The sequence below is a fragment of the Lygodium microphyllum genome, chromosome 14 (assembly GCF_053477565.2).
Source record: "Lygodium microphyllum isolate KBCC chromosome 14, Lygodium_microphyllum_v1.1.10, whole genome shotgun sequence".
In the NCBI taxonomy this organism is placed as follows: domain Eukaryota; kingdom Viridiplantae; phylum Streptophyta; class Polypodiopsida; order Schizaeales; family Lygodiaceae; genus Lygodium; species Lygodium microphyllum.
Window position 1 is genome coordinate 88,522,844 of NC_141148.1, and position 72,089 is coordinate 88,594,932.

Here is a 72,089-nt window from a genome sequence, read left to right on the forward strand (position 1 = left end):
TGAGCCCGATACATATTAAGAAGGGACTTTTCCACATGCATAGCTTTGGTACACTTCACAAGTGTCGTGTTATTTATTTCTTTAATACCATTTTGCTTGGGTGTGGTTAGATATGTGAATTGCATGTTAATACCATTTCATTAGAAATTCCAAAATGCATTTGAAATATACTCACCTCCATTATCTAAACTAAGAGTTTTGATCCTCTTGCCTAACTAGTTCTCACCATAAACATGAACTCCTTGAACTTGTCCAATTGTTCACCTTTGCTTTTGATGAGGTATATCCAACAATATATAATATATTTATCAATAAAAGTCACAAAGTGGATAACTCCATTGGTGCTTTTAGAATGTTGTATGATTATCTAAATGAATGAGTTAGAGAGGGCTAGTTGTGCTTATAATAGATCTTTGAAAGGGCTATGTAAATATGAGGCATTGCCATAACACATGATCCACATACTTTTCTAACGTTTTGAAGTATTTAAGGAAATTGTTGAATGATATCTTTCCTTGGCATCTCGAGCATTGAGTTGAATCCAAAATGAACTAATCTTTTGTGCCATAAATCAACTAAAGGCATGCTTTCACCACTTGCAATCATAACTTGTTCAAGAGAAGTTACATAAGCATCAAGCTTGTATAGATTCCATGTTCTACCTCTTTTGGTTGCAACATTATTAATCTTTCTAGTCTTTTATGAGAATTGTCTTTTGTTGTAATTAAGCTTGCAAGCCTCCCCATTTTCATTTTCTCAATAGGTTTCTTTCTGGTGCTCTTCCAACTATTTAAACTAATGATGCTTCTTCTCAATAGTTGAAGTCGGCCAAGCTTCCTTCTTCTTTGACAAGGCCTCTTCTCTTTGCACTATGAAGATGAAATCTCATTTAATAGCTTTCAAAACCTCCAATTTTAAGTTGTTGGCATTCCAAATATTTTGCCAACCCCATAAGTCCTTTTAATAGATTTTAAGAGATAACACAGGCTTTAACAATTGCATGAGTAGACCCTTCTTTACATGTTAGCCCCAATGTTAACCCTAGTGCAAGACGAATTAAAAAAAAAGTAAAAGAAAATTCAAGAAAAGGCCTAACAGAAGGATAAGAGAGAAAAAGGCCAAAAGTGCAAGGGCAACCTTAAAAGTCGTGAGGCAAAGGCAAATCTGCATTTTAAAATGCAAAGGCACCCCCAATTTTTTGTAAAAGAGCGCCAAGCTCCCTCTTGCGCAAGTTGTAAAGAGTAGACAAGCATAGGTGAAGACATAACGTAAATAGAAGGGAATGGGCAAAGAGGACCTTAGCAAGATTGACGACGGTCATGTTAAAAAAGGAATGGGTGCCCAAGGGGATGAGGGCATGTATAAAAGCCAAAAAGTAAATAAAAAAGCTCATTCTTGGTGTGTGGCTAAAGTAGCTTTGTGCTTCTCTTATTCTCTTCTCCTTGCTTGTGCTTGAGAGAGGGAGTGTGAGTGCGAGGGAGTGAGTGTGTGAGGGTGAGTGATCGTGGTGGAGAAGCTCTCCATCTTCTCCTCTCTTCTTCTCTTCTCTTGTCTCGCACGTGTGGCTATAGAGGATGGAGCTTGAAGGTAGAGGCTTGAGCTTGCATCTTGGATCATGGAGCTACCTCAGTACTCTAGAGAGGAGGCTACTCATTTGGGTATCAAGGTAAGCTCACTACATTCATAGGCTTGAGAGTGTGTATGGCTATCGAAGAGGTAGCCATTAGCATTTGACTTGAAACGCTTGAGCAATAAGCGATCCTTGGGTCTTGGCAATCGAGCAAAGGCTCCCACACATGCACAGCTTAGACTATATAATATAGTTTAGCCAGGAGTCACCTCTATCAAGGTTACTAAACTCCTTGTTACCTTCTTCCAATAAACAATTAGATGTTAAGCCATAAAAGATTGTTCGATTTTAAACTCAACATGTTTACAAAACAAAGCATATTTCCAAGTCAAACTCAACCAACCAACACTAATACGCACTAAGAGGATGAACGCAAACTCTCCCTCCGTAGAAGCAATTAAAAGACCCCATGAAATAGCATCCCATTGAGTCTTATAGCCATAAGACCAAAAAAATTTCTTTAATTATCCCAATTCTTTAGCTTTGATGAAATGGAAAAACCATACCAACAAAAGCCATAAATTGTGTTAGAGCATGTTTGATAACACTCTTAACTCCCTAGCTAAGCTAGATTTACAAGCCCCATTTCTTAAGCTTTGTTTTGAGATTCTCTAGCATCTAGTCAAATACCAATCTCATGATGATACCAATCTTAGGAGGGCATTTCAAATATCTAAAAACAATGCCTTTCTTAATTTCCTCATATCCAAGTTTACTCATCTAAAAACAATGCTCTTCTTAATTTCCTAAAAACAACACTTTTCTTAATTTTCTCGTATCCAAGTTTCCTAATCTAAAAACAATGTGTTTCTTACTTTTTCCATATCCAAGTTTACTAGTCTAGAGTATCACCCTTCTAAGCAAAAACACCTCAATGTTTTCTCTACTCACCAAAAACCTAAACACTTCAACAAAGCATTCATCAATCACAAGCTCTTAGATTGAATCACAATCATTCTCCACAACACTAAGTATTATCTAGAGAAAGCTAGAGCAGAAGGAACTACCATCAAGCAAAGGCAACAATTTGATACTATGCTTTAAATTATGTAGTCAATGTTGCATAAAAGAGGTTGAGTCTCTCAAGAGCAAAAAAAAGAGGTGAGCTAAAGGACATCCCTTTCTAATTGACCTATTTAGCCTAAATTCACTAGTGTGATAGCCATGATAGCAAAAGTATTCATAGACACGGCTTTAACCACATTACAAAACATTGATTTGAACCCCTAACATTTTGACACATTTAGTATAAAAATGGCTTGGATAATAATTTTGTGAGTTTATTATGCATTGTTTCCATGTTCTTTGAAAGTGATTAATAAGCCTACATAAATATACAATAGAAAGATCCCATAATTCTAAGAAAATCTCAACTAGCAACCCATCAAGTCCTTAAGTTTTGCCACGCTTCATTTTCCTCACTAGAAACTCAATCTCATCATTGAAAAAGGCAACAAAGCAACCTCAAAATCAAGTTTTTTTTAAATGTAGCCCCAAAATAGTTGTTGCTTTTCGTGCATGTCAAGAGAAACAAGAATCTCACTACCTATAATGACTAATGACTACATCTTAAACACTTCAATGATTTCTTCTTTAAAGTCAATGTTAATTAGCTTGAGTAATTGCGAAAAATAAAAGTATCTAAAAATAAAAACTATTGAAGTAGCAACTACTATAGTTAAAAGTGTTAAAGACGATATGAAAGGCACCATAAGTTACCAAAAGCACCATATTCAAAAGTTACCAAAAATAACTAGCCAAGGCCAGTTGCTAGAAATAGCCAAAAGAGACCAAGGAGAAAGCCAAAAAAATAGCAAGAAAATTGTCAAATTTAAGGATCCAATATAACTCAAATTGTATATGTATCTATATTTTTTGAGTCCAAGAATTGTCCCACCCATAGGAATTGGTGGCTTTGTTGCTTCAAAGGAGTGCATGGCAGAATTGTGGAACTTTTGGAGCAACATTTGTTGGCTAGACACAATAAGAGTAGTTTGTAGGCAAGTCCACCACAATGGCTTCTTGAGCCTCTCTTGCTTTTTTTCATTCTTAGCCAAGAGTAACAAGATCACTAGATGGTTTGGATCTTGTAGTATGAGTCATCTAGGTGAAAGCTGCATTGAGCCATTAGTGAGGGATAGATAATCAAAATAGTACCCCTCCTCACTTGCATATTCATAGATTCTTATAGGGCTCACTCATGTTTGTATTCACTTTTTCATTGCACACTCTTACTCTTACTATATTATATATTTAGCGTGTCTACCTTTTAGTAGGAACAATTTATCGAACACTAAAGCACTACATCATATTGATCAATGTAGAGAATATATGCCTACAGTCTCATGTAGTACTTATTCATACGCCTTATGTTTCAATTAGAGACTAACAACTACACGGATCTATCATCTTTTATTCGAGAGGAAACTTGGATAGTTCAGCACTCCTATATTGATTGCTCTTTGGTTGAGCTTCACACCTTCGGACTAGCATGGAGGCTTCCCCTCCCAAGGCCCAATTGTAGTCTTCCTTAGGACTACCATGGAGGCCAATACATTTCATACATTTATAGAGAGACACATACTTCACTCTTCATCATTGAATGTTGCTTCTCTTTCCTTCGAGAGACACGGTGATTACTTCATAGGGACACATACTTCACTCTTCATCATCAAATGCTTCTCCTCTCCTCTTCAAGAGACTGGGTGGTTCTCCTTCCACTATCCATGATGAGAGGGAAGCAATATCCTTTCCTTAATGCTTAGAAGATCCTAGTCATTATATAGATGTCTTCATGAATCTATATCGTTTTTCATATAGGCCTTGATGATCATGCTTGTAACAATACACTTGGGCAAATGAAAATTTCTCCAATGAGGGCCCTACTCAAGTGGTACCACTACATTGTACATAGCATTGTATTTGAGCATAATGATTTGCATTACCCCTTGCATCAACATGCAAACCATTTGCATTGTGTAAGCCTATCTCCCCTTTACCTTGTCAAAGGAGGAATCAACTTAAATCCACCATATCCGTTGCATAATCATTATTAAGGAGATCTACCATGGCAATTGCCACTACAACTTTCTTTTGGCCTTGTGACAATTGTTTTAATGGTGGATGTAAAATCCCATCCTTGCCATGCAACAATTGTTTCTATGGTAGATGTTAAAATCCCAAGTCTTTGTTCATTCATAAGCATCTAACGAAAAGAAAAAGTAAGATGTAAGACCCATTAAAGTGGGCTATTTAAAAGAAGATATCAATTGGCTCTAGGATTATGGTCGGCCCTTGTGTAGCCCATCAAGGTACCCTTGGTCCAATGCCTTGGTTTCTCTAGGATGGGACCTTTGAGGCATAAGAGAGCTTGAAGTTCCAACTTACTTACCACCTCAGGTATAGTCCTTTGGGGCAAGAGGGGGTATTGTGCCACTAATATTAGGGTTATCACAAATATTTAATTATGGTATATTAATCCCTAATTAGTCTTCCTTAAAACCAATTCCAAAAGCATATAATGCTAGTAACAAAAAATAAATGTCCATCAATAAACATTAGGAGAAATGTAACAAAATCCATCATAAATAGAGTCAAGTTTGTGTGCATTCTCATCCTTGTTTATTACACAACCCTCATCCATCAACTTTATACCCTCACACTCACTTACACCCCATCCAAAGTTGTTGAAAATCCATCTCGACCTACTACCTATCTAGAGGAAATCACCCTAAGTGGAGGATCTACACACAAATGTTGCCACATCAATCTTTTGATATCCAAAACCTATAACACGAGCTTATCCAAAGATTACAACTGAACGATACCCTAGTGGCATCAATTTTGTTGCAATTGATCGATTGTGAGGCACTCCCATAGCTATGTTTTGTTGATCTAGATGACATCTACTATTGTTGACTCATTCAATCAATCATCTACACTTTTCCACCTACATTTTATAGAGCTAATAAAAGCCACCTAGTTCTTCATACAATCTCCCACCATCAAACGAAGTGCTGACATCATCACCTACCTTATCAAATCTATTGTAACCGTGACAACTATATTTTTTACCACCCTTATCTACAATATTAGAGTCACTAGTGGACTCTTGGTGCTTACAAGGTTTGGCTTGAGTATGACACGCTCCAACATCAATCTCCAACAACGCTTTCCCAAGACCTAGAGACAAAGGTTTGAGGCTCCATATTTGTATTACCCTTAACTCTATAGTCTCTCTCTCATAGTCTTATTTGTTTCTTTTGAGTGTTGGTTTCTATTTGTTCATGGAATACACACCATTATTTTGGTGGTCTTCTTGTAGATCAATCTTGTGATATTTACAAAAAGTCTTGGCATACAATTGTTAATTTCATTGAGGTAGCCAAGCAATATAAGCATCAAAGCATATAATCAATGCAACATTAAAATCCATGCACCTAGTGTTCTTGTGGTTGTGGTGATTGTTGCCTAATTTGAGAGACAATGAACTAATGCTAAATGTTGCTTTTAGTGCTCATGTAATATACAAATTGTACGCAATGATCAAGAGGTCATAGGGATGCACTAATAACTACATTCTCCAACAAGATGTTGCCCTGAACTTCCCATTTGTGTGCATGCATGTGTTTGCAAATGTGTGTGCATGGTGGTTATACTTCAAATGTCACAACCATTCTAGATCATCCTTCACTTCCTACGGTGCTAAAGCTCATTCCCACAATCTGTTGATGTTGAATATCAAAGCTTTGCAAGAAGTACCTAAACCACATAATACTATCTATATATATGAAAATGACCTTACTGTTGACAAAGTTGATCTAGTAAACAAACAAGAACCTCCTACACAATGACCATATATGGAGAAATATCCAATACACAAATAATAACAACAATAATACCACTACAAGGCAAAACACAATGCAAATTGACTAACGAATATCAAGAATCAAGAGCAATGAACTAAACAAGCAAAAGCAAGCAAACAAGTTTAATAAAAGGGCAATGCCCATGCACACTTGTTTAAATTCATAACCTCCTTGATGAAAATATCACAATCCCTTGTTTAACCTCTCATTATCCCCTTGCTACCCCTCTATTGGTACTCTATCTTTGTGATAGCCCTTTTAAGGCTCACCCTCGAGAGGCCTCTTTGTTTAGTCCTAGTTATTCTTTGTTTGAATGCAAACGCTTCAAAGTACTTGATGTCAGATATTTTACATGGGAGCCTTTAGAGTCTTTCGGTTTACATTCAAATACTCCAATAATGTCAACGGCCTCAGCTCTAACTGGCAACACGGTTACATCCCCCAAGTTGGTTACACCCTTACTTCTGACGTTAGGGTTGTTTCATTCAGGACATTTATGGCATCCCCTACACTGATTGAGGCAACTTCTGGATGATCAAGATTGAGGCATTGCTCACAAACCAGATTTTGACCAAAAAACACCTGAAAGAGGTTATGAAAAGGGAGAGATCAATACAAAATCCAGTTGCTAGATGGGCAAGCAACAATTTTGAATCTACACAGGTCAAGATACTGCCTCTTCGAAAGATAGGTCTGTAATGTCTCCACCATACCTGAGTTCTCTTTGGAAGTGCCAAAACTCTCCCACTGCGGAAGGATTGCATCGTCTTGAGAGGCTCTGGTCCCTCTTCTGCAGTTTCCTGGTCTATTGTGGTAACCTAAGAAGCAAAAAGAAATTGCACCATTGCAATAGTTATCAAACATTGCAACAGCACTGTTTACCTCAAGGACCCCGCAAGCAAAAGAGATAACACTAGTCACACACCTTGCAACGAGAGCATAGCTTCACTCCGTGAAATGTGAGATTAGATATTGTGAGTGTCTGCCAATAGTCTTCAGCAAATGGTTTGCACCCCTGCACAAGTATACTGTAAACATTGGCAGTTCTGCATTAATGTCAACCAAATGACAATATGCAATAAACATGCATGACAAGTCAAGCTGTGAGCAAATAGACTGCTGAATGAAGGCATACTTTGGCCTAAACCGATTGATTGGCAGTGGGTTTGGCAGATGTTCATTCAAAGAATCAAGAGAGGCCTGCACAAGTATCATAGTTGTACTCAATATACAAGTGAAAGCTGTCATAATTGAAGGCTTGCAGTGCAATAAGCAGTTTCCATCCTTCTATGATGAATATACCTGTGATATGAGAAGAAAAGGGTAACCATCTGGGAAAGCAGTCTTAAACCCAGTGGCATAGGCAGGATCAGTTGACCTTGCCATGCTATCTGCCAGAAATGAAACCAAAAAACACTTGAGCAACAATATTCTGAACTTCACTGGGAACTCAATGGACTGCATAATTGTAAAGACATTGAGTAAATTCCAAGAAAGTTGCAAGCAGGTCAGGCGAGTACTCTGTAGATGCATACTTCCATGCCATTTCTTCATCCCCTTGTAATTGATGAGATGGTGTCGCAATCCTAGCTCTAGTAAGTACTAGTCATAGCGAGTACTATCCCCTCCAGTATCAGTGGATATCCTACATGTGCCTGCCTCCTCTATATCCATCACCTGTAGCCTCCTTGGATCCTCAAAATCATATATGTCACATTGTCTACTCTGTGTCTCAGTATTAAAATCTCCTACTAGGAGAATCTCTCCTTGTCTGGAATAGTGTACAATCTCATCTGATAAGTCTGTGAAAGGGGAATCTCCTTCTCCATCCCTCCTACTACTACTAGGCCTCCCTGATGGCATATCTCAACCCCCGTGGGGGAAAGTAACAGAGGATAATATATAGCATCTCGTTGTGGGAAATCTCTTTCATGATCCACATGTATCGCGCGTCCGGATCTCATGCCACAATGTGGGCTCTATCCTGTAGATCTTGCCAGATCAGTACCGCCACTCCTCCTAATCCTTGAGTGGTGATTTAATGTCTCGTGCAACTCCTGTATGTGGACTCCCATAAATATCCCTATACTCTGGGCAATCCCCTCTCGGGACATGTGTCTCTATGACCAAAATCAGCTCATGGTCCTCCATCCTCCCTGGGAGTATCCATAATGAGCTATTACAGTTCCATATAGTCATCCATATCTCAAAAGTGTCTCATAGGCCACGCATCCCTATTTGACTACCTCACCATCAATGATAACTCAGCCATCTCTATACACTCCGTTCTTGCCCTCCTTCCTAGCTTGGATTATTTTGGACATGTTTGCGCGCCTACGTTCCACCTACATCTTGATAAGGTCATCGTCAAGGTAGATAGGATCCCCTAGAAGTCCACGTAGTACAGCTTTCTTCCTCATAAAGGCCATCCTCTCCATTTGATCTTGAAACTTCAAGATGAGTGTGCGCTTTTGTGGGTCCTTCCCAACTCTCCAAGCTTTTGTCAAGGGGAGTGCTTCTTCCTCTTTGTAACCGAGGCATATGCACAGAGTCTTACCATCCTCCTTCGGCAACGAGCCCTCTCTGTCGGATATGTCATTTACCCGCACATTTAGTCACGTTGCTTGTCTCATCCTCTCTTCTTCTAATGTGGCATTCACAATGTGTACCTCCTCCTTTTGATTGACTTTTCCCACCTCTTTTTTTATGTTCTTCACTACCTCTACCCACCCTTGTTGCATTGCCTCAAGCTTAACAGCCACCGCTTTGGAGATTTCCTCCTTTATGGCAGTGATCGTGTCCTCTTGGATCTCTCCTTCCTCTCGTCCGCTGCTCTTCAGTGTTGCGATCTCCTCTTTCAGAAGCTGGATTTCCGTTAGCATGGCTGCCTTCTCATTCCTCCATTCTTCGGCTTCACTCTCAAGTTTTGTGATTTTGTCTAGTAGCCCTCGCTGCACTTGATTAATGCTGTGTGTGCACTCAGTTGGAGCCTCGCTCTCTAACATATCAGAATACAAGGATGATAACCGCATTGCCTGGGGTACACCTAAATAGGCAGAAAATGGGGGAGAGAAATAACCAGGTTGGCCAAACTTGCAGGCTGACTGGCTGCAGACTGACTGCCATGAGGCAGTCCAACTACTTGCTGCCCAACAGTATGTCTGCTGCCCATCCATGCACTGCCCACCACCCAGGTTGTCCATTGCTATATTTCTGTTCGTACAGCCCACCTTTGTGACAGCCATCTGCCCTGCCTATGACCCACCACATTTCCAACAAAATGCCCCTTGCTGAAAGGACTAAAGCTTTCAATGTTATCTCATATGGCAAATTCTCTAGCAATCAGTCTCTGCCTATATAACCTTGGTTAAAATCTCACGCTATGACAAACGAGATTCACAGAGGGAGTACTACTATCATGCTTCTGACCACAAAGGGTTTATGAAAACTGAGAATCGTGCTAAATACATTTCACACAGTGCATCACTGAAAGAGCTAGTCACCTCCCATATCCTCTAGAGTTGTTTAACACACCTAAAATGTCCATACAGAATAACAAAAACACACTTGCAAATTAAGATTACTTACATGACCTTCAACCTTCACACACAAGCTGCAGATGCAAGAATGCATATCTATGTACAGCACACGCACCCAACTACCCGCATGCCAAATTCCAATGCATACTTGCCTGTGTCAAAGCGTACAAGTTTGCATGGCTTCCCCAAATATTTGGTGAACCACTCTGCTGCATCAGGACCTTCATCTATGGCTGAGCCTGCCCAATTCCAAACTGAAGCATTTTCTACCATATTATAATGTGTTGGTGTAACTAATGGGACTTGAAGGAGTTCCATTCCTGGTGCCTTCACACCTACCATAACAGAGCAAGTTACCAAAAAACATAAAAAACAACACACCCATCAGTTTCTGTTTTTGAAATACAATACCAAGCAGACCTTATGCAGCAATGCAGCTTCACCTACATAGAGCTGATTGTGGAGGCAAGGATCCCCATTCCCCCTCCAGAACCTCTTCTGGTAAAGACACTTCTACAAGTGCAAGCCTTGGTTCTACCCTCTGTGTCAACATGCGCCCCTTCAAATTGACAACCATCCACAGCCTATCCCACTTGAACCCTGCATGTTTAAAAAGGAAGAGCAGTAAACATATTTATGAGTTTTTGCCTCCTAGCTCAATCCCCCAGATTTATATTGCATGCTTGCATGTAGTCCTATGTATTAACTAATAAACTCAATCCAGAAAGAAAATATGAATGGCAATGAAGAAAATAACTTCTGATGGAAAAAATGACAAGCATGTCTGTTTAAGCATCAAAAATGCAAGAATGCTCATCTCCAAGCAGAAATAAAAGTAAGTTGTTACAATTCTGGTGATCAACCCACCTTCCAAACATTGAGAATGTTAAAACATCATGCATGATGCAGAACCAACAAAAGTGACCTAGAATGATCTGTGGTGAAATATTGATCTGTTTCCCTGACATGATCGGCAATCGACTAAACTCAAGTTTTCCGCTGCATAATTCATGTTTCATTCTGCTGCATAAGTGCAGAAAGGTAGAACTTGAGGGGTGATGCCTTACATCTCATTGCCTAGTGTCTATTGTATGTTGGACCAACACTTGAGATTTTCTTGATCAGAAAACTGAAAGAGTATATATCATACCTCCTAGGGGATTGCCAGTGTCATTGCCTCTCTGGTCTGCATCACTACAATCTGAGGAGCTACCGCTATCTGGGGTTATGGAATCTCTGGCTCCTAGGTGGCGGGAGTAGTATCTATAGATGTTATAGGAGGCTGAGATGGCACCACACAGGCTGCTAGTGTGAGGTCTCTGGCCACTCTCCATCGTCCCTTTGCCTGTCTCTGTGGCTCTAGGCCTCATTGCTCCTATCCATGTCACATATCTGTGTGCTCTTGTTGTTGCTGGCATTGTCTCCTCCTTTGTCTAGCATTACACTGTCTCTAGCATTCCAATGCTAGATGTCCAATCATCCTGCAAATGAAACACTGGTCAGGGAGTCCTGTATATGGCATTGGCTAGATAAGGAAGTCCCCCATGGATGGAGATATGTTGACAGCCATGGGGAGAGTATATAGGGACTCTATGGGCACAATTACTTTAATCGATGGATATCGGTGTGGACCCTCTAAGACTACGTTAGCAAAGGTCCTGCCATCCCTGAGTTAAGAGTAGTCTCGGACCTTGATCCATCTATCAAAATATGCCATGGATTACCTAACGTCAAGTGGACTAGTTGCTAATGCAGCCTCCATCTACTCAAATGAGTTGAACTTAAGCCTGAAGCATCCCTTTTCCGAGGGTAGCACTCATGTGACGCTTAGATGGAAATGGAAGGGCAAACTCCAATCAATCTGCAGGCCAGAGAAGATGCCTCAAGTACGTCACTCTACCCCTAAGTGCAAGCTCTATGTCTGGACTGGAGCAAATCGACAAGAAAGCATTGGCCATAGAAGTGCAAGGGGCCGTACTAGAGCCCCTTGGTGGTGGTGGACTGGCTGCAAACTCATGTGATTCCCTTAATCCGTGTGTGTACTACCACTATGTGGACAACTAGTGTCAAGCTCAACACTAGCTCTATTGTGGTGATTCTGGTGGTTGGGGAGGTTATGCTGAACTGGGGGATTGGATGCAACTTGGGCAAGGAACCAAACAAAAGCAATGAGGGTGAACGAAGAAGCTGAAGACCCAACCAAGAGTGGAATGTGAATTTGTGGGTTTTGGGGGGTTGGGGGGGATGATGGATGATGGTTTTGGGAGGTTTAGCAATGGTGATGGACAAGGCAAGGTGATGGTAGAACAGGCAAGTGGTGATGGGCGATGGCAATGGCTGGGAAAAGAAAGCAAGCACAATGGTGGGCAGGAAACGGTCGCAGGCACAAAGAAAGCAGACAGGTAGTGGTGGCAAGTAGGGAGGTGGCAGGCAATGATTGATGGTTTTGGGAGGTTTAGCAATGGTGATGAGCAAGGCAAGGTAATGGTAGAACAGGCAAGTGGTGATGGGCGATGGCAATGGCTGGGCACAGAAAGCGAGCACAATGGTGGGCGGGAAATGGTGGCAGGCACAAAGAAAGCAGACAGGTAGTGGTGGCAAGTAGGGAGGTGGCAGGCACGAAGAAAGCAGACAAGTAGTGGTGGCATGTAGGGAGGTGGCAGGCACGAAGAAAGCAGACAAGTAGTGGTGGCATGTAGGGAGGTGGCGGGCAGGCAAGAAGATGACATGCAAGCAGCCATGTGCAAGGAGGAGGATGGCAACCGGGCTGGGAGATGTCAAAATGTAAGGCAGCAAAACCAGACAGGAATCATCATTCATCAGGCCAAACAGGCAGTGTCTGCTTTAGAAGGATGCATGGATCAACATCAATTTGTCAAGAGATTGTCGCATCAAATGTAGCTCACGCTAGCACTTCAACAGTCTGTGTCAACATCACTGTCACATCAGGTTCAAATAGAAGGGGGCTGCTTCAAGCTACTCAACCTCCAAGAGCCAAAATACTAAATTGGTGGACCTGTCATGTGTGTTGTTTTACCAGCCTAAGCAGCAGGAAACCAGATACCTCTTCCATCTTCCTTGACCATCGACTCTTCAGGTTAGTGTCTTTCTAATACTGACCTCTAAACCTCGTGAATTTATGGCTCATAACTCAGCTCTAATACTCTCTAGCCATGGCTCAAAGGTGGGGAGGGTGGTGTTGGTGCAGTTTGCCCCTATAGAATAGCCAATCGAATTAGGAGAGGGATGCTTGAATGCTAGGAGGTTGTGCCTTGTCAAGAGCACCACTCAACGAAGTGCTACCATAGTCCACCATTGGATGAAGAAATTGTGACTGCACATATGAAAGCCAAATGCAACAAAGAGAAAGAAGGCAGAAGAAAAAGAAAGAAAGAAAGATATATTAACGTCTACATAAGGCCAATGTGGCCTATGAGACAAAATCCAGAGTACATCCATGTCTAATGTCATCTCATCAGTAAGGTAAAGATAACATTACAAATAAGTGGATGGCCTATGAAACAATACTGAAAATAACTATACGATGGGACTATACTAGGGTTGAACCATGTGTAGTGTTGTTCCATCGATAGAAAAGAAAAGGAAGGGAGAACCAGATCTGATAGAACCATGTACGAAAGTGTGGTGGAGACTATGGGTTGTCGCTGATCTCAAGATTTGCACATGATCTCAGCTATGATGCGGTCCCTAGCTGCTTCACTGATATACCTAGTGGTGAGTCTTCAATGTCTTGTGATAATGACTCTAATCCGACTATGGTGTGGCCTCCTCAGATGTGATCCTGGTGGACGGGGCCATCGTGCTTGATGAAGGGAAATGGCTCTATCCAATGTGACTCCACGGTGTGGCCTGTAAGGTGTCTAGTGGGGTGGCTCTTGTCTCTGCTAGGCTGGTAGTGTCAGTAGGGTCAGCTCTATAGAAGAAATCTGTCACTGCTCTTTGTATGTGTCCCTTTGGGTGTGCTGGCCTCCTATCTCGCAGTAGTGCAGTTCGACACCTCTTGAGCTCCAAAAGGAAAAGACCTAGGCATCTCTAGTCCTCGTACTCCATGACACGACGAAGGGGTCCAAATCCATCATGGAAGACTCAAGAGGCAATGGTATCGTCCTCGTATGTCATAGTATACTGTGCATCTGAATATGTAATGCTCCTCTGTCTCAGGCTCTCGACCACAAAGCTGGCGAGTCCTATCCTCTGCTAGGGTATTTGTCCATTTGTCTATCTCCATCTGAAGCCTATGTGAGGAGGTGCGAATCTGTCCGATAGCAACCCATACGCTATGGGAGAGATGGGTGTCCATATATGCTGGCCGAACAGTGAAACCATCATCAAAGAGACACAAGAAATGACTCTTGTAGAGCTCCATCCTCGATCCTAGAGGGAGCGGTGGATGGATCCATATCCTTGCTATCTCAATCCTCAAGATATCAGCTTTGATCACCTGGTCCAACTCTCATCGGCTGAGAGACCGTGTAGGGCAGTCAAGGCTATAATCCAAAGGTGGAAGACAGCAGTCAATATCCAAACCATGTAGCCTCATCCAAATAGCCATCTGTGAAAACCAACAGTTCTTCTCGCCTCCTGCTGCTAGTTGTCTTGATGAGGTTAGTGCCAATCTAGAGTATCTATGGCATGGAAGTTCCCATAGTCTGTGCCAAAAGGTCACTGCCCTGAAGAGTGCCTCCATAACTATAAGTGTTGCCCCTGGCTCTGCTCTCACAATGGGATGTGGGGTGAAGGGCTTACTTGTAATCATGCATGCTATCATCATGATCAATGGCCTTTCCATGCTATCTCAACCATCATAATAATCCCTCTCTACTCCAATCTGATCAATGAGTGGGCTAAGATGCCTATGGTACAAGCTGCAACCCCATACCTCTGCTCCATATAGTAATGTAGGTGTGACTAGGGTGTCAAAACAACCAGAGTTTGGTGCGGGGCCCCTGGAACTGTATGTGAGCACATTGACTCTCGAGTGCCCCTAGTGATGCATATCCACATGCCAGACATGCCTCTGATGCCCCTCTCAACGAAAATCGTGGGCCAGAGAAGGTGACTCCCAAATAGACATATTTACTCACGTGCTCCACACTGTCTCCCCCAAATGTGAACTGGTACAAAGAGATAGTCACCCATGCTGCTGACGTATTGAAAACCATGGTTTTGGTCTTCCCAAGGTTCACTGTGAGGTCTTTACCTCTACAAAAGATATGCAAAGCATCAAGATGGCACTGCAATCCCTCCGGTGAATCTAAAATGAGAACAATATCATTTGCATACAGTATTATTGGTATCGACGCCCCTACCAGACTGGCTCCAGCTCCTTCTCCTCGGTCTATGTAATCAGACACTTCATCTATGCATAGACCAAATAATGTGGGTGAAAGTGGACATCCTTGTTTCACTCCTATGGTATTGTCAATCCTCTCTGATAGCCCCCCAAGTGCTGGTATATGACCTGTCACTGCCTCATATAATGCATAGCACCCTATCGTATACCCTCTGGTACTCCAATGTCTTGCAATCTCTACATGATGCGTGTATGAGGCACGGTATCAAAAGCTTTGCAAAAGTCTACAAAGCAACAATAGATCCTCTTGTCTCGGGCTCGACCCTCCTCAATAATGGCTCTTAAGTGTGAGAATATGGTCAAGCGTGGTATATCCTTGTTTGAAACCTGTCTGTCCTTGTGCTCTCTTGCCTTTCATTTCAGCCCATTCACTGAGTTTATGCTCCAATATAGATCCATATATCTTGGCCAAAGTATGACCGATCAACGATAGTCCTGTAGTTGCTAGGAATCAGGGGATCACCACTTTTAAATAGCGGAATTATAATATTGTCTGACCAACTCATAGGGAAACCTTCACATACTACTCTATTGAACATATGTGCTAGTATGGGTACTAATATGTCACAAGCATGTGAGAAATGTTCTACTACTAGTCCATCCTCATCCTGTTCCCTCCCATTTGGTAATCTATAAATTGCATCCCTAACCATTTTCCATGTGAAGAAAGACCACTATGTTGGTCTACAAGCTTGTGGGGGATACATAGATGGCTGTCTTGGTAGGTCATACAGCTGTCTCCCATAGTCAAGCCAAGCATCTGGTGATGTAATTGGTATGGGGGGCTATCTTTCATGAAACATCTTCCATGCGCTCTTGCTATTCCGCCCCAAAAATAGCTGATACATCTCTGCTTCTGCTTTCGCTAAGTAGTCTCGTTTCTTCTTCCGCACAAGGCGTTTGAAGAATGTCTTTGCTTGGCGATGTGTCTGAGTGCCTAGCTCCACTTCTCTCTGTAAGCGAGCTCAGGTGACTCTATACTCATCATCATACCAGCTATTTTGGGGAGCAGTAGATTGTGTGGATTTACATCGGGGCAAGGTATGTGGGAATGCATACATGGCTAATCCATGTATGGTCTCTGCTAAATCCCTTGTACATTCTTCCAACAATCTACTCAAGTCCAATGTATGTAAACTGGTCTGCAGAGAACCACTGTAGATGTGTGAGGTGTCTTTTGTAAAGTAGTATTTGGGATGTTTAGGGAGGCATGGTGTTTCATGTTTCATATATACACAAGAGAGCATGAATGTCAAAATAGCATGATCTGTTGCTATGCCAATTGGTCTCTTAAATATCATAAAGTTTTGGATGTCTGGTATCAATGCTGGTGAGCCTATCAAGTAGTCCACAGTACTTACCCCTCCTTTGTGATTCCAACATGTCAAATTGTCAGATCCTGGCCATTGTGGCGGACCATTAAAGATGGCTAGTCTATGTGCACTTCCAAAGTCAATAGATGTGTCCCATAGATACTCACTTCTTTATCCTAGGCTCTCCTGTGTAGGCCTATTTCATCTATGTCAATCTCTTTGAACATGGCATTATCATGCATATAAAAGTCACTCTATCTATCTCTAGTGCGTGCATTGAAATCTCCTACTAATAATATGTCCCCAATGCTAGCATATCTCATGATATCCTCATAAAGTACATCAAAGGGAGATCCATCTCATGTGGCATAGGTAGAATTTGCAGGAGGAAAGTAGCATATTGCGATGAATATATCCCGTGGTCTTCTTGCATGTATCCTAATCCATAAATATCGTGCATCATCATCTCTTTTCATTACTTGCACTGTCCCTTTAAGGTCTTCTCGATATAGTATGGCCACACCTCCAGAACCCCTAGTGCTTCCTGGTTTTCTAGCTCCTGGACGAAATGCACTTTCCCACCTGTATCCCTGCACGTCTGGTAGTCGGCTACCTTTATAAGTGTGTTTCTGTGTACATTGCTATATCTATGTTTCAGAAGCTATCTTCGAAGCAACCAACATCCAAGCGTAGGGATCCATTACAATTCCATATTGACATCCAAAGTATCTTGTAGGCCTCGTATCATCATGAAGTCCTTTTGTCAGTGATGATGACTCGTCCCTCCCTATAAACAGCCTACTTTTCCTCTTTGCGAGCCTCCAATACCTTGGGCATGTGTTCTCTGCGATACGTTATTTGTGTTGGAATAAGGTCCTCATCCAAATAAATCTTCTCACCCTTCAGGGGTCTCCTCTTGGAAAGGAAGGCCTTTTTTTTTCTCTATATCCCCAAAGTGAAGAATTAGGGCCTTGGACTTAGAGTCCCCTTTCCCCACTCTCCAAGCACTGACGATAGGTACGTCTCAAGCCCCAATTTTGTCAGCAAGTGTCTTAGAATCTTCTTGTGGACTGCTCTTCTCCTCCCATCTTACTACACATACATCTAAAACCCTAGCCCGTCTCCTAGTCTCTTCTTCCAAGGTAGCATTCATTACTTCAATCTTGTTCACTGATGTTCCCTTATTCTTTTTTACTACCTCAATCCATGGGCTGCCTTCTTCTATCAGATTTTGTGTTGTCTTTGCCACTTCTGCCCATGAGTGAACCTCCCTTGCACATGCCTTCAAAGCCTCTTTCTCTTTTTTTAGTTCTTCTCGAATGTTCATTTCTTTTTTCTTAAATGTATTCAGTTCTTTCCCTAGTTCTAAGATTTCAGATTTGTAGACATCTACCACTTTCAACATTTCAGTTTTCAGCGTGTGCATTTCGGACAGCATTTGTGCCTGTAAGTCATTCTTAATATTTATCTGCATGTCTTGCATTTCTGCCCTCTGATTTACTATCAGTTCGGCTTTGACTTGCTCTCGTATTTCTTTCTCCAATTCTTGTCTCATAATTCATAGTTCAGAGCGAATCATGAGATGAATTTCTTCGTATTTATTTTCATTCATGGTCCATGCCTGTCAAATGTTGGGGAGACGGTCCAATCACGGACCCTACGGCCATACGTCTTGTACCGTGTGTTCTTAGAAGGGGTGTTGAACATTGCTTCCATGGACGGTTGTGTTAGTTCTTGATCAGATTCATCTCCCAGATATTTCATTTTCCACGGTTTGATGCTTGCATTTGTCTACATCATCCATCTCTCACACACTGTGTGCAAAGCCACTCAACTTGTACTTTGTATTGTCAAATCAGAGCAATTTCTGTGATTCCTGCAAAATTCTAGGGTTTCCCTAACCCCTCACTAAATTTTTGCAAGCGCAGTAATCTTTTACGAGCCCAAATGCCTTCACACTGTTTACAGTCACTGCAAAAATACAAATTGCAGCCCCAGTCAGTGTATTACTACATACTCTAGGACATGATCTAGAAAGAATGCTGAAAATGGTGGCTACATATGGTGAATAGAGCCCCTACACAAGTTGTTGAGCTCAAAAATGCATTATTAACTAATGAGCTCTCTAATACACCCCCAAAACCTATTTATTTCCAAACTTTCATTAAATTACCAAACCACACACTTTGTGCTACAACTCAAGAGACAGTTTGACTCTATCACTTGTTGCCAGAGATTGGCTTTCCACAGACCACATGCACATAGCTGCATAGTTTTTTCATACATGAATCAAACGCCAAACACAAATGCGTATGAAAGTATGAAATGAGTATGATTCAGACCCTATACCTGAATCGTATGTGACCCTAATTTTTAAACATAATTTTAACAAATTATGAGAAAAGTACTGAACTTACAAGCATCTTCAAAACAAACTTTGAGATAACTCATAATAGATAATATGTGCTAATTTCAAAATAAAAGATATGTCCAGACTCCAGAGAACGATGCACAACTCAAATTAGAATATTGAAGCCTGTCTGAGTCAATATAGAAGGAACTAACATCAAGCCAACAACCTACAAAACTACATAGACACTAGAGGCATGCTAACTACATACTAGACTGAAAACTCAAAAAAAATAACCAAAAGTAAAGTTTAAACTACATTGAGTTGTGATTAGTCTATAACAAGGCTATAGGCTACAGTCTATGGATACTAGATATCAATGACCAGCTAGCAACAACTAGTCACTACCAATTGATCTACTCATCATCTTCATCATTCACAAGTGCAATCCTCCTCCTCCTCCTCCTCCTCCTCCTCCTCCTCCTCCTCCTCCTCCTCCTCCTCCTCCTCCTCCTCCTCCTCCTCCTCCTCCTCCTCCTCCTCCTCCTCCTCCTCCTCCTCCTCCTCCTCCTCCTCCTCCTCCTCCTCCTCCTCCTCCTCCTCCTCCTCCTCCTCCTCCTCCTCCTCCGGACCAAGAGAACTCAAGCTAGGAATATCACTAGCGCTTGCCACTCTCAGTAACAATGAGGCTACAATGTCCTAAACCTCTTATATTTGCTGCAATGCAAGCAATCTATCATCATCCTTCTCCTTATTGAGCATGTCCAATGTAACCTCTTATCTTTTTATAGTCTTTTCCCTTAATTTTGTTGATGAGACAAAGATTTGTATGAATGTATACAAGCTACTCTATACATTTTGGAAGCAACTTATTCCTTCTCCTTGTTTGACTAAAGGAAAATGTGCTCCAATTTCTTTGACAAGGGGAGGCACAAGACCCTTGTGAAAGTATCCTTACAGCCAATTGCTGCAATTTGGGTACACATGGGCCAAATGTCTCCCACCATTTAACACCCTGATGCATTCTTTTCTCATCTCTTGCAAGTGGCCAAGAAAATGCACTTGATTCCAACTTGTACATGTCAAGCTCATCACATAATACACCTTGCATATCCACATCATACTTTGTATATCTTTCTATTAGTGTCATCCATCCTCCATGCACCTCCCTGTCACTATCAGGATTATTGGCTCTCCAAATAGGATGCAAAACAAAGGTTGTAGCATGTAAAGGTGAATGCATCATATCCCATCTATTCACACAAAGCCCTTTGATCTCTTGCACCCTAGAATCAATCACTCTCTCCAAGGAATCCATTTATCTATCATTCGATCAGTCATCTCATATAAAATCCCCATGGTGGCCCCTTCTCTATTAGCAAGACGAAGGATTTTAAGAATGGGCACACAAATCTTTACAATCATTTTAGCATCATTCCAAAAACCTGCTCCCAAAACAATCTCAGCTACTTCCATTCTCTTCACTGTATGTGAAGCTTTCTTTCTTGCCCAAGCATCACTAACAACCATACGACGCAAGCCATTGTAGCATCTCTCATCCAACAAGTTTACTAATATGATAAACATGTAAGCAAAGCATATAGTTGATGGCTTCAATAATTCTTTCTAGCTGAATCGGCGATACAGTGTCAATATTGTATGCTTATGCATAACAAATGTGATAACTTTATTTGCTTTAGCAAGCACAAGGGCAATCCAAGCAATGGCATGTACATCTGGTAAAAAAAAAGTTATGCCACTCCTGCTTAATCAAATCACCAATCCTCACACAATTAGTTGCATTATCCATACATACCTGCACCACATAATCTGGCCCAATATCAAGGATCACATCTTTCAAGATGCCAAAGATGAACTCCCTAAACTTGTACTTTCAAGATACTAAAGATGAACTCCCCAAACTTGTATTCTCCACTCGTATCAATAGCTTTTTAAAAAATTGAACCATAAATGGAAGTAGCCATAACATTTATAATAGGCTTGCGCCTTGCATCTGACCATCTATCACAAACAATGCTACATCCATATCTCTTCCGCTTCTCCCTAATATCAAGCAAACTCACAGTCAATGCATTTAACCTCCTCCACAAGGTCCTTCATGCGTAGACTATTATATGAAGATGGTCTATAGCTTTGACCCACCTACCCAACTACCTTTGGCATGCCAAGAAAATACGGGCTCTTTGCTTTCCAAAATGGGATATCCTCTACATAAAAGAAGCGATGAACAGCAATGTCTGCCTCCTTTTGTGTTTGCAAATCCCATGCTTTTGCCAATGCACCCTGTGATTTGGCCACTTTTTTTTTTTTTTACTCACATGCTCAGCAAAGCTCAATTGCCCAAGCTGCCCAACAATAACACTTATATCTACATGCTAGAGCCACTAACATGAGAAACATTTCCCAAATCTAACACAGTTGCATAAATGTTTGCAGTCGAGTCTTGCACTCCAACACCCACATGCAATCTGCAGCATACATCCTTTGCACTTTGTGGTGCTACAATGCACTTTTCCACACCAAGACCTGTCGATCTCAAAATATGTGCCTTTATGCGTAGTGGGCCACCATCCCAAGTGTGTCCACAATATTTGCATTTACATGTATTCTGCCCTTTTCCAACTGTTTTGACAACAATAACATGATCCCATTCAGCTTTCCGCTTTCTTCCCATCTTCAAAAGTTAGAACCTGACACAAATTTTATATAGACATGACATTGTTAGTTGTAGGTTTCGACTTCAGCTTTAACAGTGCAGGCTGCACAGTGCACACTCCACGGTGCATATTGCAGTCTGCAGTCTTTGAAGGCTGAGAGAGAGAGAGAGAGAGAGAGAGAGTTTACAAACAGAGAGACAGGCCAATGTGAAAGTGACGATGCAGGCCCCAGGGCCCATGCTGAATACACTGCAGACTGCACTCCTCAAACTTCAAAGGATGAGAGAGAGAGAGCGAGAAAGAAATCTTACCTTGTGCAATCAAAAAGGTTGGGGCAGCAGAAGGAAGTTGTGTTTCCCACAGTTCGTGCCACATGGAGTTCCTGCAGACTGATTCCAGTCGTTTCCATTCAAGAAAGTGTTTTCCAGGCTACGTGGACTTAAGGGAATAGTTGTCTGGTAAAAGCAACCAGAAATTGCTTTTTTTTAAGTCATCAAATTTTTATTTTAAAATTTTTTTATTTTAAAAAAACGCCACTTTGAAACAGGGTTTTCAGATGTTTGGAAAAATTCCAAACATGTCTAAAAACAAGTATGCATAGCTGTGCATGGATAACAAGAGTGCCTTAGCTCTGGCAAAGAACCCATTGTTTCATGCTACAACTGAAAACCTATGAAATGAATGGCCTTCAAGGTCACCTTAGGGAAGGCAAGAACTCGGCCTCAAGAGAACAACATGATTTTAGTAGCCCATCAAGAGACATCCTAGGTGACACCATCTAGAATTCCAATAGAATATCACAGCTTTGTTGCCTAGTATAACTTGAGTCTACATTACACGGGAAGATCAACCCATTCCCATGAGGATCAAGTTCAAATTAAGGTTTCTAAACAATTCTAATGTTATCTAACAATTTACCTAGCATCGATTGTGGCAACTGCTTGTGTAAGATTTACCTAGATCAAAGCAAACCTATGTCTCACTTGGTTCAAAGAGGGTGAAAAATGAGGGGGAGCTAGTGTATCAACCCCTTTGAACATAAGACAAAGTCTCAATCCAACCCCCTAAAATGACACGAAGTCTGATTATAAATGACTCCATGCTAGTCCAGAGTGTGAAGCCCCATCACGGAAGGGCAACCAAGATAAGAAGTGGCGAACAATCAAAGTCTCCACTCCAATCAACTAGTAGATCCTGTAAGGGTGAGTGCCAACCTGCAAAGACAAGTTAGAAGCAAAAAATACCTCATAAGACCATAAAACACACATACCTCAACTTCAATGTAAAGTGCTTGTGAGTGCAATGTGTTGGGTCTTAAGATGGACTCACTACCAAAAAGTAGACATGCTAAAGATGTAGGAAAGTAAGCGAAGGAATGTGTAGCGGAAGCGAGAAGCTAGGCTAGAGTGTGCCCTACAAGAATCAACAAATACATGGATGGAAAGTGTGGTAGAACTGTAGGTCAGTACCACTAATATCTAAACTTACCACAATCCGCTAGATTGGAGGATCTCTAGGAAAAGTGGGCTCAACTGCTTTTAACAATGCACTCACCGTAGAGGGCAACTGAAAAATAAAAAAGGACTTAGCAAGTCTATCCTCAGGGGAGACAAGGAGTGTCTGAGAACCAAAGTCCAAAAGAGTTGCACTAGCAAACCAATCAAATAATCCCTTGGGTATAGCGGGGGCAGACCATCGTGCTGCCATGTGAGCAATGAATCTACCTTGCTTGGGTGGAGGATGACCCCTCCCAGCTTTGAAGGTGCGGCTGAAGTACCCTCGCCTAATGTGCTCAAATTTCCTAGGTAGGGAAGAGGGTCTAGTCTCGAGCGGATTGCCCTTGGCCTTTGAGCAACACTCATCATCAAAACAATTGACCTCGGTCTTTTGCCAATGTTGACAGTACCTATCTTTTTCAATCCTGAAGGAGAGTCACTGTTTGTCACCATCCAACTCAATCTTGGTGTTGTTCTTGCCACCACCTTGCTTCACTTTCTGGGAAGTCAAGGTCCCCTCTAAAGATTGGGGTTTCTTATAAAATTGATCGAATAGAATTGAAATATCTTTGTAGCAATTTTATTCGTCAATAAAGTGACTTGATCATTAGCTAACTTGGGTAAGCTAGTGGTGGCAAATTCAGCAAGAAAGCATCAATACTCAGCCAACTTGACAATCAAATCATCTCTCACAATGATTTTGAACTCTTGGAGCTCATGATCAAGGTTGATTCATTAGGTACAATCACTAGCCACATAGATATCAACCAGATGTGCCGAACACTTAGAGGCAAGGTCAAAGTATTGGAATTAAGAGTGAAATCGAGGCATAAGACCCTCCATCAACTCAACTATGTCAATGGCATTTCTACTCTTCCAAGAGCAAACTACATCATATGAAAACCAGTGGGGGTCAAGCTAGGGTTCCTACCCCTAAACAAGCTCCCACAAGCCTTGGGAATCCAAGACATGCTACATCAAATTTCACCAAGTGGTAAAGTTAGACCCATTAGAATGAGTCTCATCCATAAACATGTGCTTGGCTAATGCAAATGGATGGATGGCTTGATGAGGGGATAAGTAGGTCGCATAGGATAGAAAGGAGGGTAACTAGGTGCTACATGAGGCATCAAACTACCCAGCATGGTGACTCTAGATGTGTGCCCTAAAGGAGATGACTAACTTGTGGATGATCCACATGCCAAAAAGGTGTAGAATGGCCCACTCAGTATTATCATGTTGGCAAACTATGTAACCACATGAGACGTGAGAGAATAGGGAGGTGCTTGAGATGCGTGAGTGGAGTACTCGTGTGTAGGTCCCAATGGATGGTTGGGTTGGGGGAGAAACCCCCACCATTTGGGTGTGCAAAAGCAGAGGACCTGAAAGGATAGGATATGCATATGCTTGAAGATCCCCCAATGTGGTGTGTGGTTGTATATGTGGAATGATAAATGGTGATGTGAAAAATGGTGTAAATGTAGATGCAGATGCAGTGGAAGAGGTGGGATGGCTAGGATTTGAAATTGTGATGAAGATGTAAATGTTAGCAATATTGTCAACTCATGAGTGAGTCTGGGCCATGCCTAGTATTACTAACTATTTTAGGCATTTTAGTGTGGCCTGTATGATGCATTTTGGGCATTTATTGTTGGTCGACCTGATGCATTATTTGCATTCTTTTTGGTCTATTTATTTGGGCTCCTCCACATTCACTCATTCATCACTTGCACATCCAATGCATACCTTGGCGGAGGGAGGAGCCGGTGCCAATGCCCACGCAGCCAATGCCTCACTATTGTACGCGACTCTCTCATGTTTGGTACATGGATTCCATTTCCCAAGCATTCTTTTGAGTTCTCTTCTTTCCAATGTTCTCTCTTCTGTCTTGTGTTCAAGCACTTTATTTCAACACTTGTTTATGCTTCCATTGCTACATCCACTTCTGACATGGTATCAGATTTCAGGATCTCTGCTCCTACTGCCATTTTTTTGCTGATTAAAGATCTGCCCCTACCCATCATTGCCTTTTCCTAATGCACACTCTCTACAGCCTAGCAACTATTGTTTGCTGTCTATTGCCTTGTTTCTAGCCTTCTATAGACTGCATTTTGGCCCAACAGGCTGTGTTTTCATTTTCCGCATTATTTTATTGCTGATTAACCTGTGTTTTGATGTCCAGCTGCTGTATTTTCTGCATCTACTACTCCTCGAGGCTGGGCAACAGCATCTGCTGCCTTCTGACAGTGTTTCTTGGCTGTTTTCCATTTTCTGTAGGTGATTTTATGTGATCAGCTTTTGAATATTGCATGTGAACTCTCACTTTGTACAACCTTTGTTGTTTGGTTGGCTATACTCTCTCTTTCTCCATACCTTCACTCCTCAATCTTCTCTTCTTATCCTCTCCATATGGCTCCTCCGTGCACTTCTACTGATGATAAGTTACATGGACCTAACTATCTCACATGGAGTGTTGTCATGAAAGCCCGGTTTGTGCAGAAGCGGTTATGGTACATTGTTTGTGGAGCTATTCCACATCCTCAGCATCCTTTTTCACTTCCTGAAGATTTTGATGAGGATAACCATGAGGAAGCTATGCTTACATGGGATACGGATAATGCACGTGCCTATTGTTCAGCTAAAAATGCATTAGCTTGACTTAAACAGCCCCAAAACATGCTTAATTAATGAAGAAAACCTTTTATTTTAAAAAGAAGCGCAATCCTAGAGAGTTACTATGTCCCACATACAAAACCCTAATTTGGGTGCGCCAAACTTTTTATAAATATGCATGCAGCCCAACACTCTCCCTCAATGTCGTTTTTGCATATTTCAGGAGCCATGACTCTACTGCCCACACCCGTTTGCAGAGGACATCGCGGACAGAGCTTCCACCTGCCACCTGCTACCATCTAGCACCCAATTCCAGTCTTTTGCATATGCTTGCTGCTGTCACCAAGCCTGAGGAGCTATCGCCTACAAAAGGGTGCTGTCACCCATAGTTGGATGTTGTTGCCAGGATTTTCTCCCTCCTCTGAATGCTGCATTTGCTAGTGTTCGATACTCGAAGCTGTGTTTGCTAGTGTTTGCTAGTGTTCAATACTCGAAGGCTACGTTTACTGTGATTTGAGATCTATTTGAAGTACGACACACTCTACAGCTCATAACCTCTGCCTTGATCCCAAAGATACAAGAGTTCAAGGTTCAGTAGTCACTGCATAGTGTGTTTATTACATGAGCATTGTATATTCATTATTCATTTACTTTATTATTCATTGTGTTCACTATCTCTGAGTTACCCTAAACGTAACCCTAACTGTGTTCTAAGTTTATTAATTTGGTTTCATGCTTTTTGTGTTTAGAGCATTTCTTCACACCTATTCTACTCTTCTTCAATGTATCTCTAAAGATGTTCTACCAGCCGTTACCCCTTGTAGGACATCTCTCGAAGTATAGTCGAGGCTTTAGATATTGTATGAGGCATCTTCCACCATGCGTATAGTGATCCTTTATGGACAACTTCAACAGATGAAGTTTAAGTCTAAGGATACCATTCAGTCATTTTTACTCTGAGTTACACAAGTACAAGACCAGCTTCGACACATGCAATCTGCCCTTCCAAAGATACATCCCGTGGGAACGGTACTCTATAAGCGCCCCCCCCCCCCCCCCGCGAGTTTAATGGAGTAGCCAATGCTTTGCAAGCACAGATGTCATCTACACCTATGAGCTTCACACATATGTCCTCGATGCTACTTGAGCATGAGGCCTCTGTGTTTACAAGGCAGGCTTCCGTCTCATTATGGAGGTACAGAGACTCTTACAGCTTCAAAGAGAAGTGACAAGAAGAAGTCAAAGACCTAGTGCCACCACTATGGTAAGAAGGGACACTTGCGAAAGGCCTACAAAGAGTTAGCAATCTCACGAAAGAAGAAAAAAAAGAATAAGCAAGATGCAGACTTCTCCAATGAGTCGTCCCTTTCCTCCGACTCCGACTCCAATCCTCCGGCCAAGGAGAAGTCCAAAGCGCGGAAGGGATATGCTTCAGATTAAGGAAAGGGCTTGGTAGCTCCTTTCTCCACTACTTTCTAGCAGGTGATACAGTCATCCCTCACAACTCTCCGATGCTAGAGAGAGAATGGGAGAGGGTGGTGAGATAGGATAGAAGAACCTCATCTATATAGGTATATAGGTGCACAAATTCCAGAGAGGGACGTCCTTGACGCATCAATCAAAGTCAGTGAGTTCAAACCCTGGAGCTAGGATTGACATCCAGGTTCATGATGGGCTAATATTTGATAGAGAGCAGGATTGGCTCCTAATCTAAGCTCACACGAGAGGGTACTTTGGTAGTCTAGCCAAAGGTAGGGAATCCATGGCCACGTATGTTCAGAGGTATTTTTGACAAGATGATCTTGTATGCTACTATAAGACATTGCTGAGAAAGACACAGAGACATGCTATGGTTCTTCTCTATTTTCAAGAGCTAGTGCTCTCGACATCAACATAGGTTCTCTCCAAGGCACCTTGCTGGTGGCTTGATTACCCACTGCTTGGATATCCGGGGTTCTACTCTGATGGTTCTATGTTGTATGGACTATGATGAGTCATTATCGTTGTCTCATTGTATTATGTCAGATCACCCATGATCTGAGAGAGGGTGTTAGCAGTATTATCAACTCATGAGTGAGTTTGGGCCATGCCTAGTATTACTAGCTATTTTAGGAATTTTATTGTGGCCTATATAGTGCATATTTGGGCATTTATTGTTGGACAACTAGCATTAAATGCTAGCCGACCTCATGGATTATTTGCATTCTTTTTTGCCTATTTATTTAGGCTCCCCCTCCACATTCAGTCATTCATCACCTGCATATCCAATGCATACCTTGGCGGAGAGAGAAGTCGATACTAGTGGCCATGCAACCAGTGACTCACTATTGTACGTGATTGTCTCATGTTTGGTATATGGATTCCATTTCCCAAGCATTCTTCTGAATTCCCTTCTTTGCAATGTTCTCTCTTTCTTTCTCCCCTATCTTGTATTCTGCAATTTATTTCAGCACTTGTTTATACTTCCATTGTTGCATCCACTTCTGATAGTAACGTGAATGCATTAAATTGATTTTGAGAATTTAATGGTGGAAATTGAAATGATGAAAATAAAGAAAAAGATAATGTACCAACTTCACATTGACCTTAAGAAACAAAGCTTGAAGAAAAATAAGAAGAACAAAAACTTGCACAAGGGTTTGCTAATCTTTTCTTAAAGGCACCTCTTATTGTGTTAATATAAAAATCGATCGTCTTCAGGAATTATTCCATAGTCAACAAACTGAAATCTATGCACCTCTTATTGTGTTAATATAAAAATCGATCGTCTTCAGGAATTATTCCATAGTCAACAAACTGAAATCTATCTTCCTTATAGCTTCTTCTAGAATCTTGCATAGATGTAGAAGCAAAAGAAGAAGGGTTAGAAGTGTAAACTTGTGTGCCTTGTATAGAAGTGGATATATTAGGTTGGAATAATGGAATATACTCCAGATCTCTTTCTCCAATAGGGGACCCATCCCTAATGGAGACTCTGACAATCCTACAATATCCTCAGATTTATGAGCAATATCTAAAGGGAAAGGTGATGTTTGCCTTTAATGGCTTGTTGTCTTGATGCATGACAATCAAGTCATACTCATTTCATGAAATCTCAAAGGATCAGAACGTCATTGGGGCAAGCTATGAAGCCCACTCTTGCTCGGTTCTCAACATAGAACGTACTAAAGATTGCAATGGAATGGAAGTGTTTGAAGTCATCATCCCTCTAATAGTTCATGTTTCTAATGACAAGCTTTTCGATCAAGGGCCTAGGTTTCTTTAGAGAATACCAAGCTCAATTACCATGTAAAGAAATACTCGTCTATAGATAACAAACACAATCGTACAACAAAACAAAGACTAATAAAATGACTCTGTAGAGTTAGGGTAACTCAAGGACAATGAACATAGAAGATGAATGAAAATGAATGATGAATAAATACATTGCTAAATGCAGCAGACACACTATGCAAGGTGAATATTAAACCTTGAACTCCCATGTCTCTATGACCGGGGTAGAGAGTGTGTCGTCTCGTCTATACAAATCCCAAAACTCAATAGACAACACCCGAAAGTATACGGCAGCAGCACATGCAAATCTTAGAGCCTGGATTAATGCCGAACAAGACTAGGACAGCTCCAACTGTGGGCAGCAGCTGAAAAGTAACTCGAACAAGTAGGCGACAGCTGGCAGCAGTATGCTGCCATTGTGGATGATGATGTTAGCACCAATGCAACAAACGCATGCATTAAACCACCTGGTAACAGCAAACACACAGTGCAGCAACTTCTTTGGCAAGTGGCAATAACTGGAAACAGCCACCAGAAGGCTGTAGATTGTCACCAAGCAGCAAATGCAAGGTCTACAAGGATGTGAGCTGATCACGAGCTGATGGAGAAGGGCTGGAATTGAGATATCCACTAGGACGGGGTGTGGATAGTAGAGAACAAGCGCCAACAATCTACAAAACAAGGATGGGCTGAGTGGTGGGCAGCCTTTCTATTTATAGATGAGTGGATCTTGCCAAATTAGGGTTTGGCTTATGGGACACCTACACTCTCTACGAATGCTTTTTTTTTTAAATGAAAGTTTGGTAGTCATTGAGTTTTGGGGCTATAATAAAGAGCTGATCAATTTATAATGCAGTTTTTAGCTCAACATAACCTGCATCTAACCAATGCCATGAACGGGGACAAAAGAATTTCCCAATAAGAATATGCCCTCGCATCGAAACCAAATGGGCAATGCCATCCTTGGACAAAGTCATGTTGCAGGGAGTGCCACTATCCATGATCCACTCCCAAGCCTAAGGGGCCATCAATGCCACTTCAGATATTGAAGATGTCTCTATCACCTCCAAATGAAGAAAGATAGATGAAGATGGAATAGCAATTGCTGCCGACGACTCAATTTCTTGGTCTTCTCCTTCTTGTCTTCCTTTTTGTCCTTGTCTAGGAAATCCTTCTTCCAATGCCCTATTTCGGCACATGTATAGCAAGTGGTTTCCTTCTTCTTGGACTTGTTCTTTTTCTTCTTGTCTTTCTCTTTCTATTTGTCTTTTGCATTTTGACCCATAAGCACCTCCGAATGTGATCTTTGAGGATTTTGGGACTTGAACCGTTCCTCCTCCTCCAAAATCATGGGAACTTAACTCTTTCCACTTGATGGTGTCAATATGCCCTGAGGTGATCAAGGAAGAGTCAAAACCACCATAATGGGAGGTGCAAATGTGACAAAAGATTCACTGCCATTTCTTTCAGGAAATCACCTTGCCAACATTCTAAATCTCCATCTACAGAAACTAAAGTTTGTTGATATGATCCCTCAAAGATGCGGACTTGTTCAAGTGCAAGGTCCACATTTGTATCTCCAAGGAGACCCTCTTCATAGGCATCATCATATTATATAGTTGAGCAAGATACAGCCACATCTAGCAGGCGTTAGTCATATGCTTGATGTAAACAATAATGGTTGGTATACATGAGAGGAATAAGAACAAGTGAATGCGAGCATTCAGCTCATCCCAGTGTGCATGGGCCTTCTCCAACTGTGATTTCTCAAGTTGAGCAAGGGTCGAAGACTCCTTGACCATCAGACGGTCAATGGCTTCAATCTCAAGCTCCATTAGATCATATGACTCCAAGATAGCCTCCATTATCACTCGTCAGATGTTGTAGTTTTCTCCATCGAGCTTCTAATCTTGGGGAAGAGTTGTAAGGATGGGGACCTTGTGGTCCATGATGGCCTAGAATTCCATTTCCACCTTAGAAGACATCTTATTCCACCAATGAATGACTTCGTACATGCTAGGTAGTCCCCCCTTTGGCTCTGAAAAGGCAACTAGTTGGGACTTCCTTTGCCCATTCACTAAGGAACTTTACTTCCAAAGGTGATAAAAACTCAAATTTGTTGGCTCAAAACACATCTTTTTCAAGCTTTGACAATTGTTCCTACACAAAAAAACAGCAAACAAGTCTCCGTTCACACATACTGATTTACCCAACCGAGAAAAAGTGCTTACCACAATCCTACCCTGCCCATGATCCTAACCTACCCGGCATCCTGGCTGCCCATGATGGTACTACTTTGCCCAGAACTGGCATCCGCCGTGCCATGCTGCCCACCCATCCTGCCTACCCATCTCAGAGGAGTCAATCTTCTAAAGAACTAACCCTTCTAAAGAGATAATGTAGCCAAGGAGAAACCCTTGGACCACTAAAAAGTGGCATTTGAAGGGATTGAACCATAGGCCTATTTCAAGACACTTAACAAAGACTAACCTTAGCTGATCCAAGTGTTCAGCTAAAGCTTCTTTTCTAGGTGTATTAGATGTACTTGAGAAAATGGATAGAACATCCAAGAATACCTATCAAAGGGTGTTAAGGAGGGACTCGAATATGGGGTGGGTGGGTGTGTGTCTATGTGTGTGTGTCTAGAATGTTGATGGAGCTATGGCTAATTCTAAGGCCATCTTTTTGTACATGGGCGTTCCCCAAGAGGTGACAAATGCAGTCTTTGGCCGGTAAGGATGGAGATTTGGCTGTAGCCACTAAAACCATCCATGAAGTTATACAAAGCATGACCAGCTACATCTTCCAAGACTGTTGGTGAAGGGTAGGACAAAGCCATCTTTAATTGTGACCTTGTTCAGTGGTTGGAACTCATAATTGATTCTAATTTTGTTGATCTTCCTTTTAGGAATCATGACCCTGGGGGAGAGCCATTCAGAATTGTGGATTGGGCAAATGATGTTGTCTCTGAGATCTTGTCTATCTCTTATTTGATTGCTATAATGTATCTAGGATTAAGCTTATAGGGCCTAATGCAGATAGGTTTGTAGTTGTCCACCAAAGGGATCTAATGTTGACCAATGGAGCTACTTATCCCTTGAAGATTTGTATATAAAAACATGTTTTATTTCCCAAAAAGAAAGAGGTTACCTTGTCTATTAGTAGGGCTGTCCTGTCCATTTATAGCTGCCCCCACTTGTGTTGTCTATTATCATTGATCATTTAGATCTGCCACAAGCCTCTCTCTCCATTCAGCCTGCTGTATTCTCTCTCATCAACCTGATCATGTGCTCTCATTGACACGTATCAGCTGCGTGCAGGGACTGATCGCCCATCTTGTATTCAGCATTCATTTTCAAATCAATGAAGTCTATTCCTTCCATTATCTGCATTCTTTTCAATCTACCATTTCCCTTCTCTCTCCATGTTCATGTATCACTTTGATTGCACACCCTCATACATGCTTACAAAATAGCACTTAGGCAAGTGAACAATTCCCCCTATAAGGGCACTGTTGAAGTGGTACAATTGCATTGTGCATAGCATTCTGTTAGACCATAACAATTTGCATTACCCCATGCATCACATATGCATTGGCATTGTGTTAATGTGAAACAGAATGCTTTTGATGGGGAAAAACTTGTGATGAAAACTCCTTGCATTCTATAAGCATGTTCCCCTTTTACCTCATCAAAGGATTGGTCGACTTGGTTCCACCATATTCGTAGCACATCATCATTGTGGCAATCTACTATAGCACAAATTTATGGCAAACTCTTCCATTGGCTATACTGTCAAAAGATGACGTACCTGCGAGACAGTAGGGTTTGCAAGGAGGAACACAGAGTGAACTCGGCAAACATAGAGAAGAGAAGAGAAGAGAGAAGAAACTCTGATGAATGGAATGATGAAGTTCCGAATCATGGAGTGAATGTGATACAAGGGACCAAGGGTGCCATAGCACAAGGAAGATGATGAAGACAGCCACGAACCATGAACCGCAATGTCCTCCCGAAGGGGTGTGAGGGTAGTGGAGAGGCTAGAGAGAAGAGGTGGCGGACTAAATGAACCAGCTGTGAGGAATGAATGAGAGAGTGTCCTATAAATAGGCATAGTCAGTCTAGGATGGAGCCCCTTTTTGGGGCTGCAAACCCTAAACGCAAAACGCAAACTGCGGGTGAAGGGTGAAGAGTTTCTCAACACCCCCTCTCAGGAGATGCAATGCTACAGGAGGAAGAATGCTCATGCAGCAGGTGCCACGTGGACAGTGTCCCTCGTGGGGAAATTGTTCACTTGCCCAAGTGCCCTAGTACAAAGATGATGAAAATATGCAATGCATAGGAGGAATGTCAGACCTTATGTGGTGTCGAGAACCATAAGGATATGCCCGTACTCGATCTCGGGAAGTGGCTCCAGGCTGACCAAGTGACGAAGAAGATCCAACCTGTAATCTGAGAATACCATCTGAAAGAAAACCTGTGAAGATAATCAAGAGACAGGATGAGCTGTAGAACCCGAAACTCAACCTTGGGAGAGAAGCCACTAGCTCCATGCACCCATGCTGGAAGGAATACGAAGGCCTAGTCACCAAGTCACTACTGAAGATCCAAGGGCCCCGACCTAGGTAGATCCTGAGGATCCTCGGTATGTATCAAGAGAAGAGATGACTGGTCGAAGATAGCCACCCCAAGAAAGGAGAGGATGGGTAAAGAACTTCATGTGGAGTAGGTTCCCCCTCTGAGGTGGGAGGTGGAGGGGCCCCCGCTGAAGTCGTAGAAGTAGATGCCCCCTCTAAGGGCAAAGAAATAACATCCCCTCTGAATCCCCCTTTGAAGTAGATAGGGAATCCAAAAACTCATGGATCACGTACTCCGACATGTCTGATAACGAAGAAAGTGCCACCAGTCGTGCCGAAGAAGGTATCTAGGGTGCTAAAGAGCTCCCAGAGATAGCCTCTCGAACCTGAATAGTCGAGGGTGGGGAAGGGTAGGACTCAGAATGAGCAAGAGGTGGGCAAAAATCGTTGTCTCTCAATGGAAGGGACTGGGTAGCCAAAGAAAAGGAAGGAGTCGAGCAGCCATTGTCTCTCGAAGGAGCATACTGACGAGGAGACGATATCAGATAATCACTGTCTCTCGATGGAGCGGATTGCAGATCCGTAGGTCGTGGAAGCCACTGTACCCAAAAATAGGTGGGAGAAGACTGCCGCCGCTGGCATTGCGACGATCTCCAGGAGGTCGTAGCACCAATCGATCCTCCATGTGCTCTAAAGGACTTAGCGCGCATCGAATGCGTCTTATTGCCTTGAGCATAGTAGTACTTTGATACCCGATGCAAAATGATCTCTGTGGCCCAGAAAGGAGAGGCGGCACAAGGAGTGCCTGGTGGAATACGCATATACTCTGGGGGGGTAGGGAGCAAAGGTCGAAGTCAGCAAGCATCGGTGGTGTATCCGGTGAGGCCACAATAGGAGCACCCAGTAGTCTGGTCATCTGTTGGTAAAGAAGCCATGGATACCAGTGTGCCTTGTTGAATAAGGAAGAGGTCAGCCACCATGAACCACGAACCGCAATGTCCGCCTCAAGGGGTGTGAGGGCAGTGTGAAGCACAAACCGCAATATCCGCCTCAAGGAGTGGGAGGGTAGTGAAAGGGCTGGAAGTGAGCTACCAGTGGGAGGAGGATGCGACCAGCAGTAAGAGATTGAAATCTGCAAAAACGAGATTTTGATGCAGCAAAAAAAAAAGAGAAGTGGATGCCGAACCCGCCACCGGTCTTTGCCTTCACTGGAGTGGAGGATCTTTGCCGCTATTTGAGCACATCCAGCTCTAATACCATGTCAAAAGATGGCGTACCAACGAGACAATAGGGTTTGCGGGGAGGAACACGGAGTGAACTCGGCAAACATAGAGAAGAGAAGAGAAGAGAGAAGAAACTTTGATGAATGGAATGATGAAGTTCTGAATCATGGAGTGAATGTGATACAAGGAACCAAGGGTGACGTAGCACAAGGAAGATGATGAAGACAGCCACAAACCATGAACCGCAATGTCCTCTTGAAGGGGTGTGACGGTAGTAAAGAGGCTAGAGAGAAGAGGTGATGGACTGAATGAATCAGTCGTGAGGAATGAATGAGAGAGTGGTCTATAAATAGGCATAGTCAGTCTAGGATGGCGCCCCTTTTTGGGGCTGCAAACCCTAAACACAAAACGCAAAAACGCAAAAACGCAAACTGCGGGTGAAGGGTGAAGGGTTTCTCAACATATACCTCTTCATCCTAGCCTTGTCTTACACTGAATTTGTTTATGACGCATGTTGAATTTTTACCTCTTATTGTGATTATGAACCAACTCAAACAAAAAAAGAAAAGGAGGACCCTTTAAATAGTCTATTTAAAAGAAGATCTCCATTGCTGTTGTAGTCATGGTCAATTCTTGCATAGCCAACATGCACCCATTGACTAATGCCCTAGTTGCTTTGGGGTTGGATCTTTCAATTATGAAATGAAAGTAAAGACATGACTTACACACTATCTAGGGGGCATAGTACTTTTTGGGCCTAAGAGAGGGTGTTAAACCACCAATATCAGGGCTTGCACTTAGTTATAATTGTGCTGCATTAACCCCTCATTTAATCTCCTTAAAACAGCTCCAAAAAGCTAATGCAAAATTACCAAAGATAAATTTCTTATTCTTGACAGTAGGATAAATACACCTCCAATCCTCTAATAAATAGGAATATTGTGATAGTGCATCCTTGTAGGAATGTGCACTAAAAATCTGCATGAATTCATATTGCTCATAATATCAATCATGCCATCCCAAGCCCTTGTATTCACGTATCAAGCAAAAGCAAGATCTCGCTATACACATGTCACAAGGGATGCAAAAACCCAATACACGGTTGTACAGAAAGGCAGACCTCATTATACACACACGCCCAAGAATAATATTTGGGATACAAACATCACAAAGTATCAACCCCAAACTATGAAAGCAAAGGTCATAATTAATCACAAACAATGGTTTTTTGCAAAAAGCCTAGGTTGATATAGCCTAGACACGTAAACATGGTGCAAGTTGTGATTGTGATACAAGAGAATCATGTCCTTGCGAAAGGACAGCTGTATGCAAATGAACCTCGTTATGTTATAATAGAATCATATCCTTGCCGTAGAACGGCTGATCTATTTACGATACGAGAAAGCATAATGACTACTTATAAGAGAGAGAGAGAGAGAGAGAGAGAGAGAGAGTGTGTGTGTGTGTGTGTGTGTGGAAACTCTTACCAGTGGAAGAGAGGAAGGCAGTGTTAACACTGATGCCTCGGCAAGCCTTGATAGGGTAGATGTAAAGGGACTTGACAGTGGGAGGCTGAGAGTGCTGCTGGGAGCCCATGCCTTCCTGCTCCTTCCTCTTCTTCTTCTGCTTCTGCAAAGGTGCGCCTTCGAAATGGAAGGAACGAAGAGTGCCTCGCGCTTGCCTCTCATGAGCCTACCAAGCCACCTTGAAGGTGGGCCGCCGGTCGTCGTCAGCAATCGTTGCATTTTCTCCAAACAATCTTTGACGAAGGTGCGCGCATAAAAGCCGTGCTTACCTTAAGGGTGCTGTCACACCAAGAGTCTTAGACTACACTTTCACAAGTGAAGGTATGACACACCCCGTTCACATTACTTCCAAGACTCCCACAAGGTCTAGTTCGAGCCACATGTGGCATGTGGCATGGCCTTAAGTTTGTAACTTTTTGGGGGACTTAGCAATATATAGCGGATGCTTTGATCGGTCTACTAGCAAATCCACAATTTTGATAATGGGCGAACTTTCAGTGGAGGTAACCCACACACACACACACACACACACACACACTCTCTCTCTCTCTCTCTCTCTCTCTGTGTGCGCATTCATATATGGGACAAAATGGAGGATGTGCTCTTAATTGTTGAAACTCACATACATTTTTAATTATGTGTTCAACTGTGTTGTCAATTGGACTTTAAAGATGTCATGTAATTATACTCAACTAAAATATAACTAATACTCTATTGAGAATGGCAAATCAAGCTATGATTATCAATCACATGCAAAGATTTGAACCCTAGACACACCCACATGGTATGCATACATCTTGCACACTTTTGTTGCTTATCTAATATTAAGGCTCTATCTATATCTTCCCACCACTAAATGTCTCCTCCACATACTTCTCTAAGGCTATCACCAACTCCCTCTAACTAGATTGTTATTTTTTATGTGTAGTTGCCTTTGCTAATATATTTGGTTTGTATAGATAGAACATCCTTACACACATCATAATCTTGGAGACAACTTAGTGTATTGTTGTTGATTGGACAATATTAAAGGTATCATCACCTTCAAGCCAACTTGGTATAATGATGTTGATTCGACAACATCATAGGCTACGAACTGTGGAGGGATGTAGGAACTAAAAGGATAGGTTGAAATGATAGAAGGTTATAATCAAACTATTTCAATTCAAACATTCAAACACTCGCAATCCATTATTGGTGGCCTATGAAATTGTTCAACCAACATTAGTATGTTAAGTTGCCTTCAATATGCTAATCCTATTAAAAATTCCATCAACGTCAATATACCAAGCTAGCTTCAAAGCCATAACACCTACAAGGAAGCTATACTCATGCAATAAAGGTGAGTACACATAATTATTGCTCCACTTCATCCCAATGCTACATGCCTTGTGGAGAGCAAGCCATGATAATACAACTAAGAAAGCATGTGCTATTTGCATAACTAATATTCCTTCACCAAGCTTAACATGTATGTGGGTGTGCATGAAGGGAGGTTGGGGGCCAGGTGGGTGGGGGGGTCAGTTGTTGCACAGGGAGCGTTGTTGGGGTGTTATCAAATTGTGTTACAACAACACCTCGATGGATCGACTAGGTTGCAACCATGAGCATATAAATCCAAGACTTATAAACACAAAAAATTGATGCCATTGAATAGTAGAGCTTGCACTTTAATGAATAACAAAGTATAAATTTGAATCAATGGTATAGAAAATGTTACTGCAAAAAAAGTTGCAATTAGTTGGAACTTTCACAATTGTAAATCTAGCATCCTCTTCAACTTTTACAAACAAGTTAAGAAGAATTTATGATGAAGGGTTGAACATGTTACATGTAGACCAACCATAATAATGTGTTAGTAAGCACCAATGTACCATTATGGATTGCAGGTGTTGGATATTTGGCACCAGTTGGTATCACATCACATAACCTTAGTAGGTGATGACGAAGACATGCTCTCTTGCCAAATAAATGGTAGAAACTATAAACAAGGAAAGATTGAAGAAAGTGGGTAGGATGCAAATAGGAGATAGGTATCCAATTATACAAGAACCAAAACATATGAGATTATTCAAACCAATTGTTTGAAGTAGTGATAATATCCAATTAATACAACCTTCCTAAGAAGGAGAGTTCTGACTCACAAAGGGATCTCCCAATAAAAATTTTATCCAGATTGTGAATTATAAACCATAATGTATGGTCAAAGCACAAGATAGAGTTGCTCCTGCATGCAAATCTATGTCGAGTGGTATCACATGCATACTTAATGAATGATATGAAACAATTTATACAACCATGTTTTTCCCATTTGATTCTTTATGTGTCTTTATAGCAACACATAATCCATATGGAGATGAGCATCTTCCCCCTTCAAATGTCTATATTAAAAATGGGAATGGGAGGCAAGTTGTAGATGAGACTCCTTCATGAGCAAGCCTCGAGTATTCATTGAGTAAATTCATTTGTGAAATATTGTTGGTCTTTCTCTCTTGAGAGAAATAACCATATTTCAATAGGAATTGGGGTTTAACAAAGTATATATGCCAAAAGGATACATGCAAACACATCATTAGGAAATACCAGCATGACATTTTAGGTTCGTAGGAGGTCAAAATCGATGCCAACCAAGCCAACGGTCTACTCTTCAAGGTTACATGGTGCTCAAAGACTCTGTTGAGCAAGGGAGAAGAGGCACTCTTTGCATTGTAAAGCATGAACTCTACCCTATCCTGTAGTGGGCCAAAGTGATGGCAGTACATTGATAATCTCCATTTTGCATGGTGATCAATGACTTGCCATTCTCTTGATGTACGGGCCCAACTCCTCTACTAACCGTGCCCAACTTTGGGAAGACATAGAAGGTAAGCTATCCGATCAGAACACCATCATCTTTGGAGATTAGAACATGAACCTATCGAGGAATGACAAGTCACGTGAAGGGGCTTGCATGATCGCTCAGGAAAGGGACAAGTAGCATGATGCGGAGGTCTCTCAAGACTTGATTGACATAGCATTAGCCTTTGGGAATGATGGCAACTCCCCTTTCACTTGGCATAACAAGCATGTTGGAAACACTTGTTGGTGGGCCACCACCCAATCAGACACATTTTACTTGAATAATGGTGGTTGTGGGTAATCCTTGACATGAAGTGGTCCATTCCAATCACTCTCTTGGTATTGATGGCATTCCAATCAAAGTCTATCAATTCTTGTGGGACGTTTATGTTGATGGCTTGTGCAAGTTCCTTAACCATATTATAGTCATGGGGGCTTTCCACCAAGCCCTCAATATGGGACTAGTCAACCTCATTCCAAAATCATTGGATAGAGCTAAGATCTCAACATGAGACCCCTAACCATGATGAATGTGGCCTATAAAATAATGGCCAAGGCACTAGCTAAAAAAAATAAGTTTCTCCTAGGGAAACTCATTCATCCACAAATAGTATGGATTTGTGCAAGGGAGGAAAATTCATGATGCGGTGCTCAATCTTGCTCTTTTTATTAACTTGGCTCTCTCACTCAACCATGACTTTGTGTTAATCAATATGGATTTTGAAAAGGCCGATGATAAGATTAGCTAGGACTTCATAATACAAGCTATGGGATTCATCCCCACATTCATAGCAATGGTGAAATCTCTTTTTACTAATGCCTTTGCGGTGGTCCAAGTGAATGGGCTCTACTCAAAGCCCTTCAAATTGAAAAGATCAATCAAGCAGGGCTATCTTCTAGCTCCCCTACTCTTTGCCATAGTAACGGATCTTCTCCTAAAGAATATAGAACTTAAAAGTTAGAGGCAACTCATGAGGGGGACTCCCCATATCTAGTACTAAACGATCCATGCCTCAATTTTTTGTAGATGATAACTCTAATATTGTCCTAGCAAAAAGGCAATCAGTTCAAATCTTGATGGAAGAGTATGACAACTTTTGTAATCTTCAATTTTAGTGATCAGCACCTCAAAGTTTGAGTTGATTTATCTTGGACATGAGGAACCTTTAGATTGGATTTCATAGCTTGGCTATGAGATAATTGAGCATGGCCACCAGTTCCGATACTTGGGGTTCCTATTGTGTGTGGGCATCACTATGAAGCAATGAGCAAAGTGGGTCAAGAGGAAGATCCAACCTAAGGTCATTCTATGGAAGAGTAAACTTGCCAACATGCTTGGCAAGGAGGTCATTATTAAAGTGATGCTATCATCCTTGGTAACCTTTCTAACCATGCTCCTCAACTTTAATCAAACTACCTAGGTGGGGTTTTTTGAGTGATCCTTTGTAGGGGCATTTTGGGATCAAGCTGATGGGAAGAGAGGATGGAGATCTATCCCGTGGTCCTTGATCTTGACAAGTGAATGTGAAGGTGGTCTTGAAATCATTAAAGTGGCATAGAGGTCTAAAGCTCTCATTTTCAAATTTCCATTCTTCAAGAGAATGGAAGAGAGTCAAGCATGGGCCGAAATCCTTAGAGGATGGTTCGTAAAGGTCTCAATTGAAAATATGAAGATTGAAGGGTTACATTGGATGGATCCCTTACTTTCAAGCCAAAAAGTGAATATCCCTCACTCAAGGATTGCCCAAAGAGTAGTTACTGCACAACAAGAAGTTCTTAAGGAGGCTAAGTGGGTAGGAGCTAAGTACAGAATGGGGTACTCATCTCTTAACTAGATAATATGGACTTGTAGATCTTCCTTGGAGGACTTTGACAATCCCATGGATATCCAACCCATCCCTACCCATAGCATAGATAGGAAAGAACTAATTAGGTGGAAAGACATGTGTGTGTGACAGTTTTGTTCTAGGGTGCCACTTGCTCCAGTAAGTAGTAGCTTTTAGGATGTGGTCCTTGGAGAGCTTTCTAAAATCCCTCGTACTTCTACACTTCCATAGGGGCCTGCCTCTAGCTGAAGTGAGAAACTTATAGGGGTTGGCACTGTTGATGAAATTGGATGAAGGCCAATGTATCCTAACCTTATCCAATTGGCACTACAAAAAGCCAACCTCCCCTTCATTAAGGTCGAAGCACGCCTTTACTTGTTCTAGCTCCAACAACCGCAGTACGGTAAAGCATAAGAGCATATGGATTTCAACCATAAAATCAGCCCATAACCATATGGATAAGCATAGCTCTGCGGTACATAATGCCATCTCAAAAAAGCCAAGTCAAGCCAAGACCGGCAAGAGACCAAAAATCCTGCAAGAGTCAAGCTCCTGCAAAAGCCCAAGTATCTGTACAACAACATCCAAATAAGTGACTCTGTAAAGTACATGACAGTAGACAAAGTGCATAGCCGGGTAAGCATCAAGAGCAACTACTCTCTGACCTGTATTGGCAAAAGCAACCCAACTAGCATAAAAGCTAGGGAACACAAAAGCAACAAAGCCATAACTGTTAAACCCTAGCACTGTCAAGAAGTCCACTGATCAAGGAGTAACCCACAAAGAACCAAGCATCAATGAGCAATGAAAGCTCAATAACCAACTACCAAGACAATGAAGCAAGCACTGCTCAAACATGTATCTACATCCAAGTAAATCCAAGATCCATAATCGAGGCATTAAGGTCAAAATAACATCCAAGCTGCATAAGTGATAAGCCGACCAAATGCAAACTGCTCCACAAAGTTCTCAAATGCAAGTTGATTCAAGCCGAAACATCTGCCATATTGCAGCCCGAACCCAAAAACATCCACATCAGACATCGGTCCCATAATGGGTAGCATGGGGCATAAACCTTGTCAAGTGAAATGCCAGCTGCAAAGAAAATGACAATGAACCAAGAATTGAGCTCTACTCTTTGCTCAAGAAGTATTTGGGAGCATAAACATCAAAGTGGCATAATCCAAATACATTAGCATATCATCCCAAGTACTCGGGAGCACCCATAGACCATAGGCATAACCAAACTGGAGGTATAATAACCTGTCAACCAAAGTAGCATAAATCCCAACCAACAACAAAGTTTCCGCATCCAAATCAAGGCTCAATAGCTCTCAAATAGCATATGTGGGCATAAACCATGATGACCAAGCATCAATACATCCAACAAGACACCCGAATGACAACAAAGAGCATTATGCATAAGCCATCCCTGATAAAATCTTGCTGTCCAAACAATGTACAGTAGTAAATCCTTGCATAAATCGAGCTATGGAAGCTCAAACCAAGTCCTAAAGCATCTCAAAACATTGGGCAAACATCCCCAAAGCATCTGGGCATCAAATACCAAGCCTCCGGAGCATTACATAAGCTAAGAGCATGACATTTTCTTGTTGTAAATCAACTCAGATCTATTGCAAAAAATTTTGTGATGAAAATTTGGAAAATTTGACATTGCCATTACATCTGGAGCATGCCAAAACTCCAAGTTAGACTCTTACCTTGCCTAAATCGGGTTCTCGATGCCCGATATATGAGAAAAAATGGGATTTTTGAGCCAGATTTTGAAACAGGCTCAAAAAAACATGAGTTGCTATAGTGGGGCCTACTGGTTATCCTGTGGATAAGGGGGAAAATGGGGGACATACAAGGTGCCCAATGAAGCCAAGGAACACCTGCAAAGAGCCTATGAGGGCCGGGGAGAGACAGGAGATGAAATGTCACCTCGGGGGGAAGAAGCCATGGTTGGCATTGAAGCTCCAAGCTCTAGGTCTTCAATCCCGGCTGAAGTAATGCCAGGCCAAGCTCCACGATCAAGCTCTGATACCAGTTGAAGGGGATGCAATGCCAATGGAGAAGGAGAAGAGGAAGATGTGGGAGAGAAGAGCACACACAATGTAGGTGCTATCAAAAAGTGTGTAGACATGCTTATTGCACTATCATATATATATATGAATAAAGAATATGGACGGTCACTATACATGGGCAGGCCCAAGGGCCTTTTACCCCAACAAGGAACCTGCATCATCCAACTGTCTAGTCGAAAGCAGGCTTTTGGTCAAAGCCAGAACATGGCATACATGATATAAAGTAAACATATTGCCTAAAGGAAATTATAGTTGGATATCTCCAATACCAACAATATCCAAGGCAGAGATCATTATCCAATCTGACAAATCGTGTCATGTTTGCAATAGGGGTGGAACCACTCTCGATGAGGGGTGATATGAAATAAAGCCCCTGAATCAAGCAGCCAACACTGAGCATAGGTAGATGAGACATTAGTCAACTGTGAAGCATCAAGACAAGAAGCTGCAAGTATGTAGTCATCATTAGAATTAGTCTGCACGACATTGATCTCTTCAATCTTGACACTGGACTTGCTAGGGACAATGCTACAATCGTCATTCTTTTCTTGCACTTTATCCTTTTCCTTTTTTTTGTGCTTGTCACCACACATTTTATGGAATTGTGGCCGAATAAGACCCTAGTTTCCACAATAGTGATAAGTCAATGTGAACTTATGGCCATGGGACTTATTGTGGGACTATCCATAAGACTTCTGAGAGTCTCTTCCATGTTGGTCATTATTGATTCCACCATTATTATCTCTTACTATCAGAGCATGAGAGGTATGAAAAGCATTGACAATCTTTTTGTTAGCCTCTTCATTCAAGAGCACACCCTCTACATCCTGTAATTTTAGCCCATCAGTAGGTATATTTACACTCATAATAATATGAAATGTGTCACATGACTCAAGCAATGTAACCAGGAAGAACAAGGGAGAAAGATTGTCCTTAAATTCAATTCCTTGTGAAGATACGTGGATGAAAATAGAATGAAACTCGTTCAAGTGGGCAAACGCTCCCATGCGGTTTTCCCGTCAAAGATAATATTATAGTAAACCTACTTAGAGAGTGACCAAACGATTGTAGATTTACATAACTCATTCAATTCAGCCCAATCCTTTGCATCAAAGCGTTCGGGATTTACACCCTCATGTCTCAATGGCTTAATCTGTAATTTTTGCATTGGAACCTACCAAATTTGTGCTTTTCAATAGCTATAATTTGTGCCATCCAACTTCCCAATGTTAAAGAAAGCACTTTCGTTTCATGCAATAGCCATAATGCAAGAGATGAAAGCACAATCCAAGACAAACAAGCTAATGTAAATGATAGTAAAATAGCCCCAAAATCATATCCAAATCAAGGGTTGAGCAAGAGACATTGCTAGAAGGATGAGCTATCTACTAACTATAATCAAGTAACTATCAAATCCAAGTGATTTCCCTCAGATAGAATGCATAAAACTAAAACGATAGGCTACCATAATAAACTGTAGCAATATGCCAACAACCAGGTGTGAGCAACCAAGAAAGAAAGACCAGCGACAACTTGCATTGAAGGCTATCACAACTGCAATGTGTCAGTAACCATACATGCGGTAGGCATAGACATTATGCACATATGAGATCTCATGATAAAGAGATGAGACCTTCCAAGTGTATAACCCATTAAGAAAATCTTAATACATAATCCAAAACCATATGAATATCAATGACAACACATTGTAAAATCTCAGCTATTTCAAGCTCAAATCAGTCCCAAAAGCATAACCATACGATCTGGGCACCACAATAGCATCCCTGAAGCATCAAACATGCATGATGAAATCTATTATTTTGCTGTCCAAACTAAAACTATTTTGTTCTTTCTAAAATAGAGAATAAAAAATTGCACAGAATCAACTTTATGAGTGTCCAAATTTGTAGCTCTCGTTGCGCTCTTTGTCTCTAGCTATAGAATGCCTAAATTTGATACCGTATGTAAAAGTTATGGCCAAAATATAACAATGCTGTGAAGTTGCCATAGCTATCCATGACTTCTACAACATGCTATGCATTAGGAGAAATATGGACTCTCTTTTTTGCCCCTTAAGGGGTTTCTCTCACCTCTCTCTCTCTAAAAAGAGATTCCAAAATAATATTATAAAAAGAGATCTTCTACAATCAAGCAAATCTCGTTTTTGTGTTTTCAATAGATTTCACCTATTATTTTATTTCCAAACTGCAGGATAAGGTCACTTTTTCTCAAAATCCTCATAACTAAAAAAATACAATTCTATTTTTTCTAAAAACGCAGCCAATCATTCTTTAATGCCCTCATGACTCTTTAATGCCCTCATGACTTTTCAATCATTCTCATTCTCGCTTCTTAAAAGGGCGGAAGTTAAAAACGATATAAAATGACGTACACATCATATTTTAAGATTATTTTTTACCCAGAGACACCTTTTTGACTCGAGAGTTTCCTTGTAAATTTTCATCTTTTTTGGACAAGATATACCTATTTCTGGGCATTTTTTCATTCCCTCAGAAAGCTCTAGTTTTGTCCCAAATTTTGTGCATTCTTCTCTTTCCCTCCAGAATATGGTTTCTTGCATACGAGTTCTTCTGAAGCAGCATTGAGGAGTAGTTTTGATACCATTTGTTGAAATCAAAGAATCTCTATCTACAACACACTCTACCCTGCTACAAGCCATCTTCCTCTTCAGAAATATGCAGTAAAAAATCTCCGTCTTCAACAGTCTATACTACAAGCAATCCAGTGATAATGGAGGTATCTTTATTTTTTTAATCTTTGTGATGTTATTATTCTTCACAGTTGTTGTTCAGTCCTTAAGCATCAATTCATAGAGAGAGAGAGAGGGGGGAGAGAGAGAGAGAGAGAGGAGGGGAGAAGGGGGGGACAGAGAGGACTGTGTGAGATGAACAAAGAAAATAAGTGATAGAGTGACAGATAGTAAATTAGGGTAGAAGATAAGATGATGTTATTGTTTTCCACTAGCCAAGCTTCAGTATGAATGTGTTTAGGGTTTCCTTGATGAATTTTTGTTGAGAGAGAGAGAGAGAGAGAGAGAATATTTTGGATAGAACAGAAGATAAGATTTGATGCTAATTAGAGGTAGATTAAAAGCCAAGATTATAGGCTGATTAGGGGTTGATTAGGGTCTATCAAGACTGAAAGCAAGAGAAAGAGACAAGAACCAACTGGGTTTTAAAAAAAACACAGATATAGTGAATCAAAGGGGTGTAGTTCCGCGATTTGAATGTTAATCCAAGTTAATATTTGCATACTTTTTTTTTTTGCAGAATGCAGGTGCAGGATGTACCAAGAGAAAGAGAGATATTCATTTTCAATTGGAGGATGAATATGCACCAATGTTCAAAAGAACTGTGGAAAGAGATGATGCAATAAGATGCAGGATGCAACAAGAAAGAAATGCAGGGAAAAAAAATGTGGATCTTTGGGTTGATGGGTGCATTTATCCACCCGATCCACTCACTCGAAGGCCACCACAATTTGAAGGGCTTACATCATTTGTAAAGTTTGCTTGTGAAGGCAATGAAGGATTGTATGGATACACATGCAGACTTGTCACACAAGGATTAGCAGGGGCTCATCAAACCTTGACAAATATGCAGACAAGATTACAAGGGAATATGCAGTCTTTGATGGAAAAGGATAGATTATTGGCTGAGAAGGATAGAGAGAACCAGAACCTACAACAAGCAATGTCTGTCATTGAAGATGCTATGCATGCTACACACGTGCAGAATATGGAGTTAGAGTCTAAAGTCAATGACTTGGAGAAGGAGAATCGAAACATAGAGAGGAAGCTCACAAAAACTTTGGAGAGTGGGCCCACTTTAAAAACCAAAGAGACACTTCGGCGCATCCGATCCGTTAAACCAATTGGCCAATTAGCCAAAGGAAGTGGACAATATCATAGACGGATATATGCTCAATCTACTACAATGAGAAATATGTTTCCTCATGCAGAGAATGATACTATTGCCAAAGTCCTCAGCAAGGATATGGTAAAAAATGCATTGGAAAATCGTAAATTCAGGGACATTGTGGATGGTGTTGCTAGTGAACGTCTTAGGGATGTGAGCAACTTGTTTACTGCTACAGATGCTCAGGGATTATGTGACAAGGTGGGAATGAGTTCTGAGTCATATAGTATGCTCTATCAACAATTGGATACAGGTTTTAAGCAAGTCTTCAATACTAAGCGAGTAATGCCTCTGCCAAAACCATTTCACGTGAAGAAGGCTCGAAAACAACTAAATGAGAAAGTTTTAGAACTAATTGGTGAGCCTACACATCTGGAACACACACACATATTGAAGTATGGTTCCAAAGAAGTTGCCTTTGTATTGAATGCATCCAACAACTTTGTATTGGATATATGTAGGGTTCAGATTGCTATGGTCAAGTTCTACAATATGTCTATGGAAGAATGTAGAGGCAAGCTTAAGTTTGTCCTCAAACTTGATGAGAGTGAGATTATCAAGGGGCAAAAACTTGAGCATGTGAGTATAACACTTATGAATCGAGCATTGGATCCCAACATCTATGAAAAACATCCTTTATACTTCAATGTACAATCGGAGAATGAAATATGGTGGCTTTCAGTATTTGAAGTACCAAAGGAGGACCATGAAGTACTTAAAGTTTTTTTTAACCTCACTAATATACCCAGTGTTATTCAACAGCAAAATAATGGAGCAGTTTTACACGTTGAGGGGTTTGGGGACTATCAAGTTGAATGGCATCTTGCAGGTGATTTAAAAACATTGAAGTGTATGTTTGGTTTATCAAATGTAGCAAATGCAAAATTTCCGTGCATATACTGCATGCAAACTAGGAAGAAAGGGAAAGATGGAAAGAAAGAATGGCTTGCCAAGGCAGGACAATAGGGTGCTCCGACACGTGATCAGAAAGTCATGAGAAATGGAATGCTAATTCCAGTGGATCCAAACTGGTGCCCTATTTTGGAAATACCACTAACAAGGGTTCACTTTTGCACATTGCATTGTTTGGTTAGAATAATTGAGAAGCTAGTATATGAATATATATGCTTTGCATACAAGATGCAGCCCGTGTCAGAATCTGATGCTACATGCAAGAAGGTAGAACAAGTCCTCTCTGAAGTTGGATTGCACGGAGGCCAAGTAGAAATAAAAAAGGACGAGAAAAAATCGGGGAAGAGTGGAAATGTTCCTTATAAACCATGCTTTGGCGGACCCAAGGCTAGGAAGTTTTTATCTCCACCTCGAGATAAGGAAGGCAATATACTAGTAAAACAACCAGAGAAGTACGAAGCATGGAAAAAGTTGCACCTTGCTGTTTCAGATTGGAGCAATGGGGGACGAACAAGGATTGCGAAGGCAGAAGTGTGGATACACCTAGATAGATTAGCAGCTCTCTTACAGAAGTTGAGATTTATGGATGGTGATGCCAATGCATTTAAAGAGACAACTGTTAAATTTCATTAAGTCCATGGTGGAGGCATGGACTACAAATAGCATAACACACTACATGGTCAGTATTATCACCATTGCAAAAAAAATCATCATTTCGAATTACTTTGTGTTTCTAATCTCTTTTCTTGTGCAGCATATACTTGAAGCACATGGTCCATACTTTGCAGATCAAGGAAGTTTGGCAATATGGTCAACTCAAGGCATGGAAAGATCTCACTAGCAAGCTCGCTGTGCTTTTCAAAAGGCAACTGATCATGGAGGTGGCATCAATGATTCCAATTCTATGAGGCAATTATTCCAATGGTGGTATAGGAGACTAGAGATACGATACGAGGAAAAAGAAAAGAAGTCCAAAACATCTCAAGCAGAATCTATAAGTAGGGCAATATATGAAGTGAGAAAAGCAAGATATGAAAACATCACAGCTAGACAACGGCACACAGAATGGTTGGCAACCCAAGAGAGAGATGGCAAAAAATGGAGACCTAGATAAAGATAATAATTTTGATGCATTTAGAGTCCACAAGAGAGCACAAGTCCCAAGGATATGACACATCAATACTCATATCTCTAACATGAGATGTCTTATAAATTTTCTTTAAAATTTCAAAGGTTTGTCACTATGTGGGCTACTTATGAGAAAATCAAAGAAAGATACTGGTGGAAAGGGATGTATAAAGATGTTTCCCACTTTGTGGAGACTTGCAGGGACTGTCAACTCTACTCTTTAGTGCGGCATCGTGATGAGTTGCATCCAACCTATCCGCTATGTATGCATTATAAATGGGTGATTGACTTGATTACTTTGCCTGTGGGACTTTGGCAGATGAGATATCTTGTCTTGGCTAGGGAGGATCTTACAAACTATGTTGAAGGCATATCTTTGCGGACGAAGACCACCACTATCTACTTCTAGGTCTATGTTACCAAGAGGTAACGAAACAAATAAGTCTATCCCACTATTAGATGTGTTGCTATATTGCTCAATAACTTCATCAATATCATCGACAATCACATTATTGTCTTCTTCTGTGTTTCCTTGAACACGCATATCATCCATTATGGTGTCATCATGCACATCATCATTATTTGTTGGATTGTCATTTGCTATCTCCATGTCGATAATATTACCATATATTGGTTTTGAACGATTAGATATAGGGATGACATACCACCATCGGTTATTGTTTACCATTGGATGATACACAGCCTGTATTTGAAAAACAAAAGCAAAAAACTTAAGTACTTATGATCAGTTGTACATGGGCCGATGCACTATATCCTTACTATATTTAGTGGTTTGGCAACAGTATATCCGATATGCGATATTCCATTTTATCCATGATTTATTTTTTGTCAATTTTTAAGTTTCCAATGTTTCGCATTGCGAGCTCATTATCAGTACATTTAATCTACAGTTGCGAGGTTGACAATACATTATCAGTGCAGTATAATGCAGTTAACGCATTTTCAAAAAAAGATTGAACCGTCAAATTTATAAATCGGAATTTGGTGAAACTTCACCCTCATGCTGGGCATTAGAAAAACTCATTTATATTAAAAATTTGGCCCCATCAGAAGCCTCTGGGTCACCTGTCCGGAGGCTCGCGTCTGGGGCCCTGAATCTGGGGCCCAGAGGCTTCTGATGGGGCCAAAAAGCCTCTGGGTCACCTGTCCGGAGGCTCGCGTCTGGGGCCCTGAATCTGGGGCCCAGAGGCTTCTGATGGGGCCAAAAAGCCTCTGGGTCACCTGTCCGGAGGCTCGCGTCTGGGGCCCTGAATCCCCATCTGGGTCACCTGTCCGGAGGCTCGCGTCTGGGGCCCTGAATTTGGGGATTCAGGGCCCCAGACGCGACGCGAGCCTCCGGACAGGTGACCCAGAGGCTTTTGATGGGGCCAAAAAAAATTTGGGTGGTTGATGTGTCCTTGAGGAGCCTACAGGTAAAATTTCATGTGAATCGGAGCACTGGTGATATTTTTCCAAAGCGTGGATTCATTAATTAAAATTTTAGGGTTTTTAAAAAGTTTGGCTATAAGTTTAAAGTTTCACCTCATTTTACACATTTCACTTTTGAGTTCTGAGTTCTCTCTCCTAGAAGACATGGTACGCACCAAGCAAGCGGCCCGGAGATACCCCCCTGGAAATTCTATACGGCAGCCACGTCCTCCAGCTCCACCACTACCACCACGACGCCAGCATCACAAGCGTCGATGGAAGCCAGGCACAGTGGCTCTTCGCGAGATCCGCCACTACCAGAAGACCACTCACCTCCTGATACCGAAGGCTCCATTCCAGAAGTTGGTGCGGGAGATCATGGAGGGCATACTGATCAGGAACAACAGGACCCAGTTTCCAGATACATCACGTGCGAAACAACCGGATCGCTGGACTGCCCAGGCCCTCCTCACACTACAAGAAGCTGCTGAAGCCTACCTCATCGACTTATTTGGAGACTCGGTCTATGCAGCGGTGCATGCAAGGAGGGTCACCGTCACCGACAGGGATCTGCGGATAGTCAGGTTCTTTCGGCGATGGAAAGATAGTCCTCGCGGAGGTCAGCAAGGATAGAGGTGTACAACTCAAAAGCACATGGAATGTAGCTTCTGAAGACATTTTGTAAATCCTTGGTTGTAATGGACCCCATGTAAAATTGTTATTAATACAAATACAAAGTTTTTGGCGCATCTTATTTTTGTTTAGTCGCTTGATATTTATTTTATTTACGTCGTTGAGTTATCGTTACATGCGTTCGAACAAATACATGTTGTGCACGAATTCGATAAAGCACTGTGTATTAAATTTAGGGTACGAATCGTATTACGTATAAATTCGACAAATAAACGTAACATTCAAGTAAAAAACAATAGTAAATGACACGTATCACAAACTACATTGCACGCGAATCCAACAAACATCGGTTTTCATTACTTGAAGAGAAGATTACAAAGTGCAATACATCAGTGATGCGATATCAGTAGGCAATAAGTACATCTATTCTCTCCTAGGCTTCTTCGAGCTAGGCTCCCCATGGTCAGAGCTATTCTTGATCATAGGCAATAATACATTTTGCCCCAATAGTTCCTGTCTAATGACAGTGGGGTCTTCAACACCGGCAACCATGCCACGGGCCACCATGGAGAAAAGTGGGCCAGACCTAGTACTCGTGAATAAGTAGAGTAGCTTCGAACGTCGAAGCAACACTACTTTCTCCAGGCTGGAGTTGGTCGGGATGGTCTTGAAGGGCCTAGCCTTTGTTAGTGCCCTCAACTTCAAGAAGTTCTCGGCAAAAGCAAGGGAGCATGTCTTATGAAATACAATAATGTCGTTGACAAGCTGCCCAACGTACTCCTTCAATGCCGAGTCTTGCACCCTTCCTTGGCTACCAGATCGGCCACCCTGCCTAGATGAAAACTCATCTATATAGACAATCTTCTGCAACACACAAGTTCAGTATCAGACTCACTATGCATGGAGTGTGCTGAAGATATATAAATCATATTCATATGAAACTTAACCAGTAGGGCCTCTAGGGCATCGGGAGCGCACACATGTGTTTTTGTCGGGATTGGGCCCCCAGATGTGCCCTGGCTGGAGGCTCGCGTCTGGGGTCCTGAATGCAGTGTCGGGATCGGGCCCCCAGATGTGCCCTGGCCGGAGGCTCGCGTCTGGGGGCCTGAATGCAGTCGGGCCCCTAGATGTGCCCTGGCCGGAGGCTCGTGTCTGGGGGCCCGATCCTGACAAAAACACATGTGTGCGCTCCCGATGCCCTAGAGGCCCTACTGGTTAAGTTTCATATGAAACCGAGAACATTACCTTCTCCGCATCATCTATCTGCCACTGTAATGGAGCATCCAGGTCTGCTCCTGCCCCACTGGGCTGCCCTCGTCTCTCTCCTAGGTAGGCACTGCATAGTCGGGTCGAGGACCAAAAAGGCTTTCCTACAACCGCTCGAACTCCTCATCAGAGATCTGATACTGTGGCGCCGCATCCTCAATCTGCTCATGGATGCTCACAATGGCAAAGATGTCATCGATGCTCGTGCCACATAACGAGCCACCTCATCAACATGTGGTGGGGCATCCTGTAAATCAAAATCTATGAAATCACTAGGTGCATCACGCACCATGATACAGTATAGTTCTTCTTCCCTAAGCTCCAACAACTCTAGCACATCCTGCATGAGTAGATATTCCACCCCCTCGATGGTGATAGCATGGAGAGAAGAGAGGGGTGGCTCTTTGCTCGTGGGCATCTCATCAGGGCAGGGAGGTGGGTGCACAATGGCCAAGCTCTGTGCTGCCTCAACACTCAGATCGAGAGTGATCTCCTCAGGCTCCCTCTCAAAGTACTCTAGTAGTGGCCGAGAGGGTGCGTCGATGTCCTCGTCACTGTCCTCTTGCACCTCAGTGCACATAACATATATGGCAAAGGCGGCATCCCTCTCAATGAGATCCATCGTGACGTGGTCCTATGATGAGGTGGGCACTGCTCTAGCGCGGAGATGTTGCTCCACATGCACCAGGGCTCGACTTATCACCTTTGCATGGCTGGATCCGGCACACAAACTATACAAAAAATCCATGGGAACCCACCTGAGAGTGGAGTCGGGAATAGAGCAAGTGAGAGGGTTCACTGCATCACAAAACGATGCTAGTATACTAGAGTCAGGGTCTACAGCGGAAAGCGAGCTCTCTAGACTCAAGGTCACGCAAAACCTAGGGTATATCTGGTCCCCTATGTACGCGTAGCATGTGGAGCTGATCCATGCGGCGAAGGCGGGAGTGGTAGCCATGGCACACAAAGAGAGAAGGAAGGAGAGCACAAGTGTAGGGAAGTGGAGAATGAAAGTGAAAATGAGTTTGGAGTTATAGCTTTTATGTGTCTAGGGTTTTAAATAAAGGTTCTTTATAAAGTTATTAACTCTAAAGTTTCAAATTAAAACTCTTACCTTAGTTTCTTTATTTCAGTACTTTAAAGTCACTGTTAAAATTACTCATACAGACAAACGCTTCATTCTACATTATTATATCCTCGAATATGTTTGGGTCGCTGAGTATATTCAAGTCTAACGAGAGAAAATATATAATTTTTTAAAGAAAATAAATCTAAAAGGCCTTGAAATTCCCTTTGGATCCAATTTAATATTAAAATTTAAGAAACGAGCAGCAGAGATGCGCTACAATATATCATTGTGCAAAGACAATATTCTCTAGATTATAGACCTCTAACCCGCAATTTAATTATGATTTTTAACTGCACGATTGAGTAATTACAGTATGTATTATCGCACGCTTGGATCACAGTAAACTAAAATTTAAAGTACTCAGAAGTTCAAAAAAGGTATATATTCACTCTTCATAAAGTTTTTTTACAAGGATTCCACTATCTCAAGGATATGTGGAGAAGCACATTGTTTACATGTCATGGATTGCTCACTACGAGTCCTGACTTTTCTATTATCTAACTTGAAATAGAAGTTGTAGAGGGGCTCACTGGACATTAATTGGATTTCTTGTCTCAGAAAATAAATGGGCCAATGACTCTCTGCGCTAACTACGAAAGGATTATGACCACTCCATAAGATTACCACATCTACGAGCGCTGTATGTGTGTCATCTTGGATATCTTGATCCAAGCTGATCCACTCCCCTCGCAAAAGTCGCCATCTTCTATATCGAAAGCGAACGCACAGAGTTTGTCTAGCAATGAAATACCTGTAATAAAAACAAAAATAATGGTAAGTGATCAATGCGACTAACATAACAATTCATCTAAGCGAGACCTATGTCAATTAAATCAAGGTATGCAAAGTAGTAAAAAAAGTTTTACCTGAATGTAATATCAGATTGGTTGACCCTGCACTCAATCATCTCATCAAAATGTGTTCTTTTGACTTGCCAAGACTCACCCAATAGCTGACTCATCCATTCCTCGGATGGACACTTGCATTGATAAGCAATCTTTGTTTTCTTCAAAACATCACATGAACCAAACAAATGTGCAAACAATGAGAATGGAATAAACCAACTAAGATGCACATCTTTGGAGCCTGTGGTGGGTTTCATAGCACTATTGATGTCAGATTTTATCTTTGACTTGCAAGCTCCTGACAACTCCAAGCTACCAATGAACCATTCACCACTAGACAGTGGCGGCAATGGGACATGCTACAATCTCTGGCTTTCTACCACATACAATGAATTATAAAAATATATATTTTGAGTGGCAAGTTGACTTGCTGAGGTATTATCATAGATCAAAGAACCTATCTCTTCATGCCAAACATGTATCTTGCTGCTTAAACATTCCACATTCTGCCATTCATGCAAAGTCGATGGATATAGAGCTGTCAATCAAACAAGACTGAATTAGAATACTGTAAAGACTTTTAAAAACAACTCTGATACAAAAGAATAATCAATGATAAAATTTAACGACTTACTGTTTTGTTTATAATTTGCAATGTTGTTCTCGTCGTGTACAGAGATTTGTTTATGCGTATAAACATGTTGAATCAACACTTCTGTTACTGCACTTGTGCCATTAAACACTTTTCTGAACTCTAGAATTCTACCTTTCCAATGTTTGCTAGGGTTTGCAACATCCTTGCGCTTGACCTTGAAACTCCCTCGAGTACTTGGGTGCATCAAAATCCAATCCAACTTATAATACTTATCACAAATCCAATTACCGCCATTATCTTTCCTGTTGAAGACCTCCACTGCAAGTATGCTACTAATATTTTTCCTCCGTGAAGACATCTGTAACAACCAAATACAAAAGTTACCTATCAACATGTATATAATTTGAAAATGTTCTCTCCAAATGAAATTAAATTTAAATGGATCAATTTAAAAAAGAAACATTGTACCTGTAATTTCTTTCACAAAGATCCCTAGATATGTTGAACAAGAAGTTGACTTATAGCAAGACCATTGTTCCTTCACTGACAGATTCCTGCAGTACAAAAACAAAAGAAATCTTAGGTCAACGCATACATATAACTTATATAGGCTTTGTCCAAATGCGTTGAATTTTAACCATGGAACAACAGTAAAAAATGGCAATATACCTGTGGCTTTCTTTGCAAAAAATCCCAAAGATGTTGTAGAAGTCGAGTTCTTAATAAATCATTGTTCTTCACCCTCGGAGATTCTTGAAGTAAAAAAACAAAGGAAAGCTCAGTATGCATGTAACTTGTATACATTTTGTCTAAACGATATAAAATTTAACAGTGGAGCAACAAAAAAACAAGACAATATACCTGTAACTTTGTTTACAGAGAAACCCTAAGATGTTGAAGAAGAAGTTGAGTGTTCAAAATCCCAAAGATGTTGTAGAAGTTGAGTTCTTAATAAATCATTGTTCTTCACCCTCGGAGATTCTTGGAGTAAAAAACAAAGGAAAGCTCAGTATGCATGTAACTTGTATACATTTTGTCTAAACGAGATAAAATTTAACAGTGGAGCAACAAAAAAAGAAGACAATATACCTGTAACTTTGTTTACAGAGAAACCCTAAGATGTTGAAGAAGAAGTTGAGTGTTCAAAATATCACTATTCTTGACTGTAAGAGACTCCTAGAGCATCAAAACAAAAGAAATTACATGTCAAAGAATGCACATAACTTGCACAGGTTTTCTCCAAACGAGATAAAACTTTACCATAGAACATCTATGGAAGAGAAAAATATACCTGTAGAGTTTTGTGAAGAGAATCTTAGGGCTTTGGTAAAACAAGCTCTGCTCTCATAAAACACATGAAACTCTCTCTGTGCTTGTGCAAAGCAAATGAAATTTTACAGGGTTACAGACAGGGCAAGCAAAAGTGAGGCTGTAAAATTTCGTCAGGAAAGAAGAAGCGGGGAAAGAGATATGACAAATTTGAGTTCCGCCTAAGAAAGAGGGGGAAACTGAAAAGGGGAGAAAAGAAAAGTCAAACATAAAAAATAAGAAAATGAAAATTCGAGGCACAAACTTCCAAGAAGTGACAGCATTGTACTCCCCACATTTTCCCTTATTTTATTGCTAAGGGAAGAGTTGGTCCAAGATATGGCTAGAAGATTCATGTTACATGAATCTGGAATCCCAGTTCTCTCATTGGTTAGGCCTATATTTGTTTATTCACTCCTTAAGGGGCAAAAAAGAGAGTCCATATTTCTCCTAATGTATCCAGTCAAAAAGGATAAAATGATTGCTCCTCGATTCAATAAGCACTCAATAAGGCTTAGCTAAGCCTTGGGAAGCTCCTCAAGCAAGCTAGAACAAGTTGGAAGAAGGAAAGACTCAATGCATACCTCGAGAGGAAGAAACAATAGCTTCCATGAAACCTTGAGTTGAAGCTTTGAATCCAAGCTGAAGCAAAGGATTAAGAAGCTCCTCGAATGGTTGGCTCTAATACCAATTGAAAGGTAGAGCATGAGTGAAAGCACACAAGTAGAAGCAAGAGCAAAGTAAGAGCTATGGCATATGAAGCAAGAGAACAAGAAAGAGAGAGAAACCATATGTGGAAACTCCAATAGTCACAATGTGTAACCAGCCTTTCCTTCTTCAAATTTTACTAAAAGAATAAAGAAAGAAGTAATAATAATGGGCACCTGCCACTTGTAATATACAGGTGTGTGGGCACTGTCAATGTAATGAATACATAGGCAATTAAGCACATGTGCCTTTACCCCCAACACGTGGGCTCATCAGTAAGTTTAGGGCATGCATTATCCCTTGTAAGGAGGTCCCATAAGTCTCTCCCCATCAAAAAATTATCCATGCGGTAGGACCATACACTATAGTTGTTAATTAGTTTGTCTTCCACAACTTTAGTAATATGTGAGGTTTTTGACATTACGACAATTGCAATCTTAGAAAAATGAGTAGTATGTAATGCGTCAAATTACTATCCAAGCATGTGAAAAAGTCTAAGTAGCAACTGCTCAAAACTAAGACCAACAAGCATTTAAAATACCTAAGAAAATATACATAAATTGAGTTCCATTGCTATGTTGTCATACATGTGTCCAATTGCATACACCCATGCATCATGCCTATATGTCAAACATTAGTTTTCCAATAAGAAACAATGAAAATTGGGCTCAAATGGTGTAGATATGATCCAAAAAGCATCAAAACACGAGTCTAAATTTGACCACTTTTCTTGTTGTTTTTAATATCCAGTTCAGTCTTCTACCAAGGTGAAACTAGATTTCAAATAACTAGTTCTTTAGATTCTAGGGTGAATACTCAAGGAGTCAAATCATTTCAAATCTTTGTCTAGTGTGAAAGGGGATACTTTTGGGGGCTTTAATCAAAGCTTAATATAAGGATTAAATTAAAAAATTCTTTAGATGACTAAGTTGCTGGAAATTGATGCCATTCTAGACGATGAAGATTTGAGCAGGCCTCATACATGCTGCATCGGCAGCGAATCTGTGTAGAACCCTTTCTTGTCCTTCGAGATTGAATTGGAGCTTTAAGCTCTATGACTACCAATAACAATGATAATACATATCTACTCTTTCTCTTCTTTATCAATGTAATGATCATGCCACTACTTCAAGTAGCCCCCCTTGAGCTTCATAAGTTGCCCTTATGCTTGTTGATTATAAGCAATCAAGCAACCCTCATGCTTCTAACAACAATCAAACATGAATTGATCCAAATTTGAAAACAATCAAAGCCTTGCTAACATACATGTATCATTTGCAACCTTCCCATGGCTTCCAAAATGCATTCAAAGCGAGCTCAATAGCTCCCAAATCTGAGCCACAATAGCTCTTAAATCCATATGCCTACTTTTGGGTGGATCAAATGAGGATTTGTACTTGATTTAATGGCATATAACAAGCTTTCAATTTGATGTAGACCTTGCTTTGTCGCACTCCTCGATCTGATCTTTCACTACCACACTCTTGCTCTGATACCAACTGAAAAGAATTGATGTGGATGCACAATAAAAGGGAGAATGCCACAAAAATGGAGGCTCAAGCTAGCTTCTTCTTCTTCTTCATTCTTATCTTTCTTCCATTGTCAATAGTCTACACACAAAGCATCTTGCTAAAGTGATAGATACCTTTTGACCTTTCAGTTTATTTACACACAAGCTCTCTTTTATTTATGCATACATAAGATAGAGACTTAACCTATGCCTTATTTCTCAACAGCTATTTATGATCAAAACAACTAGTGTTGATGTATTTTTGTTAGTTGGGCTACTCATACAATTCTCCCGTGTTTTTTCATGATCTAAAAGCGATAGAGCATCCAATTTATCACAGAAACCTTTCTGTAAGATTTAAGCATTAGTCAATAGTGACTAGTTCACATTGGGAGGCTCTCGATTACTCCCAACTTTGGATTGTACACATATTTTGATGAATTCATCATCTTGGAGGATTTTCCATGCTGCTTTGTGCTCATTTTGGAGAGATTATGTGGGCAATTTGTACGTTCTCAGTCTCCGATGGCTGTTTTATACATAAAAGATATCTAGAAAACTTGGGATAGCTTGTAAAAAAGTCATATACATTTGGGAGTATTAAAATATCATTTTTACATTAGATTTATGCTTGTTTGATTTTTGGATAGCTATTGATTGGCCTTGTCATACACTTAGTTTTTGCAATTTGTTGGTTTATTTTTAGCTTGCAATTAGGTGTACCTTTCTGTTTTTAGTGTGCAAGCATAATTTTGTCATTGTGGCTTCTTCATCGAGTTTAGGGAATGCATTGTTCAATATTGAAAAGCTTGATGATACAAACTTTTCATATTTGAAAGAGCAAATATATAATGTATTAGTCGAGAAAAAGCAAGTGAAGCTGATCAAATGTAGTGGGATTAAGCGTGAGGACATGTATGCATATATATGGGAGGAATTAGATCCATAGGTGGTCTTACAAGTGCTAATGTTGAGAGCAGCTTGCTTGGTGAGGGGGTGAACAAAAAAAAAAAAAAAGAACGGTTAAAGAGCTCCAGTGCACTTATGGTGAGAGGAAGGTCAAATATTAAGGGAAACTCTCATGAGAAAGGTAAATCATGAAGTAAGCCACATAGCAAAAAGGATGTAGAATACTGCTTCTATAACAAGAAGGGACACATAAAAAAGGATTGCTAAAAGTGGAAGAATAGAAAAAAGGCAAGGAGGCAAATGAGGATGATGGCAAAGAGAAAAGCAAGGTAAAGATTGAGGAGATTAATGGATGTGGCTGTGATGATGGTGATGTCTTGTCTATATCCTCTTTTAGTGATGTACGCTTGGTTGCCATGGATAATGGTATGTCTCCGAATTAGCTTATGGATTTTGGAGCATCATTTCATGTTACTTTACATAGGGAGTGGTTTTCTACTTATGATGCTAGAAAAAGAGGATATGCCCATCTTGGAAACAACTATGCATGTAGCATTGTTGGCATTAGGGATATATACTTGTAGTTGATAAATGGTTTGTCTTTTATCTTATAGAATGTATGTCATATCCCAAACTTGACAAAGGGTTTGATTAGTATAGGGTAGCTTGATGTTTGTGGTTATACAATGCAACCATGATGTCATATTTAACTAGGATCAAATCCATAAGTAGCCTATCAAAATGGTTGAGATCCACATAGTAGTATTTTAGAAGGATGGGCAACTAGCACAAGAGCAAGTTGCATGACTTATTCCACATGATGCAAGGCTTTGATAGCCTATTAATACTGAGCTAGAAGTGCCATGGGATGGTGGACAACATCATGTCTTACAAGATAGACAGGTGGGATAGCCAGAGGCTCTTGTTTTAAGCTAGTTTTACATAAGTCTACGAGGTTTCTAGACCACCATATCTAGACTATCTCATTGTCACGGATTGTAGTGAGTCTTCTTCTTATGCAAATGCTATGACTAGGGATGATAGTCATAAGTGGAAGAGGGCTATGTAGGATTTAGACATTGCAGGAGAGGTGCCTACATTGCAATGTGATAGTCAAAGTACCTTTTGATTAGCACTGAACCTTGTCTTTCATGCAAAGACAAAGCACATTGAGGTGAAGCATCACTTCATTAGGGAGGTTTTTGATGACAAGTGCATTGAGCTTGTCAAGATCCATACAGATGATAACCTTGAAGCTCTTTTCACGAAGTGTTTACCCTTTGAGTGCTTTGCACACTATAGAGTGTTGATGGGCATTGTATAGTATCTTTACTTTTCTTTTACTGCCTTAAAGGCACATTGGCCTTTAAGTGGGAGGTTGTTGGGATAAAAGCCAATGGCCATAGAAGCTAAAAATCAAGTGTTAGAAAAAGCTAGCAAAACCAAAAGGAAGAGTTCTAAGCATAGAAAGCAAGAAAGGAGAAGTAGGAAGTAGTGCTAAAGATAATATGATAGTCTAATATAGATATTAAATGTCTATTGCCTTCTAGGCTTCCATCCTCCTCCTCCTCCTCCAAACAAGTAGTAAAAGCAAAAGTTATTGTTGTAACTAAAGTTGATTGTTCTATATCCATGGAAAATCTACACTTGTTAAACACTAATAGAAAGCTTGCCAAACTTAGGTAACGACATGTTTTAAATAGTAGATAGAGCTAGGATTCAGTTTTCCAAGAGTAAGATTGAATCAAATTGAAAAAGTACTTATATCAAGGGGACATATACATCATTACTCATTTTTCTAATGTACAAGAGTGATGCATGCACCTTGTAGTCATTTGACATGTTATGCATCAAATTGATACAAATGTAAAATTTCACAGGTAACCTCACACCCACTTTACTTCAAGGCCCTTCAACCTATTGGTCACTCAATGTGTGAGTTAGAGTCTCTAAAATTTTTGAACAATAAAAAAAAAGGACCCAAGGATATGTGATTTGCCTAATTATACCATGGTGATCCATTTGTGTGGCCAATTTTATCATTAGAAGTGATTTGGGCCTCAAATCCACATGACATGTCAAATGGAAAATTGCTACTATAATATACCTTCAAACTTGAAATTAGTGATTCCATGTTAGTTCCTTAACATTCAGAATGTATTTTACAAGTAGATGAATATCAAGTTGCACAATTTGTATTAAAAGTACTCAATATATGTTTGTGTATGGGATGAGTCCTCTTTGCTCCATGATTTTCCTCGATAGCTCAATTATAGATTGATAGTAATACACTATAAATTGCTTGATCATAGATTTGAGGCCTATTCAAGGAGATTCTTTGATTTGTGGTGCTTGGTTTGCATGACTTCTACATGAAATGCTATATTTCATGCCGAATATCAATTAGACTAGATTAAATACTAAATGTTAAGCTTTGTTTTCTTTCAATGCTTGTACTTATTTCAACCAAATTTTGATTTCAACATTCTCAGAAGATACATCTAGGTAGGTAGAGCTTGCCATGTCCCAAATGGGGACTATTGAACTAAATATATAGGTAGATCCTTTTGAATAACCCAGTAAAGATGGATAGATCCTTTTAAATGAATGAGTAAAATGCTACACTTGGCCTCTGACCCAATCGGTAGAGAAAATATGTATCTAGAAAGCTATGAGTCTAACAAAGAAAACACATCTATAAAAAAACTAAAGAGTCTAGAAAGGAAAGTATATTATGTATTAAAATGCACAAACTCCCTTAGGGTTTTGGGTGAAGGTTATGAACCAAAGATGCAATCCTTTAAGCATGATGGAAGAGCTCCTCTCTTGGCAATCTTATATAAGTAGGATGGATCTTGTCAATTATGTGTACCCCTTGTATAAGTAGCCTATTGCTCTGTCTTTGGAGACATGCATTCTCTTAAGCTTGGTAGACTTGAGATGTTCATGCCAGGGCTTAATGCTAATATTGTGGAGTCATTAATCTTGGTGATATGGGATGCCTATGATAAGGTAATAGTGGCTTCATTGTTCAGTGTGATCCTCTTGGCCTCAGGGGTGTTAAATGGATATAGAGCTATGCTTTATCTTTCTTATGTCACTAAATTAGAGAGGTCCTAATGGAATTAGAATAGTGTGAAACTGAACTAACATTGACCATCCCATATTAAATATGTATCACCACTTGTAAGCAATCTAGAAGCCTTAACAAAGATGCCTATATTTGAAAATCCCACTAGAGCTATATTCAATTTGAACTTCAAAATGCATGTAGTTTGATATGTGAGAATGAATGCTATAGATAGGGCATTCCCATTGCTTAAATGGCTCTCACAGCTCCTTGTTGGTCCATGTGTGTTGCAAACTAGCTTGAGTCATCTTCTTTCTTGCCTTATTTTCATTCCCCATTGCTTTTGCTTTAGTCGCAATAATGGGATACATCCACAACATCAACTTGTTTACATTAACCACCAATCAACTTGTTTACATTTGGTAAGCATCAAGCATAGATGGTGAATATTAGCATGCATCACTTGGATGGACACATGCATGTAAGCATCATATAGACTCTGTAGGTTAGCAAGTTATCATTGGCAATTATCATTACCAATGAGGTTATCATTGGCACTCATGATTAATAATGAAGTTATTGTTCACAGTTATGTTATAATTGGTGATCATGTTAAGAATGAGGTTCTCATCGATACTTATGATTATTATTGGACTTATTGTTCAAAGTCATGGTATCATCGGTGATCATGCTAACTAACATTGGTAATCATCTAATTAGAACTTGTTCCCACCAAGCAACCAAGTTGGGAACTCCCTATTGAACCCATTGGTTTGCATATGTGCTAGAGTTTGCATTTGGGTTCACAAGTAGGAACCTTTCTCAACCATAGGTGAAATGCTTGTCCAGTGAGGTTTACTTCCAACTCTACATGTGTGAGATTTTCTATTGGCTAACAATACACAAGCACAACTTTACATGCTATTAATGTTATACTTTATTTTTTTAAAAAATTATTCACACATGCAAGCATGTATCTATGGGCTTCCAACCAATTCTCAAACTTGTTGCGAGCCGTTTGGCTAGTGGAGACATGTCCTTAGGGTAAGGGGGCTAGTTGTAGAACATGCAAGAAAATGCACATCAATCTCATAGCGTAGGTAGGAACTTGCAAATTTGATGCTATGGAGTGGACGAAGATTTCACATGGAGCCTCCAAAACAATCCTCGTTTCTTATGGTGGCAAATTTTGACGATACGAGCACACATAAATTTTTGCGCTAGTAAAAATGAGTCGTCTATTGCGGTTCACGGTAGGGTGTGCGAAATAGACAAAGGAGCACTAGTAGTAGAACAACATCGAACCTTTGTCTCATGGAGCTAAGTGATGACATGCAACCTTTTCGTAACCATTTGGATGAAACAACTTGTTATCATCAACATTGGGATGTTTTTTTATTTGCCCCCGCTAGTGTTCACAAAGTGTGTCATTATTGGCCCTCTTACCCTAGGTGTGTGAAGGGTGAGGAAATCAGGATTGTTTAATAGCTAGAGCTACCCTTCAAGGGATTTGAAAGGGATAAGTGAGGAAGGCAAGAAGAGGAAGAAGGGGAAAATTTTCACATTCTCCTTGTCTCCTTGGTTTAACACTCTCTCCAAGCGAGCGAAAACAAGAAGATGGTGACGGATGGAAGGGGAGGGGGGAGAGGCATGATATGAAGAAGAGATGAAGATTATGAACTGGAACCATTCGGTTCGTATGTGAAAACATCTCAGGCGCGCTCGCTCTCTCTCTCGTCGCGCTCTCTCTCTCTCTCTCTCTCTCTCTCTCTCTCACACAGCACTACTGCTCTACTCTGTTTTCCTCTCGGAAACCCTTCTCTGTTTGCTCGATCTCGCATCGCCCATGTCCGGACCTGATCTCCCTGGTATTTTCCCTTCCACCGAAGCTTCGCCCATTTTGTATTTTTGGGGTTTTCCCAGATGGGCCCATAGGGCTTAAAACAGGGCGGAAACAGGGCACAGCAGCTTTCCTTTCCCGGATGAATTGATGCGAGGCGATTGAGCAGGCAAAAGATGTCTACCGCCAATAATGAGGAGGAGCAGCAAAAGAAGAACACAGACTGCGTCTACTTCCTGGCCTCTCCCCTTACCTGCAAGAAGGTCTGTCTCTCTAATCTTCTTGATTTCTCTCTTAATTCAAGAAGTCCTAAGCATTTCTTTGATGCGCACCATGCCAAGACCTTGGAGATAAATCCCATTATGCAGTCGAAAACTGTCTGATGCTTCGTGCTGCTGTGTCATATCTGGTAATGCATCATCTACAGATGACGCTCCCTACAAACATTGATGTTCCAACCCTCAAACGTAATCACAAGAGCAGAATTGTTGTCACTCCTCATCTGGACCCGGAAGTTGCGTGTATTCTTCAGCACGCGTGCCTTCTATTTAACCATTTAGATATTAGGTTACCCCCTACCTTACGTTTCAAGCCAGTACTAGGTTTGTGAGTCAATTTCGCTAAGGGTTTTGAACATTCCAGCCACACTGTTGCCACCTGGAACTAAGAAGATGTTTAAGTTTTTTATGTTGCAGCTGAACTCTTGTGCTGCCATACCCCAGTATTCAGCATTAGTTTGTTTGATCCAGCGGATGGTGGTTTTGTTTGTTGGAATCACAGTTACATGTGTAGAACATCTTTTGGATCCTGGCTAGGATTTGTTGAAATAATAAAATCCTTATGCTTTGCTGTAACTTGTGCTTACAGGGAGATGAGTGTGAATTTCGACATAGTGAGAGTGCACGGATCAATCCCAGAGATTGCTGGTACTGGCTTTCAGGGAACTGCCTCAACACTAACTGTCCATTTCGACATCCTGTAAGTGCAACTATACATGATGATACTACCATCAAACCTGTTTCTAAGTGTCTGCACTGGGCTAATAGAAGCTGATGTGCATACTTGAAGGCTTGTTTCCAATACTTGATATGCATGCTTACAAGGCATACATGAGCAATCACTGTTTTAAATCTTTCTTCCTAGGGCCTGATTTGATACATGTTGATCATTGGTACATCTATAGCAACTTCTGCTGCCTTGGTTCAAGGGCGATGACATTTGCATATGTAAAAGTAAAAGTGACGGTGCAGGAAATTCCTTTGTGATAGAAAAGCATAAACTCTTGACACTATTGCTAGTCACTATGCTAAAGCTAGCATTATTTCTAGTCCAAACACTTCTTCTATTTTTCTTGATATGGTTAGGTTATGAGATCTGCTAATTATTTTTCTGAACTGCAGCCACTGGAAGGCCGGCCAGCAGCTCCCACAGCAACAGGAGGGAAACCCAGAGTTCCATGCTATTACTTTGCCCAGGGCTACTGTGCCAAAGGTGATAAGTGTGTGTTTTTGCATGGACTAGGACCTCTTGCAACTGCAGAAACTACAGTGTCACATAAGATATCTAAGCCCAAAGGTTTAGATCTGAATGACAAGCAAGTTTCTACTAGCAAAGGAAATGGTTCAGTGACTTCTAGGCCCTCTGTTGAAGTATCTCAGCAAATGCATTTGAGTACAGAGACTGACATCCTGGTTGGCGAGGCTCCATACACGACTACTAGGCTGAATCAAGGAGCGCGGGAGTTGGGAATGGATATGAATCATGTCATAAGCAGGGTGCCTGAAGGCTCTGGAAGTTCTGCACCATCTAGACCTCACAGTCTGCAAGATGTGTCCGAAAGTAATAGATCAAAGCATATTCCACAGGTTGATGATGTGCTACAACCACCCATAAATGATAACTTTTTACAGCTGCCACTAGGAGAAGAGGGAATGCATGAGGTTCAGCCTGAAGATGATAGGTTACGTGACGATCAACCTGAAGATGAAACTTTACAACCAGCCCATTCAGGAGAGAGGATTCCAAATGGTACGGAATCAGAAGAGCTGTGGGAGGAATCTTCCTTTGATGTACTGGTGGATGATGGGGCTGATCAAGTGGTTTATGCTGAAGAGTATGACTACTTATCCTCCTGTGATGTTTTAATGGATCCTGTGAGTGGTCATATTCAAGGAACAATGATGGGCACTGACGATCTGATTGATTATGAGCATGCTGGTGCTTATGAGCAGTACTTTGATGCAGCAGCAGAGTATGAACTTGCAGCTTATGATTCTTATGATCAACTGGGTTATGAACAGTTGATTTCGTATGATTATGCGGGCAGTCAAACTGCTGTTGCATGGAAGGACAGGGAAGCAAAAGAGATGCTTCTTAGAGACAGGAGAGAAGTGAAACTTGATGGAGAGGCTCGGCGAGGTGTGAGCAGTAGTGACCTCAGAAATCACTTGGTAAAGCGCAGGAGGGCGGAGCGCAATCAAAAACTTGGGGAAGATCATCATCGAAGGCGTCACCAAGACATGCTTACTAATGGTTTTCAGCACAATCACAGGCATCAGGACAATCATCTGCAGCAACAGGATGTTCTAGGGAGACGCAGAATACCCTCACATTCAGGTGCAAGATCCAATCGACAGAATTATGGCCACCGTGACGTATTGAATTGGCAACCACGTGGGCAAACAGGGTCTTTGGGAAACAAACGGGTTTTTCGAGATGCTAGCTTAGATTATGATGGTGCCAGCATCGAGAGAGGATCCTACAAAAAAATGCGCAATGGTGGGGATCATGCTAAGCCAAAAGCCAAGAAGGAACATGTACGGCAGGCCCCAGCAAGTGCTGATTTTGTGCGAAGTCGCGGTAATTCAACCAGCAATCCAAAAAAAGCACATATAAGAAAAGATGAGTCCACTTTTGCAGGACCTAAAAGTCTTGCTCAAATCAAAGCAGAGAAGATGAAAGCTGCTGGTGGAGAACATTCAAGACATAAGGATATTTTGGGAGAAGGTAGCTCTTATGATTTAAACAATGCACCATGCCATCAGTTGCCGATATTGGGTTCTATGATTGAAGCGCCACGTAGGGATCAAACCAAAGCAGTATCTTCCAAAATTTCAGACTTTGATGGTCCCAAACCTTTAAGTGAAATTTTGAAAGAGAAACGCAGGGGGGATACTGATGGTGAGATTAGGGAGCAAATCCAAGAAAGGCCTTCCAGGTCTTTTTCTGCAAATGCCCCTAAGGATCTTGCAAAAGCTGGTGAAGGTTTCAATATTAGAGTTTCAAATGCTCATCTTCCTGTTGTTAACAGTGAGAAGAGAGATAGTGATGCCTTCCAGCGAGATGCTGTGGAAAAAAGAGAGGAAAGTGATCTGCTGGGTGAAGCAAATCTGACGTTATCACTGTCGTTCAAGGGAGGCAATCATAATGAAGGCCATACAGTCAAGGTTAAGGAAGTTGGGCATGGAACAGATGTAGCTTCTAATCTAGAAGATGGAGCAGGAGGTGACAGTGTCATGGATGATGTAGAGTATGATGATGATGAGGATGATGATTTTGCAAAGAGACTTGGTGGCTTCTTCCGTTAGTGTTGTGATGGTTCTGGTCTGGGATGGACCTTTCTAAACGATATTCTAATGTGCATTCAGATCTGCAGGTGGTCAAACTTCAGGCCTACCTCTGCTATCTATCTGAATTATCAAATTACTCAGCTGTGATCTTGATGAGCGGTCTGTTTTATGCATAACTTGCTGCCCAGGGCATGCCACACATGATCTTTTCCTGATTATTGAACTGTTGCCTTCAGTGTGGGTGGGTTGATACGTTTCCTGGGAATCACAGCTCTAAGGCACCGATGAAGCATGGTGTCCTATGCAGCCCCATGTGCACTGCAGTGTTTATTCTCCTTCCTTCCGTGTGGCTTAGGTTTTTTGTGAATATGCTTATACAATCTGGCAATCTAGTGCTTCTGTTTACAGATGCTCCATAGTTTGTTGCTAGTTTGACCATCCCAGATCTTTGTACGGTGATTCTAAAACATACACTATTTGCTGTCCAGCATCTCACAGATGGAGTCCTGACAAACATGGGTTAGGAAAACATTTTGTCCATCTTGTGCTGTCTAATCTGATTGTCCAGAAGGCTTTTCTGTCATTGTTGGTATTAGTCAGTTAAACCAAGGGGGGGTTCTTAGCAAGCAAGTAATATTTGGAAGGTGTACATGAGAATATCACGATGCACTGAAATGGAAGTGTAAAACTATTACATCGTCACCAGTTACATCTTGCAGATCTAGCTGAAATAAACTCTTCAATTCACTTGCACTTGGACATAATCTTACATTGGCAAATAGACATGTCATGGAGCTTGTTCATGTAGGAAGCAGTGTGTTTTTTGTGCCCTATTTCAAAATGTTAGAAGGTTTTAATCCAATAGTAGTGCTGTGTCATTCCCTTTTTAAAAGTCATGGAAGCCTACAATCTCACCTTCAGGTGGATTCTTAATTGTGTTGGCACTTAAATGCCAATCCATCAAAGAAGTGTGTTGTGTGAATAGGTTCAGACTTAAGACTAGTTAAAGTGCTCAGGCCTATGTGTATCAGCAGTGTAGATGTTAGATCTATTGGAGGATCGTGTTTTTGAGTGAAGAAAATTGCAGTTTTTATTAGAACCCAGGCTTTATACTTCTATGATACTCTTGTATCTGCATAGTGTGCATAAAGTTTTGGCTATTAGTATGGCAAATGGAAGAAAATGAAGCACAAAAAACAAGCAAAAGCCATTGCATATATGTTGGTGATGTGTTTGCCCTTGATCTTTGTGATCACTTGGTTAACTCATCTCTTAGGAGTTCCAATTATGATTTTTGTTCTTAAACATGATTCTCTCTTGAGCCTAACAGTCAATGGTCAGGTGAAGTTGATGCACAAGTTGAGACTGGTTTGATCTTAAAGTGGAAATCTAATGCACCAAAGCTTAAGAGTCTAAGGTCATGTGTGCACATTCAATAGTTTAGTAGTGTAGATGTAGGGAAGATGGTTATTGCAATCTCAGGAAAATGGTTAGGGTTTAACCAAATTCAGTGTGTAAACTAGAGTATTCCAACTTTATGCCCACTATTATGTACAAGCTCTTGGCTTAGTTGCTATTGAAATGTATTGCATGATTTGTAGGTACACTTGAACATCTTGCCATACTGGAGGCATCATTGCAAATTTAGACTTGGTTTGATCCCTTCTTGGGCCTTAGGTCAAACTTATGAGTGGCCTTTTTTTTTTTGGGTGTTTTGCCATGTATGTAACAACACTTGCAAATCTCAAATTAACTTGTTTTGACGAGAATAATATGATACATTCAGTACAAATATAGTTTCCTCATGCATTACATCTCCAATTGAGGCATAGATTGACATATGTAGTTAAGTAACCCTCTATGGTAGTTTTGGACCAAAGTTATAGTTTGTACTCCTTAAAGCATGTTTTAATTGGAGTTCTCAAGTGCCATGGGTACAATCCATAGGAGTGCAATTTCTTCCATTTGTTGAGATGATTTTGAACTACTATTCTAGCATTATTAGTAGTCCAAGAAGAATTGGAGGCAATCCTTTAAGCAACAATTGGCAAGCCCTTTAGAAGACATTTGGAGTTGTCTGAACAACTCAATAAACTTACACTTAGCAAGGAAACAAGTTCCAAAGAGATGCATCATTTGAGGTTGGTAGTCGGGTTTAATTAAACATAGAAGTGTAGAATTAAGTAGCATGGCCCATTCATATTGAAACTAAGAGCAAATTTAATGTGTCTTGGCTAAAGCCCTATATCAAACCTATCTTGTACAATGTTCAAAATAAGGCCTAGTTCCTTGTAGTCAATGATATAGAGGTCATCAAAATTGAGTAGATCGTTCTTCATAGATGGATCAAAGTGTGTTATGAGGGTTGCATTGGTACATTTATACTTCAATTTGCTATCATTTGATTGCATATTATTTTGGAATGATCCTTGAGGTCATATCTTTGTAACATATCCACCCTAAGCCAAGTAGAGGGAGGTGATATTTAGTAGTTGCTTGGATGCCTTTTTATAAGCAGCATTATCTAGACCCTAGAGGATTCACAAATTTAGCTAGTTAGGTGACTTCTAAGTCTACCTTGCAAGGAAGCCTCATGCCCTCGACCCACTAGGATCGACTGAAGGTTACTATGATTTCTTGGTCTCTATTAACAATGTAGCACTTGATCAGGAAGGGCCACATTGCAACAAACAAGGCGGAGAGTAGACTAGCACTACACACTTGGTTCAAAGGGAGTAAGAGACGAGGGGGAGTTGAGCATTGACCTCTTTGTCATTGCAACATAATCGTACTATGACCTCGTAAATGGTGCTAGTTAGGTTTTAAGATTTGACCCTAGGTAGTTATACGATCCGGTCCTTTTACTATTAATTTCATTAGAAAAGCACTCAACTAATTGGGTCTAGCGATTGGTAGGATAGCATCATCGGGGCAGCTATCCTACCACCCACAACACTCAACTAATCAGGTCTACCTATTGGTAGGATAACATCATTGGGACAACTATCAGATCACCTAGGATCAAATCTTAGAACTCGACTAGCACCATTTTAGGGGGATTGGAGTGAGGTTATGTTGTGGCAGAGGGGTTGATACTTAGCTCCCCCTCCTCTCTTATTCTTTTTGAACCAAGTGCAGTGCTACTTCATTGTCGGTCTTCATTGGTCACAAAGTGACTCTTCTTGACCAATCAACCACAAAATATCACCTCCCTTGGCTTTGGGTACATTATATGTTGTAGCGGAGAAAAAAATATAGTGATAATTGATGTATGTGTATTGCGTGGTGTTTGACCTTTTAGACATGCCATCAACTAGTAAAGAGTATTTTGAAACTTGAGGTAAAAGTTAAGACCTTGGTTGTCAAGTGCCTCCTACAACCACTAATGTTGAACTACAAGAGAGAAAATTCATTCTCAAGCAAGTCAAGCCTCTTGATTTTGATAAGAAGGGGACAAATGTGGAGACCGACTGCATAGGTTTGGATTGAATCAATAGAAGATTATTTTGTAGTGGTTGGCATGTGTCGCCAACCAAAGCTATGATAGCAAAACTGAAGTTAATGGGGGAAGCTTGATTGTGGTGGAAATGATGGTGAAGGATAAATGCTCCTCTAAGCTTTCTATCGCTTGAGAAGAGATCAAGAAGGTAACACAAGTAAGCCTCCATCATATAAATCACTTCAAATGAATGAAATTTTCAAGCTTAAGCATAGGCATCATCCTTGAAGTGTACTATTGACACTTTGCCACACCTAAAAAGTATGTGCTTGTTGTTATGGATGCTGCTGATCAAATGGCTAGGTTTGCCAATGGCAGAATCCTATTTTGAATGTGTGTGTGTGTGTGTGTGTGTGTGTGTGTGTGTGTGTGTGTGTGTGTGTGTGTGTGTGTGTGTGTGTGTGTGTGTGTGTGTGTGTGTGTGTGTGTGTGTGTGTTTTTTTGAATTTTCGAGGTGGGGGACAAAGGGTTGAATTAATTTTTACAATTATTAGTTATTAGAATTAACTAAAAAGATTTAAAAATCCAATAAGAAGGCTATCACTTTGCAAAACCTTCCCATACAAGAGAGAAGAGGCTAGTGGGACGTTGC

At 41.0% G+C, this 72,089-nt stretch overlaps 3 protein-coding genes, 1 long non-coding RNA gene and 1 pseudogene across 4 annotated transcripts; 1 reads left to right on the top strand and 4 right to left on the bottom strand.

Moving 5' to 3' along the window:
* Window positions 1-6,611: 6,611 nt before the first annotated feature.
* Window positions 6,612-36,683, bottom strand: LOC148025825 (uncharacterized). The gene is made up of 8 exons (XM_087693076.1): window positions 36,421-36,683; window positions 10,485-10,637; window positions 10,190-10,372; window positions 7,801-7,889; window positions 7,634-7,698; window positions 7,424-7,526; window positions 7,212-7,316; window positions 6,612-7,080 (listed from the first exon to the last, which is right to left on the bottom strand). The coding sequence occupies exons 1-8, from the start codon at window positions 36,527-36,529 to the stop codon at window positions 6,949-6,951; spliced, it is 939 nt and encodes a 312-aa protein (XP_087549202.1). The 5' UTR covers window positions 36,530-36,683; the 3' UTR covers window positions 6,612-6,948.
* Window positions 7,912-10,176, bottom strand: LOC148025826 (uncharacterized). Its single transcript, XM_087693077.1, has one exon. It carries the CDS (start codon window positions 9,741-9,743, stop codon window positions 9,114-9,116), a length of 630 nt encoding a protein of 209 aa, XP_087549203.1. The 5' UTR covers window positions 9,744-10,176; the 3' UTR covers window positions 7,912-9,113.
* On the bottom strand, window positions 19,507-21,893 carry LOC148025827 (uncharacterized; annotated as a pseudogene).
* An 18,271-nt stretch (window positions 36,684-54,954) lies between the features above and the next one.
* On the bottom strand, window positions 54,955-55,641 carry LOC148025828 (uncharacterized). Its single transcript, XR_015693021.1, has 3 exons — window positions 55,553-55,641; window positions 55,124-55,442; window positions 54,955-55,027 (listed from the first exon to the last, which is right to left on the bottom strand). It is a non-coding gene; the product is annotated as an uncharacterized LOC148025828 (long non-coding RNA).
* Window positions 55,642-64,152: 8,511 nt separating this feature from the next.
* Window positions 64,153-68,700, top strand: LOC148025829 (uncharacterized). Its single transcript, XM_087693078.1, has 3 exons — window positions 64,153-64,692; window positions 65,297-65,407; window positions 65,830-68,700. Exons 1-3 carry the CDS (start codon window positions 64,606-64,608, stop codon window positions 68,014-68,016), a joined length of 2,385 nt encoding a protein of 794 aa, XP_087549204.1. The 5' UTR covers window positions 64,153-64,605; the 3' UTR covers window positions 68,017-68,700.
* The last annotated feature ends 3,389 nt before the right edge of the window (window positions 68,701-72,089 follow it).

Coding starts and splice junctions, on each gene's coding strand:
- LOC148025825 (XM_087693076.1), bottom strand. CDS start 36,529: ATGGGCTCCCAGCAGCACTCTCAGCCTCCCACTGTCAAGTCCCTTTAC. Junction 7,699..7,800: donor CTTTTCTTCTCATATCACAG/GTATATTCATCA, acceptor ATACTTGTGCAG/GCCTCTCTTGATTCTTTGAA. Junction 7,527..7,633: donor ATCAATCGGTTTAGGCCAAA/GTATGCCTTCAT, acceptor CAATGTTTACAG/TATACTTGTGCAGGGGTGCA.
- LOC148025829 (XM_087693078.1), top strand. CDS start 64,606: ATGTCTACCGCCAATAATGAGGAGGAGCAGCAAAAGAAGAACACAGAC. Junction 64,693..65,296: donor CTCCCCTTACCTGCAAGAAG/GTCTGTCTCTCT, acceptor TTGTGCTTACAG/GGAGATGAGTGTGAATTTCG. Junction 65,408..65,829: donor ACTGTCCATTTCGACATCCT/GTAAGTGCAACT, acceptor TCTGAACTGCAG/CCACTGGAAGGCCGGCCAGC.
- LOC148025826 (XM_087693077.1), bottom strand. CDS start 9,743: ATGGCTGTCACAAAGGTGGGCTGTACGAACAGAAATATAGCAATGGAC.